This window comes from Lepidochelys kempii, chromosome 22, assembly GCF_965140265.1.
Source record: "Lepidochelys kempii isolate rLepKem1 chromosome 22, rLepKem1.hap2, whole genome shotgun sequence".
NCBI classification, from domain to species: domain Eukaryota; kingdom Metazoa; phylum Chordata; order Testudines; family Cheloniidae; genus Lepidochelys; species Lepidochelys kempii.
Window position 1 is genome coordinate 16,203,819 of NC_133277.1, and position 57,155 is coordinate 16,260,973.

Below are 57,155 nucleotides of genomic sequence, written 5' to 3' on the forward strand. Positions count from 1 at the left end.
CTGTCAGGGAGTGTCTCGTTCCCCTTCTGAAATGTGCCAAATAAACCCCTGCCCAAGCACTCCCATTAATCACAGTGTAATACATCTTTTAATTAAAGAGAGTCAGGAAAGACAAAAAGCAGACAGGATTCCCCCACCGCCTGCACTGTTAGCGATTGTTCTTCATTAAACAATAGCAGGTTTCCATTATCCAGGGTAATTCAAGAGAGTGCAGTAACTATTGTCAAATGCTGAAGACGCTGCTGCACAAGTCTGATTTAAAGCAGCTATTTGGGCCTCAATTATTAATGGAATTAGCATGCTGTAAGTCAGCGACAGGCACAGCCTCAGGTAAGAGCACTAAAGGAAATCATATTAGCATGGTATTTCCTCTCCCGGGGACCAGCCTCAGATTCCATTATTCACTTAGCGCTAGAACGTCAATGAAATTAAAATGCTGCCTACAATCCGATTCCAGATCAGAAGGGGCTGGGTATTTCAGAGCTAGCAGAGAGCCCAGAAAGGGTCAGGCAATAGCTGTGTTCACCGCAGCCCCTGTTGGATGTTTTAGAGAGAAAGACGTTCTAGTGGGGAATGGAGCCCGGTAGAGAGACACTGTTAACCTTCACTTAAGAAAGCCTCTAATGGTGGGAGCGCTCGACAAAGCCAGATGATGAGATGGCAGCTGTTTTCATGTCCCTCTTCCTCCTTAATCTCTTAGCCTCAGGTAAGTTTATTTGATAAGACCGATGCTGTAACCCATGCCTGCAAACACTGTGTATGATTATATATATATACACACACACACACACGGTATATACTCCCTAACTATACAATTAGATGAGAATATATATTATAGGGGACCATCTTGTGAGAACTCTGACAGCATGTAATGAATAGGTGACCCGATGGTGCTGCTTCCTCTCTGGCTGGTCTAATTTTGTGATATAATTAAGATGAGCAAGATCCTTGCAAGCGTTCATCTGACTAGGAGTCTAGAAAATGCCAGTGATTTCAAGGGGTAAGCTACCAAAGTCTCAGAGATCTATAGCGTGCTAGGACGTGCATGGTACAGATACAGAGAAGTCTCTTGTGATGCATGTAGCAACGACTGTGTACAGTATGTAATGGAGAAAAGAAAGGGTCCAAAAATGTAGAGGGTCAGTACCTTATTTTCTATGTAAAGTTCACCACCAGTTTTTCAGGCTGGGAGGTTTGTATGGGTCTTGTTAAAATTCAGGAGAAACAGACATCTCACTTTTAATGATATTCATTTCACTGAAAAGTCCCCATGGTTTTTTAACTATTTATCATCAGTTTCCCACAGGGTTGAACCAAGCCATTGCTCAAAGCAGCCGCTTCTTTTAGATCTCTTTGTAAATAAGACTGAAGTTTCATTTTGGTTTTAATATTTCTTCTGACAGTTGAATGGGAGACTTTGCTAAGGTTAGCAGTCCTGATTGTGCTGGAATCCCACCTCCGTGCAGGGCTGCAAATGGGACACACTTCAGTTTCACTCCATAATGTTTCTGTAATTGGGGTTGGAATGCAGGCCAGTGGTGTCATGTTCATTCATTGCCACAATGGTGACAGGTGGGCGCAGGTCTTAGAACCTTGACTCAAAGCAGGCATCCTACAATTGATCATTTTTAGTGCGGTCATTAACTCCATCGAGTAGAACTGTCCCTATGGAACCTGCAGAGAGATTTTTGCCTTCTGATGTTGTGCAGGTCCCCTTTGAGTTTACAATTTATACACAGTGCATGTCATGTTAGAGAGAGAGAGAGAGAGGACAACTAATAACTGTCCCTCTGAGGATCTCAAGTCACTTTACAAACGCCCCACGAACTCAGATAACATAGCTGTAAGCATGATATTGACAGGCAGATGGAGAGATACAAGGCAAGTATCATTAGCTCCATTTTACAATGGGGAAACCGAGGCCCAACAGAGATGAAGTGACTTGCCCAAGGTCACACAGCGAAAGCGCGGCAGAGATGAGGCTCAAACCCAGGTGACTCAATGCTCTATGAAGCCAGAAGATAGCTCCTTGCAGTGAGAGGGACTGGCCTGTAGGGTCGAGAGGAGGCAGCGTAGGTTTCAGAATCCATTTACAGTCTGGAAGAATTCTGCGGGACCTGACTTTGCTCTCTCTGTGGCAGGAGAGGGGTTGACTCAGTTTCCTCCCTTCACAGCAGTGGCAGAGATCTACAGAAATTCCTCGTGTCTGAGTCTGAGAGTATCAGACTGCGCTTCTCACCAGTGGCACTAGAGTTTTCTTCCTTCCTGATTTTGTCATCAGGGGTCACCTGAAAACCAGTGCAATCTGTATGGGCAGGGAGGGTGCTTTAGCAACTGTTGTCAGAGTAGGTCTTGTATTTCACGAATTCTTCTGCTCCTTGGCTGTGCAGTATTTTTGTGTTAGTTTGAAGATTTGGCAGTGTCCAAGTGTTTCCAGGGGCTGATCATCAAGACTGTGAAATTATGCAACAAGACCTGTGGCATGCACTGTATTCACTAAATCTTATGAACTCGTGCTGGGTTAATGAAGATGGGGACCGTAATTTCATGGAAATCACATCCCATTCAGACAGACATTAACATCCACCTACTGTTGTGTGGTCCAGAGAGAGCTAACCTAAGACAGGGCAATGAAACAGGTGTGTGTGTGTCATTCCCCAAATTCATATGGTGTGTAAGCACTGCACGCTCACTCATTCCTGATGCGTTCCGTTCTGCAAGGTGCTGAGGACTTTGGGCCAGATTTTAAAAAAGATATTTAGGCCCCCTACACCAATTGAAATTAATGGATTTTGGGCACGTAAGTACCTTTAAAAATCTGCCCCTTTGGCCTGGAAATCAATGAGACTTAAGCATGTGATTTCCTTGATCAGGGCTGTGCACCTTGCAGGAATGTCCTGAGCTCTATGAGAGAGCTCAGCAGCCTCCCGACCCCATCAGCATCTATGCTACATCCATGCTGTATGCAGCATCACATTGAGATTAGCCTCCCCCAGAATATTGTGTGTAACTCCAAGATGTGCTAAAGTGATTTAAATGGAAGTTAGGAGCCTAAATATCTTGTGGATCTGGGCTAAAGAGCATGAGATACACACAGACAACACTGATTAACTAAAGTATCCACAGGTGAAGGGACAAAATAGAAAACAGCTTATTTCCAGCCTGTTTCCATTCACATCCATCCCCCACTCACCACCCACAATGATACAAAGATGTTCCATTTCCAGGTGACCCTTCCTAATGATCATAAGCAGTGTGAATTATTACATTATATTAATATGCCCTGAGAAGTCACAGGGAAAACCTTTGCTGAGCCATTCTTGATGGATTCTTTCTGTGTCTGTTGAGACAGTGCTGATTTGGGATTGGTCTAATGCTCACGTGAATGTCATCTTAGCTCTCAGAGGAATAATTTAGTGTTAATTAATGGTCACTTACAATGTGAATCTGTCTCTGCCGTAATTACTCTTCCTCTGGCCAATTCACTTTCATAACAAAAGTGAAATTATTTTGCAATTTATGTATCTAAATAAGCACCCAACCTTCTCATTGGGTCTGTTTTCTAAAGATTAAACAGGGGGTGTGAGTCCTGAAGTTGCCTTCTCTGCTTCAAAATGGATAAAAGATCATATTTTTCCACTTGCTGTGTAATTAGACTGTGGAACTCATCGCCACATGATGTCATGGAAGCAAAGTATGTAGTAAGATTCAAAGAGAGATTGGACTATTTGGTGGATAACAAGAATATCCAGAGTTAGAATAATTTATACTAACAATAAAGAGTATTGGATGGGAGATAAAATCTCATACTGCAGGGTTTAATCCAATCTCTAATTATTAGGGATAAGGATGGGACTTTTATGGAGGAAAGATGATCACACATCTACTTAACCCTTACCTTTCTCTGAAGCATCTGGTGCTGGCCACTGTTGGAGACTGGATGCTGGATTAGATGGATGAGTCTAGTCTGGTCTGTCAATTTCTATGCTCCCTCCCAAAGCTGGGCAGCTGATGACAGTATCGCCAGCTGGAAGAACTCAGCCCCTGGGGCTATCTTATTCTCTGGGCTTGTGTAAGAAGCAATATCAGCTCCTGGAGGGAAGGCTCTGTTTCATGTCACTGTCCAGTGCCCCCTCTAGCAAGCACTTGGAAGAGCATGTTAAGGACTGCAAGGAGCTATGTCCAGTCTTCATCAGCTGGACAGAAGTAAAGATAAGCAATGGGAGATTGCACAGGCAGGCCCCCACATTGAAATAGGCTGGACCAGATTCTTACCAGGTGTCAATTGGCATAACCCTGTTGACTGCAATGGAGCTACATCAATTTAAACCAGCTGAGAATCTGGCCCACTGTATCCCAGAACGTATCAGTGAATGCCCTGGTTACATCACAGGTTCTGCTGGCCTGGGGAGAAAGGATCCCAGTTCACAGTAGTTAACATTTAGTGTAACTTTATCTCCAGGGTCTAAATGCTGGTGCTAACTTAACCCAAAAGTGCGGTCCCTCATCAGGCAGCTATGCTCTTTGCATGGACACACTAAAGCCCAGACCCAAAAGGAGATCCTTGTGGTCAATATGCAGCATCTCCACTTGCTGAACCCAAAGGGAACATCCCTTGGACTGCACCACTAGGCACTGTACTGAAAGGGACTCAGGCAGGAGTTGTGCCCTCCTCACCTGAACCAGTAGGAGCTGCAAGGAGTTGGTCTCAGCTGGGAGACCTATCCCCTGGCTGAGCTGGCAGGAACCATGGTGAAGGGGTCTCAGCTGGGATCTTACACGCTGCTCTTATTGAAATTACAGTTTCTGAAAACTGCCCTGAAAATGGTGCTGGAGGGAGGGCCCTCCTGGGGTGCTGAACAGGCGAGGCTGCTGCTGAGAGCATAGCGAGAGAACGAAATGCTCATTTGGCTTACAGCTCTGATGAGATCGAAGGTGACTATTCCACGACTCACGCCAGGGCACCCACAGCATAGTCTCTAGCATTTTGTTCTCAATGACGTTGATAAATCATCGAAATTGCCGCCTCTGGCGGCTAGTGACACCACATGCTTCATAAAGGAATGGGTATGAGCAGGCCTGGTGTGCCAGGAAAGGAGATCTCATTTACAGTTTCCTGCTGGATCTCTCATACCTTCAGCCGCTCATCAAAACAGCCATCAAAAGCACTGAGTGCTCAGGGGACTGCATGCGCAGGACACTGCAGATTAGATTTCATTCACGCGCATTGGCAATTTGCTTCAGCCCAATGAGTTGGTGAGGCTGTGCTCCCCGAGGTCTGGCGAAGCTCGTGAGCAAAATATCATTTTGCATTTCAGAGGGAACACTCAGAAATGTGTCACTTCCAATTGCTGGGTTTCATTTCTCCTTTACCTCCACCTGTATTGCTCAGAGGGCCATGGAGTCCTGTTGCAGGACACAAGCTGGATTTCCCCCCACCGTTTTTACTATGCAAACAGGGATTTGGGTTTTCTGTTTAGCATATCTGTAAGGGGGTGGTTAAAGAGGTAAGGAAGAAAGATCAGACAATCTCATTAACTTCCAAATCAGAGTGATTTCTGGGTTCACTAAATTCTAGTTCACATGCAGCTTCTTAGTCTAATTCTTGAATGAGATCCACAGAACCTGGAAGGAAATGTCCATTAACAGGAAGCCAGTCTATTACCAAAAAGTAAAAATAAATAAAGCGAACTTAGTGCTGGTGAACAGTATCAGATTGTCATCCTGAGTCTGCCTCTTCAAGCATCCACAGAGCAGGGGCAGCCCAGACAGCCCACACTCTGCCCCATATGCTCCAGAGTGGAGAGGAAGGGAGCTCGATGGGAGAGAACAGCTTCTGTCATGAGCCTCTCCCTTCTGGGGCTGCCAACCAGGAGCCGTTCATTGCCTATTGTGAGGACACTATTTTAATGAGGTACGTTTTAGCTGTTCACTGTCTGTTGTGAGGACACTATTTTAATGGGGTACTTTTTGTACACTGGCAACTAAGAGCCACCAATTCATTTCAGAGAGGCCACAAAACAGTTATCAGGTGCTAACAACTTTTGGCAACTACTAAGCCAAGGCTAGATGCAAACCAACGGCCTAATCGTAAAGTGCTTTGTTACTCCGGTGTTAGTTTCAGGGTAACTGCACCTGTATTTCCTCCCTCTGTGGTCCCTTGAGGGCACTCACTTAAAGGTTTCCAGCTCCCATCTCTCTTGGGCAAAGGCCCACATTTCACTCCCTCCAGACCAGGGTTTTAAGGCTGCACAGCTTCCTACTTCATGCTGTTATATTCCCCATCAAGTCAGAATGCCTGAAAAGGCCAGCACTGAGCTTTGCTTTTTCTCTAAGGGTTATGATCAGTGTATTGCTAGTAGTTAAAGTTACCACACAGCTCCTTCTAAGCAAGCACATTATTCTTAAGGTAAAAGCATTTCTGAGAAAACCGATTGAAACAACGGAAGCTAAACAGGCAAAAGCAGCTTACCAGAGGTCACCCCCAACTCCAACACAGGGCTCTGGTACGAGTCAGGCCTTCAAAGCCTACAACTGGGTTTTCCCTGTGGTTACAAATTCATCCATCTTAGATCCAGAACCAGAACAAAGACTAGGCAGATAGCCATTTCTTTATATAGCTTGGGCCTTTGATCTTGGCCTTCTGTATCATGTAATCAGCAGACAATGACCCTCTCCTCAGGAGTATCTTGGAAAGGCTGGGTTTTTGCATAACCAGAGCTGGAGAACTTGCATTAACCTCTCCTTAGGGATTTCCTGGGGAATCCATTTAACAGGTATTGTCCCAAAAGGTATTGTTCCATATTTGTCTGGTATATTTTCAATATAGTCTTTTGAATTCCCAGGCCTCATGTCTATCACATCTCCCCCTAGAAAGTTTACATGCCATCCTGGCCCAAAATATCACATCAACTTAATACAAGAAGGTCTTCCAAGCATATTGCAGGAAATTGCTATCTCTGCCACAACTCCATTCCCAACTAATCAGCCCATACAAAAACACCCCCAGCTTCAGCAACAACAACAAGAAGAGCTAATAACTTTTCCTCTTCTACCTGCCAGGTCTAATTACACAAATTCATTTGTTTTGCAGGAAGCTCAACCGCAGATGCTCAAAGGCCCAGAAATTCTACTTTGAATCGTCTGACCAGACACCTTTTACTGAATTACAGCAAGGGAGTGAGACCCGTCAGAAACTGGTCAAAGGCCACTACCATTTACCTTGACCTCTCTGTCCATGCAGTGCTGGATGTGGTAAACAGAATCTCAAGCTCATTTACAACCAGTATCCCACTGTTCATAATACAGTAGAATCTGCTAGCTGGAGACTGGAGTCGAATGGATGACAGTAGCTGTGCGTGATGCTTTTCAGCAGAAGGAGCTGTCTCTGTTTATTGACAAACCATTTTGCTCCTGGTCCTTTTAAATAAGACTCTCTGGAATTTCAAAATGCTAGAAAGAGTTTTTTAAAGTGACCCAGTCAATTTAATTCAGGCTGAGAATAAGTATAAATAATCCTTGACAACTCAGCTCAATGAAGAAATATTTTTTAACAATAGGTTGTTTTGCAAAAGGTTGGACAGATAGACAGACAGACTTTTGTAAATCCTCTATTTTGATCAGTTTCAATCAGTACAGCTTTGAGGGACTGAGGCCTGGGATTTACCAAACAGCCTAAAAGAGTCAGGCAACCACGTTGAATGGGATTTGAGTGCTAACTCCCTTAAGCTACATTGAAAATCACTGTTTTAAAGCTTCCCTTGCAGTTTTGGAAACTTACATTCAAACAGCTTTGTGTTAAGTTAAGAGAACCAGGAAAGAACATTTTAACAAAGAGCTCAGGGCAGACGGACTACTATGTAACAAACACTGGCCTAAGGGCTTTGATGCTTTTGGAGAAAATCTGGTGTGTTGGGGTATCAGAAAATGATGAACAGATACAGATGGGGGAGAGTTCAGAAACTTAAGACCCAAGTTAAGGGAATTTGGAAAGAGCTGAAAAGAATGGATAAAATGAGCCCCAGTGTCCAGTGTGTGTTACATATACGAGCACAGTGCCAGTGAGAGAGCAACAGATGCTCTGTGCCTTTTCCCTTAAGGAACCTCAGCTGCCAGACCAGATCAGAGAAGCCCAATGCTTGTCTGTTACCAGAATAGGATGCAAAAGTCACTGAATCACTTGCTTCCATTGGTATTTCAGGATCTACTGATCTTATCTCATGGGTAGATATTCCATGGGTACCATTAATATCATGGCGGGGATCAAACTCAATATTCACAGCATATCACCCCCTGGTGTTTCAGAAGTAGAGCACAGGGGAAATAACTGTTATGGAATGAGAATGGGCTGGTTCATTGGGAATGGAGTTGTTACACATATGGCAATTTCCTGCAATATCCCTGGAAGAAACTTGACTATAAGCAAAGTGAAATTGAGCAATCCAATGACACCGTCCAACTGGAATGAAACACAAGTAGTAAAAGAAACAACAAAAATAGCCAGTGTGATTTAAATTAGACTGATAGAATTCTCTCTTCTTTAACAAGCTAAAAATGTTCTTAATAGCACCGATCAGGGGAAATATTAAAATATGAATTTTAATTTTGGCAGTGTCTGTTTAAGCACAGTCAGAAGCTCTGTGCAATCAAACTGCCTCCTTAGACTACCTGAGCCACTTTGATATTCTGGAAGCTGCTGAAAGGTATTTGAGGAGCAGGCAAGTGTATTAACATAGGCAGAGTGTGGGCACAGTATTAATTATATGAAATATGCTACATGAATTAAATAACTACAAGCACTGCAATTTCCTCTTATATTGCAACTATTTAATTCCTTGCTGGTGCATCAAGATTGTATTTCAGAGCATGTAAAGATCCGAAGTTTGGGTGTAGATCAAGGGAGTGAGGCACTCTCATTTTCTAGAGGTGTCTAGCACATCAGAATCTACTTCCTCCTGCCTTGGACCTTCCATCATTCTTGTACAAGGAGAAAATGGGAGAGAGCAGAGTTGGAAAATGTCTTTTTTGTTACAGTAACTAAAAGAAAGAGTCTCTAACACAGCTCTAGCAGGGTTTTGTTTTTATCCATCTTAACTGTAATGAGTCCCTCGTTATCTTTCGTACACAGTAGGAAGTGGTGAATTATATTTCACTTTCTGAATTCATCATCTTCACTCCATTAGATGCGAGCTAGTGGGGTTTGGGTGCAGTGATTACACCAGACCAGGAGAAGAGCAGTAGTATTTAAGTCAGGGTCTTCTCTGCTTTCTTGGCTATAATGAATGCATGTTCAAAATATCCGTATTCATGCTGTCAGATAAATCTAATCAGAGACTTGGCTCCAGAGCCAATGTCATGAGGAAGCTGTAGGCTTTAAAGGGCTTGATGCAGTAGAGACTTCAGCAGGTGCATGTAGTAATAGACGAACTGTTCAGCAACCATTGTTTTGTGTGAAGAGCTCTCGCCCCATCTTCATCACTGCCTCTGACTTCTACTGTGATCTTTTGCCTCCTGTTTCATGTACATAAAAGACTAGGCTTGTCTGAGAATATCAAGTTATTATGAGTACCTTGGGGAAATCCGAGTAGGGAGATAATCTAGTCAATGGAGAAGAGTTCCAATTTGTTTATATTGAGTTTCGTCCATTCCGAATCCCAGATACCTTTGTATTCCACTCCGCTGACTAGAGCCTCCCAAACAGACGTTCAGGCATCTGTTTCTATAGTCTGCCGAACTGGAGACGATAAATGAGGATGCGTGGGAATGATCTGTATATTTGCTAACCACCAATTTACGTCTAAGTAGTCTCCCTCTGTTAGGAAGACTAATGAATTCCAATTCTCGAAAATATCCTTTGCTTTTAACAAGCAAGATGGAAGGTAGCTGAAAAAGAAAGAGGGAAGAGCCGTGAATAATGCCACGAGAGAACCAATTATGCCAGCCAGCTGGCGTTGAGAAACTTCTTGTCTCCCTTGACAAAAAGATTCAAGTTTTAGCCTCGGCTGTCTTTTCTCCTCCTTGCTCACCCTGGGCCCCTCCAACATTGGGATCTCTGTCGGGGCCAAATGGAGAAGCAAGCAGTCAGTGTAGGATAGCCATCAAACAATGGTGGTGGCACCATCACGGCAGACAGCGAAGGCATGCTCAAGAACTATAAGCATTAGCAGGGGTGATGGAAGGAGTGGACCCACAAAAGGATGGGGTTGTCCAGTTGCTCCCCCATTTTGTGGGCCTATGATCCTACAGTTGATCATTTTGGTTTAAGATGTAATCAAAAAGGATTAATGAGGGTTGAAGGTGCTTTAAATGTTGCTCTCTGCAACAAAATCAATATCTTCAAGTCAAGTCAACTGTGGGAGTGAATCTCTCGTGCTGACTAACCATTAGCGGAGTCCCTCTCTCGTCCAAATCTGAAACTGGCCTGGCATGTATCCTGCATAAGACTATTACTGTGGGTCATAATAGGCAACTCTAACAGGTGAGCCAAACGGCAGCCTGCTCTCCCTAGGCTAAGGTCATCTAACCTGGAATTCACTTTTACAGATCACACATGTTCATAGCATCATAGATGTTCACTGTGTGGGGAAAAAACCTGTTAGATCATTGAATTCATCCTTCTGACAGGCAGAACATAGCCCCCCAGGAGAGGGCATATTGGATATTCAGCCATTACAAAGGAGCTTAGCCAAATGGCCAAACAAAAGTGAGTGTGTCTTATAAATGATTTTTTTCTTTTGCATGCATGCATCAAGTCCTGTCTGGGATGCTGATGCAGCCCCCCCCCCCCCAGAGGACATCATAGAAACAGGTCATCTGTATTTTGTACATCAAAGGTGTCTGAATAGGGGTCACTCATTTCTTTTCAATGTAACCTTTTGAGCGATGATCCAAAGATTCTGGAAAGCATGTTGCAGTTCCTTTTTCATCTCCAATGATTTCCTAAGTCACTTTTTCCAGGGAAATTAGCTTAATCCGCTTTCAAAATGGCATGGATATACAAATTCCAAGCTCCGGGTCTGCAGCAAACCCAAAGCATTCCTGCTATTCTCTCTCATTCCATCAAGATGGGAGTCACACTTCATTAACAACTACTGTCTTTCTTCCATCTCTTTTGGGAGAAATTTGATCTCCTATATTCCAAAGGAGCCTTCTTTTATCAACTTGAGCTTTTGCTCCATCCCAAGATACTAGTAATCTGAGAAAACCTTTTGCTTCAAAAACTAATAAGGCCTTGATCCTACAAACAATTATGTGTGTGCCCAACTTGACGCATACGAGTAATGAAGCAGCACTGCTCACATTCCTAAACTTAAGCACGTATTGAGGTGTGTCTGGATTCTACCACAGCACAAATAATAGAGCCAGAGAGGAAAAAGAAAATATGCTGAATCATTACAAAGGCAGGGAATTTCTACATGTCATAAAAAATACACCTAGCTTGAGGTCACATTTCTGTTTTATGAGCAGGAAAATCCATCCACAAAAAGATTTAACCCAATTGGCTGCCTGTAGCAGCTGAGACAACACTCTTTGAAAAATTATGAATATCCTGATTACAAATACAAGCTCAGACTCATATTTTTAGCCCTGGATTTGCTGAGAATATGGTACTATGCTTAGCAGCCTGATTAATGTCACAGTAACTAATTAGGGCACAAGAGAGAGACAGATGATTCATTTAAAGCGTCAAGTGCAGCCAAAGCACTATTTTATCAAAGATAATTTACTGTCGTGAGGATTGCACAGACACAGACGAACAACAAACGGGAGCCGGAGACAGGTATGAAGTGAGGTGATGGCCAAACCAACCTCAGGATCCTTCTCTATGGCCTGGTTTTATCAGAGAGAAATGTAAAGGGATGCAATCAAATTGAAATCTAGTCAGTTTCCAAAAAAATGAGTTGAAAGTCTTCCATGAGCTCCCCCTGGCAGGCTTGGTGATTTTACAATCACAATTTCTCTTATTTCTTTAGCTCTTCACGCAACAAAAATAATATGAAGAAGTCACAGGAGCACAACTGAGTCCAAAAGAAAGTGGTTTACTAAATATACACAAACTTGTATACACAGGGCTGGTTTTGATGGCTTCTAAAACCACAGAACACACTGAGCACCACTGGAGGGCTCACAAGCTATTTAAAGCGATATTATCCTATTCTTACACACCATATTTTCCCATTTCATAAATGTTCTTCTATCCCATGATACTGCATGGAAGCCCCATGCAAAGCACAGGAGAAGCTCACTAACTCAGGTCCCATTCTTGCAAACAGCTGTTACCAGGCACATCACTTACAACAGTGAGTAATCCTGTAAAAGCCAATGGGACTATCCCTTGTTGTAGATATTACAGCCGGGAGCAGGTGATTGCACAATCTACCTGATTATAGAGGGAAAATTTGAAATTGATGATATACAAAGAGTGGGAGAGATTTTCAAAAACACCTAATGGATTACGGTGCAAAACCCCAATGACTCTCAATGGGCAAAATGTACAAAACACCACACTAAAGAAATAATGAATAATACTTATCTAATTTCTTTTATCTAGAGCAACCTTAGATGTTATGTATAACACCAATGGGTACAGCAGAGCCTACCCGTTCTGAGAGCAGTGTAATTTTTAAGTTGTCAGGTCTCTTTATGATTCATTGCGTCAGTTGTATAACTTGTTAAACATTTGATTTTATTTTTCCCCTTACAGGATACACAGAATCAAAAGCTAACAACAAGCATTTGGTTTCGGCAGGTAAATTAATATTTTCTTCCCTAACTACATGTGATGGTGAAGCAGAGAGAGAACTTAATTGCTCTGTAGCATTTATTATACATTACTTTAGGTTGTTTGCTTTCTGACTCAGTTAATATTGTAATGATCAGTTTAGAGTGCACCTCAACCAATACATAGTGCTGTGTCTTAGTGCTAAATGTCATCTTGTTGTTGTACCTGTCTGGGTGGGTTTAAGGGAAAGAAGTTTTGAATCTTGCATATGTGTGTTGGAGTTGATACTTTTAGTGTCCTAGTAACACCTTTGATTTCTATAAGCAAGTATTCCAATATCCTAAACACACACACACACACACACTCCCTAAGCCAGCCATCAGAGATTCCCCAGTGTCCTGAACATAACTGAAAAAAATCATTCATAATGAATAATGCGTTAAGTTTAGCTTCTTCCCTTTGTGGAATATCTGATTGTGATCTTCTCAAAATGTATGCCTTTGATATTATTCGACAACATCTTGGGGGATATCTTCCAGGGGCCAGGGCACATTCACCTGCAGTGGGGTCTATCTCCCACACCAATTCCCTTCTTTCCTTCCCATGTGGAACTGAAAAAAAAAAAACAGTCAGGTGTTTTAAAAGGGTTCTCCACCATCCTCAAAAGCATCAGATAGGGTAGATGAACAAAGCATACACATGTGGTGCTGCTCGAAACATTTCAAAAGGTCAATTAGCATTTTTTTAATTTTAAATTTTGACCCAAAACCAAAATGAAAAAAAAAATGGAAAAAAATGTCCTTTTCACATTTCAACCCACTCTGGACGCAGGCAAGTCTCAGAGACTGCACACTCAGAAACGTATATTCTGAGCCAGCCTGGCTAAGGTGAATGGGGATGGTGGAGCTGAAGAGGACTGCCTGTGTCAGCACCGATTGTATAGACTCCTGGTGACAGGTAAAGCCACTGTGTTCTGATGAGAATTCGACTTTACACACCTGTAAAAATCTATCCTGTAGGAAGCAGACTGGGAGTCACTGCTAGCCTGAGCTGCACTTTCTTGGCCATTAGCACAGGGGACCAAGCGATTATCACATTCCCAATGCAGGGATATTTTCTGTACCTACCATCCCTAAATTCTGAAGTCAATGGTTCAAACGCACCGTGACACCTCAGTTAACCTGCCCTGCCAAGTCGCAATATGAGAAGCCAGCCGGGCAGTCACGCTCTCCGTCTCCCTCCCACAGATCTGGAAGGATGAGTTTCTCACCTGGAATTCCAGCCTCTATGATGGGATCAGCGAAATTTCTCTGCCACTCAGCACCATCTGGTCTCCAGATATTGTCATCAACGAGTTGTGAGTTTGGAGTCGGCCGGAGTTTTACTGCACACCAGTAGGTTGGGGTGGGTTTGGGGTTTCTTTTTGGCTGATCAGTGCAAGCTCTGCCTCTGCCCACAGCAAGAACAAAAGGCTCCATTGGGGTGGGGGGGGGGGAAAATCTTGTTTCTAACAGCTCTGGACTCGCTGTTTGAAGGGGATGGATTAACAGTCTGAGTCTCAGGTGTGAGACACTTAGCTTCTGTGGAGCAAGAGATTCCAAACACAGCAGGGTCAGCCTCGCACTTCATCCTTCTGAGCCTCGTAAATTGAGTGCCACAGGCATTGTCTGTCTGATACTGAACCTGGTCCCCACAACTGCAGTGCCCGAGCACCTCACCATCTTAACGGCTTCATCCTCACAGTACCTGTGGGAGCTAGGCAGGATGCTGCTTTTATGTCCATTCTACAGATGGAGAACTGAGGGGCAGAGAGAGGTCACACAGTGACCTTCCGGAGGTCACACAGTGGAAGCAGGGAATTGAACCTAGGGTCTACTAAGTCCCAGGATAATGCCCTGGCCACTGGACCATCCTTATACCTGTAGTGTCACATGAGAGCTCATTAAAAAAACCTCACTGCCTGTATACTGCGTAACGAAGTCGTCGGGTCTCTCTCCCCCACCCTCCCTGTGCAACAAACCCTCCTGTTCTGTACAGCGTGGACGTCAGTAAGTCTCCCGATCTCCCCTACGTTTACGTGAATGCTGCTGGGAAGATCAAGAACCACAAGCCCATGCAGGTGGTGTCCGCGTGCAGTTTGGAGGCATACGCCTTTCCCTTTGACACCCAGAACTGCAGCCTGACCTTCAGCAGCATCCTGCACACAGGTGGGCAGGACAGGACTCAGCCTAGGAAATGCACATATGCAACGTCCAGCTCCCACAGACAAGACTTGCCAGCCCGCCAAAGACAGTGAGGTTTATTTTCTTGGGATGCACAGCTGGGGAGTGTGAAGAGGAACGTGACTGGCACGTGTTGTAGGACCTAGCTCAGCACTTCCCAGGATAGGCGCCCCGCTGAGTGCTCCCTTTGGAACACAGTGCTGATCTGGTGGCAGCATCAATGCCAGGCATTTCGTAAGTCAGCAGGCAAGCTCTATCGCTGCAAGGTAGCCAGCTCTGTCTCATGCTGGACGTTGTAAGTCTGACTCTGCCTTTACCCTGGCTGCCCTAGAGATCACCCAGGCGGAAAAGTGACCAACTGCATCTGCAATGGCCGCAAGCAAGATCCCACGGCATGGTGGGAACGGGTGTCCTAGGGCTCCAGTCAGTTCAGGCAGTGTCCATTCTGCAGAGAGGAGCAGTTCAGTCCCTGAGCTGATGGGGCTCATATAGTTTCCAGGGACCATACAGAAGGCCAGTGAAGCTCCTTTCCCAGCCCTGTGGCCACTGGCAGCTTGTGGAGGAAATGGGGGGAGACCATCCCGCGTTCACAGGTCCCTCCCTTCCCCTAAGTCCCAGCCCTTTGTTTGTGTCATTCTCAGTGGAGGACGTGGACCTCACCTTCTGGAGAAGCCGTGAGGACATTAAGAATGACAAGATGTTGTTCCTGAATGATGGTGAGTGGGAGCTGCTCTCCGTGCCCTCACATCCCCGGGTCCTGCACATGGAGACCGGACGCTTTGCCCAGATTCAGTTTAACGTAGGTATCAAATATTTCTCCTTTACCTCTAATCTGCGGACATCTTTCCGTTTGGCACCTTCCCTCCTTTTCTTCTCTTCCTCTCAGTGATTTGTGCTGGGCTTCAGAGTCTTTGAATCCATCATGAGAACAGGGGCTCTGCTGTGCTTCACGTTCTCACTCACACATGTGACACAGTGCAATTCCTAGCTACCGATGGGTTGTGGTCCACTGGGAAGTGGGCAGCTACAACATGGAGGACGAGCCAAGATGAGGGTGTAGCGAGAGAGAAAGCAGGTTATTCTGTAAAATGCCCCAGTACCAGCACTGAGGATGAGGTAGACAAGAGAGGCACAACCAGCTGGATGCTGGGAACATCCCTGGTTAGATACCACATGGTCCAACCCAAGAGGCAGGGCTCACTCTCTCTCTCTCCGTGGGCTCTTGGAGATCAACTTCCAAAGCGAGTCAGCATTAGCATTTGCCCAGGCTCCCCATCTATCGGGCAGCGTGGGGAGAACTCCAAGACAGAAAAGTTACAGGTGCAGTCTGAAAATAGGTGCTCACACCTGGTCCTCAAACACCCCAGAGAAGAGAAAGTGAAATTTAGACCAATGCTGAGGTACGGCAGCTCTGAGCTAGCACCTGATCCCAGTACAGTGATGGATACCATACAGTGACCTCGTGCCAGGATCCCCAGACAAGGTGGCATAGGTCTGAGTGGAATTGAGCACATAGTCCAAGTTCACATGCTTTTGAATGGGCTGAAAAATCTTTTTATTGACTTATCATCATCTTTATTGTTATTGTGGTGTGAAAAATGTTTCTCTGGGTTCCGGACCTTGACTATACCGTGACTAAGAAATTTGGACCTTGACAAAGAATAATTGACTACTCCAGTCTAGAGGGTCAAGGCCAGAAGCAGCACTCTGTACCATGTCACGCCACAGAGTCTGGTCAGAGTCAAGGCCAATGAACCATACTGGGTCAGGGCCAACAGGCCAGCCAAAGTAGGGTTGGCAGGGTGCAAAGTTAGGAGCAGAACACAGGAGGCCAGGAACCAGGACCAGGAGCAGGGCTGGAATCAGGAACTAGGTACAAGCCATGGTATCAGGACTGCACAGCAAGGTCTGTTTGCTGCAGTGAGCCAGAGATCAGCCTAAACTCCACAGACAGACTCCAGGTGATTCCCCAGTCCCTTAAACACACTATTCAGTAGACTCCTCCAGCCAGGACCTCTGTGGGTGGGAATGCCTGGGGTGCTTGAACCTGTAGAGTGCATAGGCTGCTGTTCCCTGCTTTGCCAGAGCTGTTGAGTGGCCATGTGAACACGGCAGCCACGCAGGAGGCAGGAGACCCTGCTTCCAAGCCTGCAGATCATCACGCCTACACACATGGACTTCGGGCTCCAGATGCTAAGGCAGTAACTGTGTAGTACAGGATAGAGCATCCAGTGCAGACACTGAACAGGGCTGCTGCAGGTGCTCTGCCCCAGACATCCCTCTGTCACACCAGCATGGACACTTGCATCACTCATGAAATCGTCTGACAGCAGGACCTACGTTCCAAGCAGCAGCCCTGAGGAGACAGCCTGTGGCTCCCGTCTCCTCGCTGGAGGAGGCTGGAATGCAGAGGGGAAGCAGCTAATTTGTCCACACCACTTGCTGGAGGACGAAAATGTGTTTTTGTTTTGATGAGCTTCTTGACTAAGAGTTAAACACCTCATTAATTTTAAAGATAGCAGCCTGCGAACATTATTAATGCCAGAGCGAATAATGAAGAGCATTTAAAGGGAAAAACACTAAGAGAAGCAACTGCAGGGTGGGCTGCAGATCTGGCACTCAGCTGAAACACACACCCATTGGGTGGAAGCAGCAAACACCACTCAGGGCTTCGAGAACCCCGAAGCCTCTCAGAAACTTTTCAGACCTCCTGGGCCCCAGGCTGGACAGCTCACCAACTGCTGCCCAGCCCTTCCCAGTTTCCCAGCAGGTCCCTCTTGCTAAGCAGCACAAGCTCAGCCTCTCTCCCTGCCTTTCATACACCAGGGGGAACGCAGAGGCAAAGCATGAACCTGGCAGTTAATCAGTCCTTGTACAAAGGATCCTGCTAATGGTGACTGAGTTTAGGGCCAAGGTTTGGGCTGGAGGATATTTTAGCTGACTTCAGTGGAGTCGCTTGCAATTTACCCAAGTGTCTCCGAGAGGAGAATCAGGGCCAGTATGGCTGACCTTAATGCACTCACAGAACCCCCTTACCCGACTGGTCAGTGTCTTGGAAGTGTCAGGGAACACCCCAGACTGTCCTAGGAACTACGAAAGGGACAGTTTTTCTTGTAAAAAATTATTTTTGACAGAAAGTGGCTTTTTCAAACTTTTAGTTGAAATGTTCCATGTTTTCTATTTACATTTTCCAGGTTTTCATAAAAACCAAACCATTTTCAGGAACAAGAGTTCAGTTTTTAAATTCAAATTCCAAAGCATTTCAGTATCGGGTTCCAAGTTTTTGTTGAAAAACTGAAAATGTTCCCTGGGGAATTTAACTTTTTTTTTTATATTTATATTCCTGCAAAACATCATGAGCATCTTCCCTCCAATGCCCCTCGTCCTGTACCTGGCACCGTGGGGGAGCAGGCAGCGTTGCCTTGAGCAGCAGCAGCCTATCCGGTGGCTCCGACTCTCGCACTGGTGCTGAGACCCTGGGGTGTGGTTTGCCCTGGGAAAATCCAGCGTCTGTCCTGACGGGGTGAATGTTACTTTGTGTTAGTGCAGAGCCATCTGTTCTTAAGTTATCTAATTACTTGTATAGCCCCTGTAGGTAAGTAGTCCCCACCACAGCAGCCCACTTTCTGCCTCTGTACCTACAGTACAGACTCACTGCTGCCCTGTTCCGTCCCAGCAAACCCGTCGCCTTGGCACTTGCCCCAGGAACATGCCAGGTATGTCTCAAGGCTCAGGCAATGTTTGGAAGCCAGGGCTGCTTTCAGCAGGTGGACCTCACATGAAGACAATTGTCATGACAAGGATGTCAGTTCTGAGCCCGGGACCCCTTCCAGTAGCCACAGCAGGACACATTCCTCTGAGCCTGGGCTACAGCAGAAACAAACACTGGGGACAACAGGAAACCTAGAGAGTGACTGAGATTCAGGGGTATGCCCTAGGAATCTGGGGATTGAGGGGAAAGACTGCACTGGCAGGTGGGGTCACCCTGGGTATTGCCCTCTCATTCCCCAAGATGGGAGATGTGCCCAGTGCACTCACACAGGAGTCCACTGGGCATTGACCCTGGGCACTGAGTAGGTCTCCTCTGAAAACAGCACAAGTCAGCCCTGCGCCACCTGACCAGCTTTCCAGCCAGAGTCACCTTTGACTCCTTACTGCCCAGGTAGCCCAGGTGAGAGGAGAACATTGCAACTTTCCCATCTGCAAGAGAAATCACAGCACTTATGTCTGAGGTGGGGGGAGAGAATGTAGCAAACTTAGCGGCAAGCTGTGTCTGGGTGTCAAACTCCGTCTGTGCCATAAAGACAGTCATGCAAAATTAAGTGCTGGTGGGGTCTGCTATCAAGGAGACAATTCATGCCTAACCTTGGGTAATATTCCATCTCCGATGTGCGGCTGATGTACATGCTCGGAATGAGATTGATCTCCTTCATTAACATCAATGGGCTGCAAATACCTTTGTGTACTTATTATTACCTGGCTTTAATGGATAATGAAATTGTGGCATAATATTGCTAACACCTGAAGGGTGTCTAATGGAGAACATGACTGAAACTAAAGTGCTTCCCTCCCTTTGCTGGAGAATTTAAAGACATCAACTTCTTAGCCTATTAGGGAGGATGGGATTTGGCTGGTGTAAAATCTGCAAAGAGTGACTCCTAGCAGAGGCCAGCTCAGCACAGTTCCTACTCGCCTAGCCAGGAGGAGGTAACCCCCAGCTGACTCCTGGTGGCTCAGTGAGAAGAACTGGGGTCTATGCACCTCCCGGCTCCTGCTCTGAGCCTTGGCTCAGGTAACACACAGAATGCAGCCACAGCACATGCCACGTCTGACTGGGGGCTCCACTGACTAGCTAAGTCTGCCCTGGTATCTGGCTACCAGATCCAGGGCAGTGAACTCAGTAGAAGTTTGTTGTATTGTGCTGTGGGTGAACCGGGTGCAGGACCCCAGCCAATTACAGATGCTTCTCTCATGGAACTCATGCAACACTCCCCCTTTCTCTTTGACCCTGCCAGGAAGGGTGAGATCCAGACTGGGACCTCCACGTGGCAACATAACACACTGGGCCAATGCTTTGCTCTTCAAGAGCACCATGCTGAGGAGCATGGTACTGATGGCCAAATAGAGACATCCGAGATGCAATTAGATCAGTACTGCTCAACGCACTCAGACTCTCAGAAGCAGAGAGGAGGAGGCTACCTAGGCTTAATTTCCTCCCTCGTGATTTTCATTCTGACACCCTGAGTGGAAACGATTCCCACTAAAACTGTTCTCTGCCTTGCAACAGTTTTTTAGTGGGAGTAGTTTTCTCATCACATGCTTTGACACCCGGGGGTTTTGATTTAAAAGTTTCAGGTTCCTTCAGATCCATTATGGCAATGGCAAGACTTAAACCAAACCCAACAAGTTGGGTTAAACTGTGCATTGCAGATAGATTTGGAAAAGTTCACTGGACCCAGAACTTACCACTCCACCACCTAGAAATTTCATGAAGGACCCAGTTACAAACCTGTGAACCGGAGTCTCAAAAATATCATGCCCAGTGAGAGAGAGAGTAAAATGTTTGGCTTCAAGTTTTCATTAAAGGTTTGCATGGCCCTAAAAACTGTTGCATGAAATACAGATGATTGTGTTTCCCCATTTGAAGCCCAAACTAGATGAATTCTCTTGGCTACAGGTTTTGCAGCAGGAAGGTTTGCATAGATGTCACCAAGATGAATGGCAGGGAGGCAGTGGGCGGGTTTGTCTCATTACTTGGATCACAAATACAGCAAAAGCAACCACTCTTGGTGTTTGGGGATTTCAGCTTCTGTCTGAATCTGCAAAGCCCAGAGGCAAAGGGATCATGTGGAGAGATATATGAATAAGAGGTTGCCAACTTCAAAAATGTTCCAGGTTTGCGGGGAGAAAATTCAAGCTGGTTGTGAATTCACAAACGTTTTGGCCACATCTGTCTCTGACCAAGGTAACAATCCCTTGCCCTGGCCCACCCTGCACCAGTTAGGTGAGTGGCATGGAGGAGCCCCCACATCTCTCAGTGCTCTTACTTGACAGGTCTCTGCATCTTAAAAGATGCTAAAAATTCCAAGCTCCATTGTTTTCAGGTCACACTTAGAATTGGCTCTGACTTCTCTTCTCCACCCCAGGTTGTTATCCGAAGACGCCCCCTGCTATATGTGGTCAGTTTGCTGATCCCCAGCCTATTCCTGATGGTCATTGATCTGGCCAGCTTCTACCTGCCACCCAACTGTGGCACCAGGATAACCTTCAAGACCAGCGTGCTGGTTGGCTATACTGTCTTCAAAGTCAACATGTCAGACAAGCTGCTGGGCACTGCGGTCAGCACTCCCCTCATTGGTGAGCTGGGTTTGGCCAGTGCATCTTGGACAGGCTGGGCTGTTATGGCAGGGACTCTATTCTAAGGGAGCATGTAAATCTGCAAACACTAGAGGCCAGAGATGGTGAAGACCCATGAGTTTATCCTAGCTATCCCAGATCCATTCTCCAGACTAGCTTTAAAATGGGCAGACTTGGGCAGTAATGGTACATCTGCCTTGGAGAGAAAGTTCCATGGTCTAATCATTCTCATTTCAGGGAAATGTTTACTGACGTCCGTCCAGCTCTCCCTGATGACTAGGTGTCTTACTCTGACCAGGTGGGGCCTCTCTTGGGCAGCCAGTCATTGGTGCCAGTACTATTCTTCTTTAAAGCACCTGTTGCTAACCCTGATTTGATGTTTGCATCCTCGGGCAAACGAACCTCTGGGAAAAGAACTACAGTGCCGCTGACACCCTGCGTGCACTGCAAACCCTCCTGGCATCACCCAAACAATCATCTTGCATCGCTCGGCTAGATGCTCAGCAGCATGGTTGTGTCAGATTTTCAGCCCAGAGTGGACTGGATTTGTATTTTTCAACCACTGTGCTAGCTGAAACCAGGTTTATGTAGGGTAGTAATTTAACACAATGGATGCAAACTTTGCATGGCTGCGGTAAGAGGGTTTGAAAATGGTTTGAAAACACTGCAAAGCCCCAGTGTGAGCAGAGCCTTAGGATATGTCTGCACTGTAACCAGGAGCTGTGATTGTAACATGTGTAGATGTACCTAAGCCAGCTTTCATCTAGCAGTGAAGAAGTTGTGACAGCATAGGCTAGCCCCACACACCCAGGACCCTAGGTACATGCTTGAGTGGCTAGCCCATGTTGCCACCGTGGTTTCCTTACTGTTGCTACTCAAGTTACCTTTGCCCTAGCTAAATCAAACCTAACTTGGGTATGTCTACATGCTCTGCAGTCACTCCCCATGACTGCAGTGTAGACACATCCTGGGAGACTATTTCAGCCATTGCAGTTTGGCGTCCTGGTTGCCTGTCCCACTCAGTAATGTTCTTTTCTCTTCCCTTATTGCCTCAGGGGTGTTCTTCACGGTTTGCATGGCCCTCTTGGTTCTCAGCCTGTCCAAGTCTATCCTGCTAGTAAAGTTCCTTCATCTGGGGGAAGACCCTGTGCGGAAAAGACTCTTCTCCTGCTGCTGGGTAGGCAGTGCCTTAGACAGAGGAAGCCCCGGTGAGAGATCCCAGGCTCCCAGGCTGCAAGCAGCTCGTGACATTGCAGGTACATGCAAAGCTGGGTTTTCAGCACACCTTGTGTACATACAGCCCCCTGAACTGCTACCTCGCTGAACATGCTTTGCTGTCATTGCAGGTCTCTTGTTGCATGGGGAAGAGGAGGAAGGGAAAGGAGAGGGGCCTTGGAAGGTGACGAGCGCCCGGAAGGCCCCAATGGAGAAGATCCTGGCAGAGCTCCTCCTGATTAGCTCCCATCTTCGCGCACTAGACTGGGCCGGCAGACTAGAAGTCAACTGGCTCACGCTGTCCTACAGGCTGGATAGACTGCTGTTCTGGGTGTATGTCCTGATCCTGGGGGTGTATGCAGTCACACTCTGCTCCCTGTGGGTAGTCTGGAGCTCCCAGTAATGGTAGTAGGGGAATGGCAAAGTTAACATCAGCAATGCAGATACAGTCAATGCTGGTGGGGACTGGCTGGGCTCACAGGGGTAGGGAATGGGCTACTGAGTGTCCGTCTCTTGGGCTTCATATCCAGGTCACAGGGACTAGCTGGGGATGGGAGGACAAGACTTTTCACCTGTAGGGCATCATTTCCAATCTAGAGCAGGTTGTTAAGGGCCTAAAATCTTTACCTTCTGCCAAAGATCATGTGGCCCATTGCGACCGAACCCCCTCACCTTCCAGCTCATACTCCAGGGGGCCTTCCCCGCTCTGTGGATCTCCAGAGCGCTTGGTCTCCAGGATCTTCTATCTGGCACCCTCCCTCCAGAACTAAATTCTTGCTGAAACAAAAACAGAAACCCTGTAAAGAGCCTTTACCTGCAGCTGTCTCTCGTCGCTCGTTACCGCTGCGCTAGTGCTTAGCTCCAATTGCCCATGAAATGCTTCCACTGCTATTAAGGAAATGAAGAACATCAGACAGGTTTTGAACCACTCCCACCCAACCCCTTCCACCAGTGGGAACAACCTCTCTGTCTTGAACTCCCCTAATTTCAGCTGGGAGGCGCTTCCCCAGAGTGTGTGCTCAGACGCCTGTGGAGTTCTCTGCTCCCAGCAGCTGGCCGAGGCATTCCAGCTTCGCAATCCAGCGAGAGGGCAGGTGGGGTGCACCCAGAGTGAATTCCCACCCATGCCTAGAACTGCAGGTACTTCCCAGTCCTTTCTGCGCCACGGGACCTCTGCTTGCCCGCAGCTCCTAGGCACAGATTTGGCAAAACACATCAAGACATGCTTAGTACTAAGTACATGCTCAAGTCCATCCATAGTCAGCTAAGATCTTAAGCACATTCACTGTTGCCATCAGTGGTCAGAGCAAGGGGAACTGGGAGTCCGGACTCCTGGGTTCTATTTCCAGTTCTACCATTGAGCGGCCTCAGGCAAGTCACTTAAACCTCTCTATTGCATGCTTTATTGCTCTGTTAGATGGAGCCAAAATCTACCTGCTTCCAAGGAGTTAGCTGCGAGACTGGGGAGTGTTTGCAATGCAGCTGGGGCTCCCCAGATGAAATGCATTACAGGAGGACCAAGCACCCTTGCAAAGGCGGATTCAGCCCACAGTGCTCGACCTTTCCCAGAACCCTACACATAACCAGTCTGCCCTGTTGCTGGCCTCTGATGCTGAGTTACCGTCTCAACGTACAGTGCAGATATTATAGCATTTTATCCAGTACAAACAATACTCTGGCTGGGTCGTAATAAGCCATTCCTCCACGGCATTAGTTCAATGTCTGCTTTCCCTCCTCTGACCCAGGCAGGTCCATTTCAATTAGTGGAAACATTTCACCTCTCCACATCCCCATTCAGTGCTGGTGGTTAAAGAGCTTCAAATGCTAACAAAATGACATTGCAAAAGTTGTTCCATTTAAAGTGGAGTTTTCCCCACTTCTGCAAATATCACTGTGCCAGGAGCTGGCGGGGCAATCATTTATCAGACAGCTATTCAAAGGAGATTAAACAGAAGTCAATGTGGAGGAGACACCCTCTTATGCCAAAGCCAGGTTTGTGTGCATTACACTGAGCGCCACTTCAGAGCGCTGCTATTTATTTATTTTTAAACAGTAACACACTTATAACTGTCCCCTCCAGGCAGTTAGGCTTGAATAAAGACTGGGAGTGGATGTGTCATTACACAAAGTAAAACTATTTCCCCATGTTTATTCCCCCCCCGCACTGTTCCTCACATATTCTTGTCAACTGCTGGAAATGGCCCCCCTTGATCATCACTATTTTCCCCATGTTCCCTCCCCCCCCCCCCCCCCCCCCCGCTCTCCTGCTGGTAATAGCTCACCTTACGTGATCACTCTCGTTACAGTGTGTATGGTAACACCCGTTGTTTCATGTTCTCCGTGTATATAAATCTCCCCACTGTATTTTCCACTGCATGCATCCGATGAAGTGAGCTGTAGCTCACGAAGGCTTATGCTCAAATAAATGTGTTAGTCTCTAAGGTGCCACAAGTTCTCCTCGTTCTTTTTGCGGATACAGACTAACACGGCTGCTACTCTGACACCTGTCCCCTCCAGGCAGCCCAGAACTTTGTGCTGCTGCCAGAGTGGTGAAACCCCCGCATCTTCCCTCCCATGGCGATGCTGGTTATTTATTGCCCCTGTTTATTTTTATTATAAGGGTAGGAACACAACGTGGGGCAGTTTTTCTTATCGCTCTTGTAAAATCTTATTTTCAAAATGCTGCTGCTGTAAATTTGGACCCATTACACCTGTCACAATCACACTCTCGCGTAAAGATGAATAAAGCCAATGAGAATCACAGATGGAAGAGAATAATCAGGTCACCTCCTCATCCCAAACAGGATATTTTGCTAGCATTTGGCCATCATTGTTACAGTCAAGCACAAGAAGGCAGAAGACACTCACTTGAGATGTGTATCCACAAAGGAAAAAAAGTTTATTTGGGTTCCACTGCAAACCTCACACTATCAGCCCCTGCTAAACCCCCACTGCTTTGCTGGGCCAAATCAGAGGTTACCGATATGAACTTCCCTGGTAAGTGTACTTTGTCCAGCAGAAATACATCTGATTAATTGAGTTTCAGCTGAAATCATGCTTCTGAATTATGAGGGGAGCCATCTGCTTAGAAATCACATGCTGATAACAGATACATTGCTTTGCCTCATTTTAGAATATTAAAAGCAAATGAACTATCAAAAAGTCCAGACTACTTGGCAGCCTTCAGACAGTGATTGTCCAAACTGAGAGAAATGCAAACCGTGGGAACTTGCACCATTACTGACAGTCACTTTCCCTGACTGCTTCGCAATGCTGCATTGTCAGGGTTCAGCTAAACAGTCATTTGTTTAAAAACAACTGTTCTAGTTGGTTTAGTTCATGGAAACATTTTCATTTCTCAGTGCATTAATGTCTTTTTATTAAATTTTGGGGCCCAATTGAAACCGATGATGTTGTCCCTTTAGCCCCAGAAGAGCCAATCAGAACAGACATTATGAGCAGGAGAAATCCCTGGGATTTGGAAAGATCCCACCCTTAACGAAACACAACATTCTTTTGCCCCCCGTGTTTTACTTGGACAGTGACATCCCCAAGCCCACCCATTCCCATCCCTTGGTCCTCGGACCTGTACAGATGCTTCAGCCGTTTCTCACTGGTACCTCCAGCATCTAAAGGGTTTCAGATACTTGTGGTGCGCCCATCTCACTCCCTTAAACTCAGTGAGGCTGCTCACAGCATAAGGCCCTCTTGAACCTGATTTAGGGTATCAAAATCGGCCCTTACCGACGAGCCTCTGTGTCTACACTGCAGCTGGGAGCACGTGTACACGGACACACAGCGAGGGCAGGAGCTTGGGCTAGCTGGCAAAGTACAGTCACTCCTGACCCCCTGGGTACATGCTCAGACAGCTAGACTGAGCTGCTGTCCATGCTGCCATGGCCACACTGCTATTTTTAGCGCACTAGCTTGAGCAGACCTAGCGCGTGACTCTCTGCAGACGCTGGGAAGCACGCTCCTAGCTGCAGCGTAGCCATACTGTGTTGCTCCCCACCAGACACATGTACGGGGTGCAGCGGTCTACCTCCCATTCATTTGTACAATCTCTTATCAATCATGCTTCCAGTTGTGAGACTGGGATTTGGGGCAGCCCATTCTGCACTGGGGGGGTTAGTGGCACAGTGACTGGGGGTGAGGGTTCCTGACGGGTCCAGCCGAGCTATTAGCCTGGTAAGTTGGTACAGCTGCTTGAAAAGATTGGGAACTGCTAGCCATTCTCTTGGTTGTACTGTTCTCCTTTACAATGGGCTGATGCAAACCTTCTGAAGCCATTGGCAGGTCCTTTCCCCACCAGGTTCACAGCTGCTTTGGAGTCTCTCCTTTGCAGCAGGCTGTCTGCCAGGGTGCAGCAGGCAGGTTCTTGTCCTGGTTCTCTCACACTTGCGGTCCAGCAGAAGGAGGTCCCTTTGATTAGACTCTGTGATGGAGGAGGAGCCCAACAAGCCAGACCTGGGGGGCTGGATGGCTCAGGCACTCGGTGATTGGAGACGGTGCCCAGCCGTCCCTGGTACTGACCAAAGCTCATTCTTTGCGATTGGTGGCTGATGTAAAAGGAGTCTGATGGTCTGTAAGCAGTGGGGAAGGTTCCCAAGTCACCAGTTAGCACCCACTGAGGCCCACCCCTCACTTGCAGAGTTGCAGTCACAGTAGAGGAATCAAGGACTGAACCGCCCTCTTGCAGGCAGCATTGCAAGAGATAGCATGGTTTGCTCTGGATCCCACAGGAGAGAAGCCACGTGTAATCTGACAGAACGGAGTCTGATTCTTTATGCACTGATTTGGTTTGTGCACATGAATACAGCCCCGTGGCTTTCCCATCACGGAATACATGACTGAAGCCACGTAAGCCACCCATCTGCAAGTCCACTTCTATTTACGGTGAGTTATTTACCTAAGGAGACATTTATGTGCTCATAATTAGTAAGACAATGCAGCACCGAGGCGTTCATGATAGCCTGGTTCTTAGCACAGAGCAAAACCATCAGTATCTGAAATGACCCATGACAGTGATTTGATTAGTGAAATGTGTAACTGAGCTCCCAGCTCAGCCTCACATTGAAAATCAGCTTCCAGCCTCCGCCGATCAGATCAGGGAGGTGATGTACTTAAGTTTGTGCTTCATTTGGCAGGGCCATAAAGCTGAGTCACAGCAATGTCTTACCCAGGGGCTGCGGGGACCACGCTGAGCCTGTGGGTGCTGCATCCCAAAACACAGGCACACGAAGTAATTCAACCACACCGAGGAACAGCAGCCAGGGAAGGGAGAGGTTAAGACGCAGTGAAGCAAGGGGACAGGAGGTGCTTCTGGCTGAGATTTCAAAGGAGACCGAGAAGTATAGGGAGAGCGTTCCAGATGCCAGGAGGTACTGAGAAGGCGCTCACGCTTAGCCGAGTGTGTCTGTTCCCCACTAGGGCTGGGTCTCATAAGAGGCATGGTGTGTGGACACTGAAAACATTGACCCTGCACACTAAGCCCGGGCTCTGACACAGGTTTGAGCTCAAGCCCCTTGCCTTGTCTTGTCTTTCCATCCACACACATATCAATCTGCCTTGAGTCAGCAGGCACTCAGGACCAGGGGCCTAGGACCCCAGAGTCCAAGTCCTGCAGAGACTTGGGTCCATTTTGCAGTGTGGACACACCTCAAGCTGCAGACCTGAGTCAGAGGGTTGGCACAGTGCAGTATGGACATATTATCACAGCTGTGGGACCCGGGTCCAGCCTTTGGAAACCCAGCTTTGCGATGCAGTGTGGACACTCAAGCATGGGCTTGGAAACACTGAGTCCACAGAGCTGGGCATAGGTGTGCCATGTAGACACATCCAGAGCTGTGTGTTCAGCATCACTGTCCGGATACAGCTCAACACAAGCCAAGGCAGTGCCCTTGCTTCCTGTGCTTTCGGACACACTCCCACCCCAGGCTTCACGCTCAACTGGCTGAGTTCAGGCTGGAGAATGAAGCGTGGTTTAATGAATGAATAATTTGAGCAGATACAGGGCATCAGGTGCGGAGTCAAAGCTTGGTTGGCATCTGTCAATCACTATTAATGCAAGTAATGAGCCATCAATACCACCACTCCTTCCCCGCAACAGCTTAGCCAGGAAAGCTGCAAGTGCAGCTGGAAGGCTGAGAAACTGCCACGCTGGCAGCCCAGAGAGAAAGCAAAAACCTGAGAGTCAAGGTTCCTTCATGTCCTATTCCCCCTGCACATCTGCCCTGGAAAGCTGCCGGCATCTGCCAGGCAGGGACGTTTCCCTCCATGCCATGTTGGAGATGTATCATAAGCCCATTTGGTGTGAGCAGCCTCAGCCAATGCTCCTGAGGGGGCAGCATTGACCAGCATGTGGAATTCTGGATCCCCGAGGCTTGGAGTGTGGGGTGTGTTTGGCTGGGAGGGGTCAAACTGCCCCACCCCATCCCCTTTTCTCAGAAGCAGAGCAAATGGCAGGGTGTGTCAGAAACTCCAGAGTCAGAGCCACCGGCCACTGCAGAGCAAATCATTACCAGAAGAAATTCGAACAGATGTTCAGTCCCACGCTAGGCCACCTGCCCCACGCAGAAGGAGTCACTGCAGGATCTGCAAAGCCCCTCCTGTGCGCTTCTCCTCAGCCCCGGGCAGAACCCAATGGCTTCTGCTGCATTTCGCTGAATTCCCGGGTTTGTCCAACCTCATGGTTAAAGCGGAGCTCATAGGGTGCAAATCCACCCGGGGATTCCCTGACACCTACTTGGTCCCGAACAGCTCTGCCTGAAGCTTCATTCTTCTGGTAGAGGATCAGGGTGAAGCCACCAGCTGTGGGCAAACACTGCTTGTCACCGGTGCTCCTCTCCACAGGCGGCGTCACCTGAGACAGGTGCCTGCATGCGGCCATCCTAAAGGGGCTCCAAGCAGGCAGGGGCAGGGTAGCAAGTTGCCAACACAGCAGCTTCAGCTCACAATCTGAGCTCAGCTCCTGTTGTCTGGTATTGATTGGCTAAAACAGCCCCAAGCGCCTCTATCAGCCCAAGGCCATTTGTGTGTCTGCAGGCCGCAAGAGCTTTGGAACGCCAGCCTGCTCCCTAAGCTAAATTAAAGGCTTAACAGCGCAGCAGATCCTCCCATGCCCGATATCCTTCAAAAATCTATTAGCTTTTATGGGGAGCTGTCTCCATATAAACAAGAAATGGCCCTGTGCCCCGCAATTTACAAACTACAGCTACACCATGGGCTCATTTTTAAACCTCCCTATTCCCCTGTCCTTCCTCAAGCCCTTGCCTCCGACTCTCCATCTCCTACAGAGTCCCACCTTCTGGGAAACAGAGGCTGCTTCATTCCCTTTTCAGGGCTGCTGCCATTTTAAACTGTGACGCAAGCAACTTTACCACCTTGGTGGCCAAAATCCCTCTAGGCTGGGGCTAGACCGTATTCAAGATGGAGCTAGCAATGGGCTAGGTAGAATGTAATGCAAAGGGTTACTGTGCAGGTACCTGAGGGGTGTGGAGCTTAACTAGGTCTTCATTAGGCACCCTTTAAATAGGGAGCACTGAGGGGAACAGAGGGTAAAACCATATGTATGCTGGCTCTGCTCTCAAGAAATACTGAGTTTACTTCTCTGGCCTGTAGTCTTTGTTACACAGAGTCTCTTTGTTACACAGGGCCTTACCATGGAGCTATGGTCAGAAAAGTGACTATGTACAAAGGCCTCTTATTCTGCAGAGAACTCTCTGCATAGCCGGAGCCTGCTGCCAAAGCAAAGGCCTGTGTTTCATTTCACTGCCAGCCCTAGGGCTGGGGCTGCTAGGGAAGAGCAGGCTAAATTCTGTCCTGTCACCACTTGCAGGGCGCGAGGCACCAGTGGTTCCACCCACTGCAATTCCACAGGTTACAGAAGCAAACTTGGCCCCTGGGATCTTTATCCCCGGCAGTGACACTCAAGCCTGTTTTGCTTTAATCCCAGCCAGACTGTGCATGTTTGTAGGTGGGAGAAGCCATAGTTTCCCTTGGAAATTTCATCAAGAAGTTGTTGTGAGATAAATGCAGGACTGCGGGGTGCTCCTTTCATGGTCAATTTTCAGAGTAGATCCTCACTTTAAAGTGTAAACTGATTTTGCTTTACAAATATTAGGTCCAGTTTTGCATTTCTGTAGTTCCTTCAAATGCTTTATGGGCCTTGCAAGCCATTGACTCATCCTCAGCTTTTTAATGTGAGCTGCAGTACCAGAGGCAAGTAATTAATCCTATTGTACACATGGGGAAACTGAGGCACAGACATAGACTGTGACTTGCCTACGGTCACAGAGAAAGTCCATGGAGCGGGCTGGGAATGGAACCAAGACATTACTATCCATCCACTGCTCTAACTATTCCATCATACTCCTCCCCAGTATGAGACAAAACAATGAAACTATGAGGCAGTTGGGAGGTGTATAACATTGAGGTGCATTGGAAGAGCTTTGTCAGACTGGCATAGCAGGGGTGGGACATAGGTCAGGACAGAGGTACATCAGCAGAGCAGGGAATGACTGCTGTACAGCCATTGCCTGCTCTGTGCCGGACTTTACCACAGTCGCTCTTTAGAGCGACACTTTTACAAGAATCAAATTCACCCAAAAATTTGGAAAGAAAAAGAGTTATAAGAAAACAGTGGAGGAACTGTGAGGATGCTAGCAAATTTAACAAGTGCTCAAGCTGTTCTTCAGGTACTCTCCGAAGGGGACTAATAATTTGAGCCATTCCACACGAAAGCTCAAGGAGGGTCATTTCTGTGATTATATGCAAAAGTAAACGACATGCTATGTTCCATCACCAAGAGCTGTGGGGTCCTGAGTTTAATTCCAAGTGAATTACATATTTTATGGAGGCTGGGGGCTCTAAAACAAATATGAGGGGAGGAAAACAAAGACCATCAAGATCATAAGCCATCCTGCCTCAATCAGAAATCTTTAGCCTGATGCTCAGCCTGAAAAGCTGACGAGAAAAACTCTCTGCAGCATTGGGAGAAAGAAAACCTGATAGCCTCAAAACAGGGGATGGGAGAAGAGAGGATGCTTCCATGAATTCCACTAGAAGCTAACCATGCAGATTTAACCTACCCAGAGGAAGCACTCAGCACACCTGCGGATGGGCTCTCCACAAAGTCCTTTGACAGAGACTCGATCAGATTTTGTACAGCTCCAAAGCAAGCATACAAAAGCCCAGATTGGATCATCCATGCACTAATGACAAGCTGTCTGAGGTCAGGGAGGGAGTCTTCAGTTCAGTGACTGATGCTTCCCTTGTAAACAAACATTTATTTACTTGCAAACTGGATGGAAAATTCACCTTTGGGAAAGGGCCACATTTGAGGCAATTTCTTGTTTTGCTTAAGTCTAAAAACAAAAGTTTATTCAGCATGGATATACTGTTGCAACCAATACTCCAGTTTGCATCTGAGTTTGTTTAATTTCTCTGGATACAGGATAATCCAGGAGACTAGGAACCACTATAGACAGCTGCTTCTGAATGCTGAATATAGCTTGGAGTGCAATTTCTCTCACTTGCTAGTGTGTCTCATAAAAGTTAGCGATAGTTAAAAGGAAATCCAAGTAGTTCTTCACTAGAGCTGAGTTCGGATTTTTCTGACAAAATGTTTTTCCACTGGAAAAATCTTCGAAACAGACGCTTCCCAGTTTTGAAGAATCTCTCATTTTGGGGGGAAAAAATTGAGTTTGAAATTGAAAGTTTGGGAATATCCTAAAGTCCTACTTCAACACTTCCAAAACAGAAAAGGAGTACTTGTGGCACCTTAGAGACTAACCAATTTATTTGAGCATGAGCTTTCGTGCTCAATTTCGTGCTCAATATTTCATGCTCAAATAAATTGGTTAGTCTCTAAGGTGCCACAAGTACTCCTTTTCTTTTTGCGAATACAGACTAACATGGCTGTTACTCTGAAACTTCCAAAACAGTTTGAAATGACTTTTCATTTAGAAATCTTATTTAATTTATACGTAAAAAGAGGTTAATTTTTTTAAAGGTCAAAATTGAAACAAAACATTTTGATTGACCTGATCTGCATATTTGGGGTTCATGAAAATTTTCAAGATGTCAACTTTTTGTCCTGATTCAGGACAGGTGTTCTCCCCCCATCTCCCGCCTTCTCAAAAACTTAAATTCTGTGAAAACTGTTTCCTGCCCTGCTCTTTACTACTCAATGCCATCTATTTTGCATCACCGTGCATTTCCAACATTGTGGCTCAGGCTAACCTATCCCTGGTCTGGATAACCTACCAAGGTTAACATTTTCAGAAGTCCCATTTTCCAAAATAACTTTCACACTTAGAGCTTTATTTGGTCTGTGATGCATCCAGAGCAGGTCTAGCTAGGTACCACTCAGGCTTAGTTACAGGGCAAACTGTGATGGAAAACAGCTCTTCTTCTCGAGGCTCTGAAAGTCTCTCAATGCCAAGTGCTTCGATTCCCAGAAAAGCAATTACCATGCAGCAGATTACAGAGCTAATAAAATCCCATTACACCATTTCGGAAAGTAAATCTGATCTGGATGCTGCCAATTTATATCAGACGTCCCATGAAAACACATCCATTACAGTGGGCATCCGGTAACAGCCCCAAACGTACAGTCTCTATGTGTGTGTAACACGAGGCTATAATATATCACACTAATTAGACATCCGATAACAGAAGGGCTGATAGAAACAACATTAAAATCTCTTTAAAGATGAAGACAAACCCCAAGGGAGAAAATTCAGAGTTAATTATTCTGCTACAGTAGCTCTAGTTCAGTTTCCCCTCATGCCAGGCCTAGCACTACGATCACCCTTTGTGCCCAGGCCTTAAGCCACCTTCTCCCTGATTCTCAGGCCCTTAGTGGGCCTCCACGCCTAGGCTGCCCTGGCTCTTGGCCACTACAGCCTTGCCTGACATTGTGACCAATGTGCAAGCAAGGAAAATGACTCAGGTGCAGGAACACACTTTCCTCTCCTCTCCAATGGGAGGCTCCAGTTTACATGCCACGAATGGTCACAAGATGAGCCCCATGGCCTTGGGATCTGCTCATGCTTCTGAGCAAGAATCTGGGCTTTATTCACCTTTGGGATAGTTATTGCCATGACATCCCCCTTGAGATCGGGAATGAGGCAGATAGGAGGATGACAGGAGCAGGAATTCAGTGCGCAAGGTGCCAGGGTTGATGACCCTCTCCTCATCTCCAGAGTGGGCCAATGTAAGGATCACTGGTGCATTCTCTATGCACCAACCACCTCCTGCCAGCCAACATGCCCTCAAGAGGCAAGGAGGCAGACCATCCACAAGACCAATGTAGTCTTCAGCCTCTGAAGAAGCTGGCAACAATGGGGGCAATTAATGCCAACTGAGATGGTTGCTGGATGCATCACCCCTCCCTTCCCCAGACCAGTCACTGTGCGTCATTCCAAAATGAGGCCAGGTGTTAGCAATGCCCATCCTCATATCCAGCTGTGCATCCCACAGGGGTTCACCTACAGCTGGGCAGTATCCGCAGCACAGGGCATGGTCCCTGGCTCTGCTACAGTAGTGCTGCTCATGCTTTTTATTATCCAGATTCAATAACAGCAAACAGCTCTGAGCTGTCTGCACTCCCCGGGAGAGGACTGGTAGTCCTCTAACAGCCGAGAAATCAAATTAGCCCTGGCTTTGCACTCTCTTTCCCTGACACAACTCCTGGCAGTCGAGGGGGAGTTCATCAGGGCCTCACACTAATCCTTATCTTGTTTAAGTGACTCCACGCTGCCATCTGATGCAATTTGCACCGTGCTGCAGCCAAGGGCTCCAATTCCTGCCTATCTGTTTTGCCATCAGTTCCATTAATAGGAAATTTCTTCAGGGAAAGCTTGACTGCTGTGCCGTCCGGGAGCAAAAAAACCCAAACCAAACCAAAAACCCAACCCTGGTGATAACTATCATTGCAGGGCCCCAGGGTCCTGGACTGCTCCCTTCGGTTAGATCATCACAGAGGAGCCCAGTTCTTCAATGCTCACCTAGGAGTCCACCTACCAAACTTTATCAATGCCAAAAAACGCACAAGAGCGTTAAAAGGGAGATAGTCTTTCACTAAACAATTAGCGGCCTTTCCCCTGCTATTTATCTGCAGCTCAATTTTAATAATGATTATTTCAGCTGAGCTATGTCTAGAGGCCCCACCCTCACAATTTTCCTGCAAGTCTCAGGGCATTTGGGGCTTCTCAAAGTTCCAGCCCCCAGAGTCATCTTTTGGGGGAGAAGGTCAGCTTTCTTTTCAAATAGTTTCTACCCCTCATGGTTAAGAAAAAATTGTTTACCACATAGTGGAAAAAAAATAACCCCCCAAAAATAAAAATAATAAAAAAACAAACAAAAAAAACCAAAAAGAAGAAACCGAAAATTTATTTTTGGCATAACAAAACATGAGATTTTTCAATCTTATGATTTTTGAGGCCTGACTCATGATTTTGGATGCTTGGGGTTGGCGAGTCCATGACTGTGGCTCCTGACTGTGACTGCCATAAAAATAATAATTAATAATAAAGACCCAGGGAGAACATTAACTGTACTTAACAAGTGGAATACTCAATTAGTTGCAATAGCACCCCTAAGCTAGCCTATAACACAATCAGACTATCCCAGAAACATTCAAGTGATAGTTTTGCTCTTCAAATTTTGCTTGCCTACAGGGAATTAACTGCATGGCACTGATTGTTCGGCGCATATTGATTATTTGCCATTTGGCTTTGTAAAGGGAGTTTTTTAACAAACGTATCCAGTTTCATTGATCATTACATGCCACACTTCAGGTTGTGACATCACACATCGACACTCGGGCTTTGCCGTTCGGAAGCAGTGGTTCAGCTTTGTCCTGTTGTGCAAACGGCTCAGAAACCCACAAGTCATGTGGGAGAATCAGCCAAACGGAAAGCTCTCAGTGCGAAGTGGCGGCCAAAAAAGGGCTGACGTGATACCACTCATTAGCCCTTTTGGCCACTGCATCGCACTGAGTGCTTATGTTCCGCTTCAGTGCATAAACAGGAGAATCTCAAGGAGGAGCAGAGAGGTTATATTACCTCTGTATTTGGCACTGGTGCAACCACTGCTGGAATCCTGTGTCCAGTTCTGGGATCCACAATTTAAGAAGGATGCTGATAAATTGGAGAGGGATCAGAGAAGAGCCCCATTAGAAAAGATGCCTTATTGTGACAGACTCAAGGAGCTCCGTCTATTTAGCTTAACAAAGAGAAGGTTAAACAGTAACTTTGTGACAGTCTAGAAGTATCTACTTGGAACAAATATTTAATAAGGGCTCTTCAATCTAGCAGAGAAAGGTAGAACATGCTCTATTGGCTGGAAGTTGAAGCTAGACAAATTCAGACTGGAAATAAGGTGTACATTTTTAACTGCCATAATTTAGCCATGGTTATGGTGGATTCTCCATCGATCACTGGCAATGGTTAAATCAAGACGGGATGTTTTTCTACAAGATCACCTTAAGGAATTATTTTGGGCAAGTCCTAAGGCCCATGTTATACAGGAAATCAGACTAGATGATCACAGTGGTCCCTTCTGGCCTTGGAATCTAGGAATAAACCTCTGTGTTACATAAGAGCATGGAAAAAGAGACAGCCCAATGGACAGGAGAGGGAAGATGTTTTCAGCTTTAGTTTGAAATGCAACAAAGGGTCGGATTGTGTCCTCACTTACAGCAGTGTAAATCAGAAGTCACACCACTGAAGTCACTGGAGTTATACAGGTGTCAAGCCTAGGGATTTTAATGAGTCCTTAAACCTGTATGAATTTGTTTTACTTGAAAACTTCCTCTTTTCTCTAAAAAGGAAAAATTTAAAAAGTAATCAGAAAGTTGTAATATTCTAGACACCTGCACACACTTGTACAACCATACACGTGCACACATATCTATACTTTCTTCCCTACGTGCCTGAATAGAGACATCCAAATTCATTGTGGGATAAGCAGGCCACACTCCACAGCAATCAATTCAGCTGCATCAATTTAGCCAGTTAAACTGAACAGACCGTGTGAAATCAACCCTTACTGACCACACATCAGCTGCCTAGAGGTGGCTCCTTATTTGAAGGCTGATCAAAACTGGGTGGGTAAACTTTAAAGTAGCTGTACACCCTCATTGGCCATATGATCCTTAATACAGGTCTCATTGTGTGGATGTAATATATACGTTACAGCAGTTTAATACATCTTGCTGCAGGAAACCTCACTCTCTTTTCATCCAACCCACTAGCAGAGCGATAGTTAACATTATTCATCCCCATTAAATTCCAATCTCAAATCAGAGGGTTTTGTCTACAGCAAAAATGAGACATTTAAAACAAATTATAGAAAAACCACCACCATCAATTCTATCTGAAACAGCTTTTAGCCAGGTCTCAGGTAACAAATTGCCTCCCTGGTTAACCTCATGCAGACATGCCAGTGCCCTCCCTGCCTGGGGAGAGACTGAGAGGCACTGTGCATTTGTCCCATGTGACATCAGTCCGGGTGGGTGGGTTCCTTTTTTATCCTCCCAGCCTGAAATGTGATGCAGCAGAGGAGTCTGATTGCAAGATTAATTACGCATTTTCAAAAACCTGACCTTTGGGGGGGGGGGAGGGAGTGAGCAAAAGGTGTACCTGCTGCCCTGATTAGGTTCCCTTTATCTGCAGAGGGATGGATAGAAGCGGGAGTCAGAGCGGAGGAGAACCAGAAGACTCAGTCCTACATGTGGAATCATTGTGAAGAGGAACTAAGAAAGACTGCGACCCTCTGGATCAGAGCCATGCCACCCTCGACTCTTTGGGCATTTCTTGCTCTGCTGCTGTTCGCTTTTATGTTTCAAAGTGAAGGTAAGGAAACTTATGGGAAAGTTAGGGGGAGTCTTGTAGGTGCTGAGAGATGGGTAGAAGTATTTTAATACAAGCCTGATGGCTTAAATTCTGTGCATGAAATACACCAAATCTTTTTTTAAAGAGACACTCATGTTATCACAATTGATCTATACAGCCTGATGAAGGGGGGACACCCATAACAGGTTATGGAAAGGGTTCTGTGATTTTGCATGTTCAGAGGAGTGTCAGAAATGCAGGTCAGGCTCTGGAGCAGAGAAATTAGCAATAGCCTTTGTGACAGGCTAACGGGATGTTTTTAGACTCGATAATTTTAGACTCAATAATAAAAGGCTGCAGAGTTGAAAAGTTTAAGCTTGTTTAGTCAGAGAGGATTAAAAAAAAGAGAGAGAACACAGTGATATATATATCAATTTGGAACCTGTTGCCCAAACACTTGAGCTTGGTAAACAGATATCCCTACTAATGCTTCGTTTTTCATAATGGAGGACTAAATATTTTTGGACGACAGTTAACAGAACAGATGTTGAGTTGTTTTCCATGCTCCTACTCCCAAGCAGTGCAGACTCTCTCATAACTGTCAGTTATTAGTTAGGAATCATTCTTTATTGTTGTCGAACTTTCCCGAGCAAGGGAAGCAATATTGTGGAACCAATGCAGCTGTAAGGTTTCAAAGCAAGGGCATGTCTGAGATTTCCTTTGAAGGCAGGTTGGAAACTGTCTTTCATTGAGTATCATTTCTGGCCCCCAAAACTGTTGCATTAGAGTGAGGATGCAGAAGAGGAAAGGAAGGAATAGCTGTCCTGAGTAAACAATGATAAAAGCAGGGAGGAAAGGGTCAGATCCTCAGCCAGTGGAAATCAGTGTAGCTGCACTGAAGTTAGTGGCCCAGGCTGGTTTATAACAGCTGAGCTTCTGTCCCAAATATATTTTATGGGGGTGGGGGAGAGACATAAACACAATGAAAAAGCAAAAGTGGCAAGATCAGCTAGGAAGCCACTGCCCTGGAATCAAAGTCACCAGGACTCTTCAAGTCACAGCTGGCTGGGCACCTATTGGAAGAAGTCTAGCAAGGTCGGAGTCCCACACAGATAGCAGAAGATGCACTAGACAGCTTAATGTTGGCCTCTTCCAGCCCTAATCACTTTATGCTTCACTAATGGGTCGCTCCACTAGAAGCTACTGTCACATCATCTAACCCCCTCCCCCCACCTCCCAGCCCCGCCAGCAACCAACGTTGTTCATGGCGTTCCTCACTTTGAACGTTTGGGAAGCTACAGCCAGCGCCCTACAGCACCCGCTCCTCTCTGGCATATGCAGGAACCACAGGGTGTTTGAGGAAACTAACTTTAACCAACCAGCAAGAATTTCACATGGACTTTAATGCCTTTTTTCTTTCTGGTGAGTGCAAACACGCATAAAACGCGGTTCCTGTGCTGTGGACCTGCCTCCCCTATGCTCAGAGTCCCCCTTCCATGCCAATGAACGCTATTTTAAATGACATGCCATAGATAATCCAGATCCCATCCTATTAGCCCAGCCTCATCTTAGTTCCAAATCTAGTTTTAACATCTGGCTTGAAAATGATTAATAAGCGTTGAGCACGTACCCTCCATCTTCAGCGTGCAGCCAAGCCCATTAGAGATGAGGAGTTGGGCTGTTTTCCCTCCATTCCTTTCTTTTGAGCTCCACTCTCCTTGTGTCTGTTACTCAAGCACTCCTGGTTACCCAAGGAAACCCAGAGTTTTAGAAACAACTTCAGCAGGAAGTGTGAAGGAAAAAAATATCACATCCATGGAGCCTGCTTTATACATACCCCAGAGCATTTGCAGTGCCTCATTGTTCATTATAGGAGTTTGCACCTTCCCCTAAAGCATTTGGAGACAAGATGTAGGACGAGATGACACCTGACAATTTCTGTTTTCTCATCCTACAATGAGACAAGCCCCAGGGCTACTGAAAACTCAATTTTCCCTCAGGATCACAGTGGTAGGAGTACTAACGTGTGCCGATGAACAACGCAGATCTTCTAGGAAAACTCACCATTTAATAAGCCTGAATGGGTCTCATTTCTACACACAAGAGACCTATGAGTGAAGCCACGATAGAAAACACCTGGAAGGAAAAAAGCTGCTTCTTTGTTTAGAGATTGATGCAGAAAAGTGAGATTTCTCCCAAGATACCTAGGCAAAGAGGGGGAAAAAAAAAGTGTCCCAGCAAATTAGACCTTGGTGTTTCTTTAGAAATCTAATGAATCTGCAAAGTTGCAAGTTTAAAGCTCTTATTCCTGCAGAAAGATTGTGGTTGATTAGTTTTGATTTGATGGGAGTAATTCTGCAATGAAGATCTGTGGTCCAAAACTCCAGTCGAATGAAAAAGGGGGCTGACAAAGGGTTCACCTGTTTAAAGATGCTACCTGAAGTCAATACACCACTAACTGAGGGCTCATGCAGGATGTAAGTAGTGCACAGGGTGTGGGCTGACTTTTCAGCACTGGAGTCACTTCCACCCTAAAGGCGAAGTTGTCCCCCCAGCCACCTGTACTGGTTCTGTCTCCAAGGCCTTGTGTGTGATATCTGCATCCTGGCTTCCCTCCTGCTCTGGGCAGCTGCCACTGGGAGCTGTCCAGCAGCAAGCCTGCTGAAGAGAGAGGCTGGCATCCTGTGTTTTCATACCAATACTGCCTGCAAGAGGTAAAGGCCCAAAGGCGAAACTCCGGTGACTGGTACTTCTCCGCTTGGCAGGGCTGATCACTCTGGGTATGTCTACACTGCAGCTGGGAACGTGCCTGCCAGGCCAGGTAGTCAGACAAGTGCTACTCTGCCCAAGCTAGCATGCTGAGCCTAGCTATGGAGATGTTGCAGCACTGCAGCGGCTGGGGCTAGCCATCCAAATCCAAGCAGGCCCAGCCCGTTGGGTCTGAGTTTCAAGATGATTGCTGTTAAACTCTTTGACTCACCTGAAAATTTAAGAGAAGGGGGGTTGATTTGGGAACATCTGAGATTTTGATTTTTCACCCCAATTCAGGATGAAAGAAAAAAAAATCAAATTCTGAACAATCATCAGGATGGGAAATCTGTTTCCCACCCAGCTTTATTTCTCGCTCTCTCACGTGCACACACAAACACACGGCAAGACTAGGTTACCTACTGAGGTGTCTGAATTCTACCAAATTTTCTCCTCTTCTGAGCTTACACAGCGCTGACATGAAGAGCAGCTCTGTGGAGCTCAAAAGCTTGTCTCTTTCACCACAGAAGTTGGCCCAATAAAAGATATTGCCTCACCCACCTTGTCTAATATCCCAGGACCCACACGGCTACACCACCACTTCATCTGCAGAGTTTGGCAGGGCAAGCCCCAAAAACAAACCTTTGTGAGCCCACTATGACACGTTGCACCATTAAGGGCCACTTGGAAGAGAGCGTGACAGAGTCGACAGCACAACGACCAAACAGCCTGTTTTCCTACCAAACAACAGCCTGTTTTCCTCACCCCCCTCACATCCTCTTTTGCCTTACACAAACCTGGTGGGGGCTCATGAGCCCAGCTAACTTGGAGGCATTATAGGTCCTAGGTAAAGCTTTTTTGTTTTTGTTTTTTTAAAGAAAGATGAAAGGCCCCTTTGTAGACAGCTTTTCCCAAGTCCCTGCAGATCTATTCCTGTCAGCTCCTTTTATTACATGTAAATTGTGCTCTGGTTAGATGGTCATGTTTGCGGGCTGAGCTGCAGACAGGGTTCTGTGACTTTGACTTGACTTTCACTTCACAAGTTGCCTTGTGAACAGGAGCATTGCATTGGGGGCAATCTGTTATGCACTCAGTGCTCACAGCATTAATGCAGAGAGCTTGCAGGACTGTTTGGAGGCCTGACTTTCAAGATACCAACAAGTCTAAGTATTAACAAGTGCTGCTATTTAACTACAAAGTGAATAAAACTCTGTTCAAAGGTTCCAAACGGACAGCACTGGCAAGTGGGGACTTGATCCCCTATCTCCAGGACAGGTACAGCCCAGGCAGTGGCAGAGTAACCTTTTCTCACACACCCTCTCCCCCACCAGTCACCCTTGCTGCATTTGTGGTGGGAGGAAGGAAGGAAGGATTATTGTCCCCATTTTACAGATAGAAAACAGACAAATTAAGTGATTTGCCTGGGTCACACAGGGATTCTGTGGTGGGGAGAGAACCTGAAGCCAGATTTCTGGAAGTCCCAGACCAGTGCTTCAACCACAACGCTGTCCTTGCTCTTCAACTTTCTGCTGCAATATTTGAAAAAGCGTTCCCTCAGCAGGAACAAACCAACCAAGCCATGCTTCCTTAAACACAGCCTTTTATTGCGGGCCAGTGTCTGGAAATTCACTCGCTCTCTCAATCCCTCCCCCTGCCCCATTGCCAGACTCTTTCTGGGGGTTTGATGGTAATGTTGTGACTGATTGGTGTGAAGGTGCCAACCAGGGAGCAGTGTTTCATTACTACTAAGGCATGGGATCACAGCTATCACAGCTTGTGATGGGCCCCTCATTCATTTGAAATCCCACCAGCTCTGCTAACACTTATTAGGCAGAAAGGAGAGCTACAATCCATAACTCCTTTCCTTTTGTCAGTCCAACACAGAAGGAGAGGAGGAGCCCCGCTAGCTGGTTTGCTGGGCAGTAATGAAAGCCATGATGGTGTATGGAGATGGCTTGCAGAAAAAAGGTTCCCATTGACTTCAGCGGTGCCAGAGCAAGACCTTAAACCATCCCCACATCGCAGCTGATTATGGGGGCAGCCAAGGAGGGAGGAACAGGCCAAGCAATGGGTATTTGACCGACATCCAGGCAAACCAGCTGCTCTGCTGTTGCTTTCCAAGAAAAAGTCTGGCTGTAAAAACATTGGCCAAGACTACTTGGAAGCTTTCACAATGTATGAAACTCTCAGAACCTGATCCATGCTAAGACGACCATTGACTTCAATGGGCTTTGGATCAGGTCTTCAGTCACATAAATACTCTTTAAAAAAATCAATTAAAGAGGTAAATGAATTAAACATCTTGGTTTCTCTTTAGCTTCAGCCTCTTCCTCCTACTCCTGTGCCCTCCACTTCCCTGGGATAATTTGATTTAAAAAAATACTGAGGGAAATTTTAAATATTCCCCGGGTGGGAATAGTCTCACCTCTGCCATTGATCCTTGTCCATGTCTGGAGATGACAGATCTGGAAGCTAAAACTCCTTCACATGTCACCTCGTACCCAGCTCCCACAGAGAGCCCAGGGAGAAGGGCCGGGAGCTACCCATGCACTGAGCTAGCAGGGTGGCTTTTTGGAAAGAAAATATACATTAACCATGAGGTCAGTCTTGCTGTAAATCCTGTTCCCATTAATAACACAGGCAGCCACCTCCTGAGTGCCCCCTTATGGCCAGAGGTCCCTCTAAGACACCTGGCCTCTGTTTTCCCCTCTTCAGAGCCCTGGAGAAATCCACAGTCCACAGGCAGTTCAAACAATCCCCACAAGGGGCCCTATTTATTTAGTCTTCTGATACACGATGGACCTCCAGGACCCGACCCCACTTCAGCGTCTCTCTCCTGATCCAAAACCCCATGGAGCCTTTCAGAAAAACAGTACATAAACTCAGTCTTCATCCCAGTTTCAGCTGGGCACATCCCCACCACCCTAAGTGCCTGTCTTTCTGCTCCCCAGCAACCTCCTGCCTGGAGTTTGTTCTTCTCCACAGCCCCTTCCAGTTGCAGTCTCTTCCCTGCTTGGACAGAGACTCTCCCAAGTCTACCTGCCTGGAGCTCACTCGGCCCTGCTTCTGAGCTTTTCTCCTGCCGACACAGAGCCCTGCAGGAGCGTTCTTACAGCCTGCAGCATCTGCAGATATAGCTTCCCCTTCACTGCCACTTCCTGCTCCTTTCGTACTGGAACCACCTGATTCCTCTCAGGTGGGGCTGATCCTATAATCAGGGTTGCCTTAGCCCCAGGCTCTGCAGCCCACGAGGCAGGCCAGCCTGTTACACCACCAATATGCACTCTGTGCTCTTTTTGAATGGAAGAAAGATCAAACCCCTTTGAGTATGTGCGGACCTTGGGCAGGACAATTTCAGGGTGCCCAAAAGTTATCTGAGAGGCAGAGAGATGTACCTGCAGTACTTTGAGCAGCTGGGAGCCAGGCTATAGGCTGCAATAGTTCAGATTAGTGGAGCTCCCCATCCCACAGCCAGACTGCATTGCAGGGTCTCAAGCCCAGCCCATATGCCCAGGAGCAGACAGTTCCACGTGGTGAGCCAATAAAGTGCTTCCTTGTTCTCTAGTCGACAGGAGCCACACCGAGCCAGTCCTGGGTGGTAGTCACTCCCCACCTGAGATGACCCGGCAGGCGCTGCACTGAGCTGGTCTTGGCTGGAAGCTACTTCAGCTAGACTGAGCCATGCTTTGCTGGGAGTCGGCTTTCCCTGAGCCAGGTTGCTTTGCGTCAATTGTGCAGCAGCATGGAGAGAGAGGGAACGGGGAAGGTGAGGCACTGAGCGGGTTCATGCCCAGAAATGAGTCCAAGGAAATGTGATTTTTTTTCCCCTTAGCTGCTCGGAAAAGGAACAACAGGACTTTGAACTCTGCCAAGCCAGCCCTGCTCCAGCTCTCCGACTACCTGCTGACTCATTACAGAAAGGGTGTCCGGCCAGTTCAGGACTGGAGAAGGACAACCAACGTAGCCATTGATGTCATGGTATATGCCATTCTCAGCGTGGTAAGTCCTCTGCTTTGCCACTGAACCCAGAAGCCCTAACACTTCTGGGGCTGAGGAGTGGAGGTAGGTACCTCTGAGCCTAGGGAGGTTCGTATGCCACTAAGTTTTTCCACATCCAGGGTGAAGTGTGGAGACACATCCTCTTTAGGAGCTGGACTTAGGTAAACTAGGGCAAATCACTTGGAGCCATGTCTTCAAGTGCTCAGAAACCATTTAGGCACCTAATTAAGGGTGAGATTTCCAAAGTGCTCAGAACCCAACATGCTGAGATGATATGGAACCTGGCCCTAGTTATAATTTAACAATATTCAATGCACCGTGCCAGAGAGGCTTGACCACAGACAAGGCAGAGTTGCTACAAGAAGCCATCCACACCCACCCCTTACTCCAAACTGAAAGAAGTTTGCTCTAAAATGTGCTGGATCAGTGACTGTGTCTGAAGGCCCCTCTGCCAACAGGGCAGTTAGAGGACAGACAGGCCTTCTGGCGGGGAAAGCTGAAGAGCTTAAGAAGGCCCATCCGTGTCCCAAGGGATCTGCAATCAGAGGTTCTGTTGCTTGTTATTTTGCCATCACCCCACCTTCTCCTCTTGTGTTCTTGCCAGTTGATCCCCACTGACATCTGGAGCTGGGTGATCATTTGTACCCAAGCCCTTCCTGATCACTTTGGGCCCTTGGCATTAATGACACAAGACCAGTAACCCCTGAGCTGTGAAATGCCCTTCGCCGGTTTCACCTTTTTGCTTTTTATTTCCAACAGGATGAAAAAAACCAGGTGCTGACAACCTACCTTTGGTACAGGCAGGTGAGTGGCTGGAACCCTCCCGGCTCTCTCGCCCACTCTCCTTCGGTGGGACTTGCCCTGGGCCCTCTCCAGGGTTAGTCGCATTTATCGCTGCAGCGCCGGCACCCATAGTAACGTGGCGATTTCTCAGACAGCCCTGGAGATGTTGAGAACGCTTTGTGCTCAGGAGCCATGTTCTTCTTGAGGGGGGTGCTGGCCTGTGGGGACTTTTTGCTGGAGACCGTCAGTACCTCTGTGAAGGCAGGCCTGCTGCCTGCTTCACCAAAGGAAACTCGGACATGTCTGCTGCTCACGTCACTCTGGCCAGCTCCTGGCTTGTATTCTAACTTCCATTTTCCTCATGGGGCAGAGGGAGTTTACTCCCACAGCTCCAGGATAGGAGGAGACCAGTGGGGCATCCCCCTTGGCATCCACATGAGAGTTCTCACTTTCTTTTCACTCAGAGCTCCCCGAGCACACCATCCTTTTCTCTTTGGCTATGCAAAGAGAGTGCCCTATGGGCTCCTAATGGTTCTCAACTAACCTAGTTCATCCCAAAATGAGAATGCAGCCAAATGAATAGCTGGGACATGGATATATCCACAGAGTCTCCAGAAGATTAGAACAGTGCACAGACTTGCTCCAACACCAAGAAGACATCCCCTTATGCAGTAGGTAGCCAACACGTAAAACCCAGCACCCTCTGGAAAGCAGAGAGACCGGTGGTTCAGAGCGTGTGCACATGGATGATAATGTCCTAGCTTAGTGCAGCGAGGTCAAAACCATCAGAGGATAACCAGTAGCATGTGGGGCACAGAGCTATAGGATTAGAGGGGAATGGGTGAATGCTTTAAGCTTTGTATAGTTGGGCAAGTACAGTAATTGGGAAGATAGGCTTTGCTTTGTATCTAATACTCCTGCCAGAGGTTGGGAACTGGCCTGGAATTGATCCTGCTGCCTAAGTCCCCTCTTATCTCACTTCTGCAGCACTGGATTGACGAGTTTCTCAGGTGGAATCCAGAGGACTTTGATAACATCACGCAGATGTCTATCCCCACCGAGAGCATCTGGGTACCAGACATCCTCATCAATGAGTTGTAAGTGCAGCAAAGTTCTCGGACAACAGCCCATGGGGCCTGGAGATTTAACTCTCTCCCGCCTCCCCCGCAAGTTCACATTCCACTTTGTATTCCCAGCACTGCTGCTGGTTTGCACAGAGCTGGCAATATCCCCACATACCGTACACTGCAGATGGGAATAGCTCAGGAGTTGGGACATTTCCAATGCTGGCTGACTATAAACGTTCATAATTACCCTTGCTGCATTTGGGGTGGAATTCAGATATTCAGAGGAAGGTTTTGTACAGGAAACACAATGCAGGGGCAGCTGCAGAACTGCCAACCCTTCCTTGGGAAAGAAATCTATTGTTCTTAACCATCTCTATTCTGCTAGGATTTAAGGAGCTGCCATGATCTCAGGCACTTGCCACCCTTTAAAAACTTTACAGCTTTGCTTTGTGCAGTGTGATAACTTCAGTGAGGCGTTCCTGGTACTAATCAGAGGGAGTGTGTCCACAGAGAGAGTCCTACGGCAATGCTAACGAGATGCAAAGGTATAGGGCTGTGTGCAAACTCACCAGCCAGGGAAGTTAAAAAAAATATCATCAAAGCCCCAGCTAAAGTCATTTCCCCCCTTTCCTTCAAGGCTCACTTTGTTTCTAAACACATGACTCAAAACCAGACCAAATCAATCCCCAGCTATCAGCTCACCAGCCCCTCTGAGGCCTTTCCAACCCCAGCCAGCTGGGAGGACCCAGGACCCAGCTTTCCTCTAGGGTATTCTCCTTTGCACCACTTCCTCCCTTCCTTTTAGAACCATGTGACGAACACAAACCCAGTAACCCCATATACATCAGAGGGGCCTTGTCACCAAAGGTAACTGTTGTATGTGTCTGTCCTTTGAACGTTAAGGAGTCTGCCATAGTCTATTGTGCTTCCTACAAGTATTATTTGTATTACAGCAGTGCCTAGAGCCCCAGCTGAGATTGAGGCCCTGCAGTGCTGGGCGCTGTACACACAGGCAGTAACAGAAAGCCCTGCGCTGCAGAGATAACAGTCAAACTAGACAAGTCACCCACTGAGAGAAGCATTGGAGCTATAGTTTGGCTGAGTGGGGGTGATGCTGGTAACTAAAGATGGGGGGATGACTGGTTGCGGGAGGGTTTGCGGTGGGAAAGAAGAGATGGGTACACAGAGCTGGAGAGTCAATAAACGTGTAGGTTTCTTTGGGGAACAGGTAGGATGGGCTGCTTGTCTCCTTGGAGAGGTTCCTGGGCACGAGTCAGCTGGCAGCAACAGGCTCTAAACAGAGACCTCTGCATGGTCTCAGGCTGCTGGACAGCCCAGCTTTGCCGGCTTCAGGCTGCCCAATGCCCTGCCAGGAACGCGAGGGTCACATCTAGCGGGTGTCACAGCTGCTACCATTCCTAACAGAGATGCTCTCCCAACTGTCCCGGCTAGCCGGGCTTGGGGCACTTCCATCCACTGCAGCTGGCATTTCACCACGGTAGAAAAGAGCCAAAGGACTCTGCTTTATTTATTTATTTTTGACGGGGGTGTTCTCATTCTTTGTGCCCTTCAGCGTGGACGTGGGCAAGTCCCCGGACATCCCATACGTCTACATCCGCTACCATGGGGAGGTCCAGAACCTCAAGCCGATCCAGGTGGTGACTGCCTGCAGCCTGGACATCTACAACTTCCCCTTCGACGTGCAGAACTGCTCGCTCACCTTCACCAGCTGGCTGCACAACAGTACGTGACAAGTGGCCCTGCCTTCCCCGCTGCACCCTGCCCTTCAGGAGCCTTGGGAAGGGAGGGACCAGGCCAGCTAAGAAAGCCTCCAGCTGCATGGGAAGTCAATATGACCTGGTCTGGGACTCTATAACTCGCAGTCACTTGGTGGGTCTCAGTTTCATTCCCAGTGGATATTGCAAAAGGCACAAAATGGTCCTCTTACCAGCAGGGAAAGCAAGGACTGAGCTGGCTGGGCTCCCTGGGTCAGTGCTGGGCTCATTGGTACAGGCAGCCTGGGGTTAGCTTGTATTGTTAGCCCATGGCCGCCCAAGGAGGGACAGAGCGGGGTAAGAGCTAGCGGGGCGGAGGGTGTCATGGAGCAATCACAGTCTCTGGGAGCACGCTGGCTCAGTGCAGGCCATGCCTCACCCCCCTAGACAGCCCTAGAAATAGGGAACGCATGCAGGCCAATCCGTCCTTGTGAACAAGGAGAGAAGAGGAATGTGGCCTGGAAGGGAGGAGCGTGACGCTCCCAGATCTTGTAGGATGGCTGTGGGCATGGAGTGCATCAGCAGTGTTGGGGGAAGATGTCCCTTCCCCTCAGGTCCCCAGCCCTGATGCCCACCTCTCTTCCACCCCACAGTCCGCGACATCAACATCTCTCTGTGGCGGCAGCCCGAGCTGGTGAAATTTGACAAGAGCATCTTCATGAACCAGGGAGAGTGGGAGCTCCTCTACGTACTCAGCCAGTTCCGGGAGTTCAGCGTGGAGGGCAGCGACAGCTACGCCGAGATGAAGTTCTATGTAAGGGCCCTCCCCTGGTTGGGTGTGGGCCGTGTGTGTTGGGGGAAGGGAGGAGAACTGAGCTGGGGAAGCACCAAGGTGCAGAAGGCAAATGGTGCCATTCTCTCTCGACTTGGGCAACCGTTCTCCTGGCTCTAAAGCGTGCAGAGAGGTGGCTGAGCAAACCCCGCAGCACGTGCTACCTGCATATCGCGGTGGGGATAGCAAGGACTGCTGCAACACAAGCTGCAGCACATCACTCCTACAAGGGGGCAGGACTCCCAGCCTAGGTCCACTCCAGTGCAGCTCGCACCTGGTTCGCTCACGGGAGGCAAACGAGGTCGCTCAGCATGGCTTCTACCTGATGGCCAGCTTCCCCCTTTGGGTTCAGCTGCTGCCTGCAGACTGCAGAGCTTCCCCCAGCACCCTGGTTTGAGCCAGAGTTAGTCGAACATCCAAGAAACACACACACAGAGTAAGCCCAGATGCCGTTTGTTTGAGCCATCTGAGCAGCCATTTCCCCCAGCATGAAGTGGTTCTATAGCTGGGGCCCCCCTTCCAGGGCAGGGCCGTTCCTTCCACTTCCAGGCCATAATATGGCCATAGAGCATTAAAAGTCTCCAGTGCTGATGGTCCGAGGATCCAAGCCACTGCAGGCGTGTGGCTTAATGGACTGTTTATTGGGCAGCTGGTGACTATAAATAAGGAGCCCAGAGGGTGCGCTGCGGTGGGGTGTGTGCATGGAGGAGCAGCTTTGCAACCGGAAATGCAGGCCAGCTGAGCCGGATGCCCTTGCTCTCAGTCTGTGCTATGCCCATGGGCCTAGGCCCTTCATTTAGAATGGGGGCGGCCAGGCAATAGCCAGTCTCAGCTCCACAGTGCCCTGCCAAGCTGCTGCTGCCAGTTCAAAGCCAGACCAGGGGTCACACGTTAGGGCGCTCAGGGTGGGAAGCAGGCAAAGCTCCCCACAGCAAACGAGCAGGGCTGCCGCAGAGAGGAACACATCACAGCCAATGCCATCTGTGCCTGCAGAACATAGCAGCCACTCAGCCAGGCCCCTGGGGCCAGCAAAGCTCTTGGCCTTTCACTTCTGACAGGGTTGCCTGGCAATACCAGGCCCCAATAGCAGTGAAGGGGAGCCAGGCAGCCACGGGCCTTTATTCCCGGATGGCCTCCTCCTGACAGGGAACTCTCCACCTTCTCCGCCCCCTCTTGTGCTGGCAGGTGGTCATCCGGAGACGCCCCCTCTTCTACGCTGTCAGCCTGCTGCTCCCCAGCATCTTCCTGATGGTCATGGACATCGTGGGGTTCTACCTTCCTCCCGACAGCGGGGAGAGGGTGTCCTTCAAGATCACCCTCCTGCTGGGCTACTCCGTCTTCCTGATCATTGTGTCGGACACGCTGCCGGCCACTGCCATCGGGACCCCACTGATAGGTATGATAGCACCCATCACCGTGATTACCTAGGTGTGCACACATCCCCGGTTGAAATCTAGCACCTGTCTCCCTCGCGGAGTCCAGAGCCAAGAAGGGGCTGGATGGTGATAGTCTGGGGCAGATGAACTGTATGGCCAGAGGATCTGGTAGGACAGTGCACTGGACAGAATTGTGTGGGGGTGCTGTGGGTTGGGCATAAGGACCATTAGCAGACCTGTGGCAGGGAGAAGACCAGAACTAGGATATCAAGAGATGGGGGCTGTGGGTCAGGGTTGAGGTGTACTGGCAGAACTGTGTGGTGCTAGGGAGGCCAAGTCTGAAGTAGGAGGGTCTGCTGAGGGCCAGAATTACAGGGCGCCCACACAGCTCCAGATGCACTTGAGGACAGGAACAACCAGGGTGGTGTATCAAGACTGAGGGGAATTGTCAGAGCTGGGTGTGGGGTGACTAGGACAGGAATATCCAGGATGCTGGTTGAGTCAGGGTTACGCTGAGTGATACGCTGAGCTGCCAGGGGTCCCGGTAGGGCTGGAGCAGGAGGGGGTAACATCGAGAGAGGTGAGTACAGAGAGCTCACCCAGGCCCTGCCTGGGCCGTGCCTAGTTCTAGCCGAGAGACTGACCCTGCTGACCATGGACCATTGCTGCCTTCCTCTGGCAGGCGTCTATTTTGTTGTGTGCATGGCCTTGCTGGTCATCAGCCTGACTGAGACCATCCTGATCGTGCGCCTGGTCCACAAGCAGGATCTGCAGCCTCACGTCCCTGACTGGGTCAAGCACCTGGTGCTGGAACGAGCCACCATCCTGCTCTGCATCCGTGACAGGAAGAAATTCTACCCCAGCAGGACACCGAGTTCGGACATCAGCCGGCACCCAGAGAACAATGACAGCACAGGTACGAGCTGTGGCTCTGGGAAAGGGGGTAAGGGCCGCAGGGAGCTGGCCTCCTGGCTGCACGTTACTATCACAACCAAGGGGGGTAAGCTGCATGGAATTAGAAAGAACTCAGGGCTCACCTGGTGGAGCTAGACCATGATGCAGGGAAGCAAAACACCTGAACCTGCATGATAGGGTCAGTGTTGAACTCAAATCCTCCTGGGGCATTAGCCCCAAACCGTGAGAGGGGCACCCCACTGCTCTCAGCGGGACCCCGGGGACCAGCTTTGCCCAGGAAGTCCATGTGGCCCAGGAAGGAGCAATGGAACAGGATCCCCTTTGGGCCACACAGCTCGGGGACATCGGCCCTATTGCACAGCTTACAAAGGCACCCCAGGCATCTTCACTCCCTGCTGGCCCTGGGGCAATGGGGTCAGAGCACCACCCCTCTTTGGAGCACATGCCCCTTGGCCTAGCACGTAGAGAAAAGGGACATACTAGATTTAACCCCCCTGCCTGCCCCCAGAGGCTGTTTGCTGTAAGAGAGGGTGGCTCTGGGCCAGACACTGGGGAGGGGGGCTCAGAACCCCACCTCTGGGGTGGTATAATGCCCAGCACAGCCAAGCTCAGCAGTGCAGTGCTGAGACCTCTGAAAGGCTGCCCCCTCTCTCTCTTGTTCCTACAGCCAAGCTGAACCACTACGGCTGCGAGAACCTCCGCAAGTATGAGAGGACAGCAGGCGCAAGGCCATTGCCGGCACCTCCGGCACAAGGAGAGAGCTCCCCAGTGGTGGAAAGCATCCTGCAGGAGATCGCTGCCATCCGCCAGTTCCTGGAGAAGCGCGACGAGTTCCGCGACATCGCCCGCGAGTGGCTCCAGGTGGGCTACGTGCTGGACGTGCTGCTCTTCCGGGTGTACCTGGTGGCTGTGCTGGCCTATAGCATCACGCTGGGCACCCTCTGGTCCATCTGGCAGTATGCATGAGCCGTGCCGGTCTCTGCAGGCAAGAGTGACAGGGCGCTCCACTGCCATGTTTTAAAGGGGTCATTCCCAGCTCCACAGACTTCCCTGTATATTCTAACCACAGAGATCCAGCGACTAGCAATTCTTCATAGGTGGGCTCCAAACACCATGGCTGGGAGATGGTTAGAGAGGGATGAACAAGCTTTAATTAAATCTGAGCCAACGCTAACTTTAGCCTAACCCCCTTTCCGGTCTCCAACTAACTCCCTTCCCACTCACATGCCGCACACCTACTCCCCTAGTCCCGTTCCAGCTCCTCTCTCATTTCCATCAGGACACAGAGAGCAACATCCCACCACACAGGCTGGCCTCCCTGTGCATCCGGCCACAGCAGAAGCAGGAGATGGTGGGAATATACCAAGGGAGCCTGAATGTGCACAGTTCCCAGGCTCACATGCCTCGACTGCTGGGTGCTGAGCTGACCAGAGCCCTAGGAGGCTGACTTAGTCCCAGTCCAGACCCAAACACCTATCAATTTGTTTATGGGGCGCGGGGGCTCCCAACCACCTAACCCCAGCCTCTCCATGCCACCTCAGTGCCTTGCTGGCTCTGCGCGTGCTTTCCTTACATCTGTAGCAATCCATGTGCTTTTTCAGCCCCTTACATCTCTTATCCTAGCTCTTACCATACACTTTAGCAAGTAGGATTTTCTTGTTTGAGTATTTCTTTCAGGTTACTGTGTAGCAAGTAGGTCTCTGTGAAGGTTGAATAGCTGCATGCTGCCGGGAACAGCCGGTAATTTGATGGCATGGCTCTTTTGTAAATAGCATCCCACGTAGACTATGTGCTGTGTATGGTGTTTTGTTACCTGTTTCAATTGTCTTACCCAAGAGATCTTGGAAAACTAAATAATAAACTGGATGCTTCATTCACTAAACCGAAGAGGACAGAGAGTGACTTCATGTAGTGGCACGTGGGTGTTGGATAAATCCACTCGGCAAGGTGACCACAGGAAAGCATGGTAGATATTTGGAAAATGTCTCCAGCAAGGGCACTCCATACTGGCCTAACCCTGCTCCCATGGGAGCAGAAAAAGTCCAACGCTGAACACATTCGCACCTCCCGCCCTACATGACTGGCACTGGAGTGCCAGGAGTGTTCAGCACCAAGGACAGAGACTACAGGAGAAGAGCACCGATTGACGGCTGTGTGTGGCGGGCAGGAAGGAGGGGCTGTTTAAATGCTTCTCAACTTCGCTGAGGACTCTTTTGCTCCTTCCCTTTAAGCCTAATTAAGGCAGTGGCCCATTCACATGGCACATACTGTGTCAGGCTCACACATGGCTGGACACAGGGGCAAAGAGCAGGGACCAATTGCACCTAGCACAGTGGTCTCCTGGTCCACGATTGGGGTGACCACAATCTGACTAAGCCCTTGGGGTGGCTGTGGAGGTGCTGGCCATGGGGAGCCCACTTTAATGTCACAACTTCCATCTCCTCTGTGCTCTTTGGTCAGCTTATCCCATCAGCTCTCTTTGCCCACTGATTCTATTGTAGGGCAACAAATCCTCATATCTACGTGCACATGTGGACACTGAAGGCCAGGAGTTCAAAGCCACATAGACTGGTGTCAATACTGTGGTGTCATATCCACCATTCCTGCCCCTCTGCCACCTGGCACATTGCCCAGTGCTGCCTAATAGCATTGGCACAGCAGAGCCCCCAGTGCACACTTCGCACGCGTAACCCATGCCTCCACAGTCTACCCTCCTCTCCCACCCTGACCTGCTGGATCCTTGGGCTTTATACTAAAGGCTTCATGCCATGTGGCCCTGGAGCTCCTACCCTGCAAGCACAGACAGTGAAATGACCTGCTTTGGCCATCCAGGAGAGAAGAGCGGAGGTTGGGTGAGATCAGGACCAAGCTGGAGGACACAATACTTAATTCTCATGGGTCCAGAAACACTGAGCCTCCTGCAGTCCCTGGAGGCTGGGCTCTCTATCTATGTGTTGTCTCACATGGCTGATTCAGAGAGAGCTGCCTTTTGTAGCCGTAAGGAGTGAGGCTGTGTGGTGGGATAGGGAGTGAGGTGGAAGGGACTAGAAATTCCAGAGGTGACCAAATGGAGGCAAAGCTGGGGTCAATGCAGGAAGACATGGAGCAAGATGGGAATGGGGACATGGGACCTGCCTCCCATTGTCACATTCTAGTGCTCTTCATTGTTCACCGACTCCACCTAGCATCTATTATTGCCTGCACAGCTAGCCCAGTTCCTTCTCGAGTGTCCCTTCCTTCCTCTCACTCAATTTGCTTCAGCTGCTTCCCTTATGGTGTGTCCATCACATGCAGCGGTTGCTCTCATTAACTCCATCAGCACAGAATAAAGCACCTGGGCCTGTTTTTAACTCTCTCTTGCCTGCCATTTCATCAGAACCAGCTGCTCACCAGGCTTTGCAAGTTTCTTTCCCTCGCCTGCCTGTATTGCATGCTTGGCCAACAAAACCCCCTTCAGATTCCAGCTCTGCTGTATGGTAGCTGGAAAGCACTAATAGAGTGATGACAGGCTCAGCTTAACACATCGGTGGGCTGACAGGATCACTCTCCACCTCCACCAGGGCCAAGGTGCAATGCTTCCCTGGGTTGAGGAGGTAATTCCACTGTGCACAGCAGCAAGGGAGGGAGCCCCCCAGAATCATGGCTATGCCCAGAAAGGCTGGAGATGAAAGGAAATGCCTCCTCTTGTTTCCAGAAGCACACTCTAGTATGTCCTAGTGTTCTTGGGTGAGAAGAATGTGATAAGAATGGTAAGTTCCTGCCATATCCTTGGGAAACCTTATTGAAATCCATGCAAGTATCTTTGCGGTCCATTGTATTAAATAAATGGTTTACGTATTATTGTGGGCTGGGATCCTATGTAACCTCTCGAGGGGGCAGATGTGACAGATACAAGACCTGGCGGCTCAAAAGGACTATACCGAACAACGGGCCAGACAAGAACAGAACAAACAGCGTGAAGCGGTTTTCCTGGGGCATCTCTAGGGCGAGGTGAATGCAAATTCCCCACCTTGGGTTATGCCAAAACCCCAGCCTTTCAAAGCTACATCCTGAGGAGTGGGCCATTGTCTGCTGATCACCCGGTACATGAGTAGCCCCGTATGCCTCCGACATTCCTCACCTGGGGCGCAAAGCAGAAATCAGAAAGGCAAAGAGAGTCCTTAAGCAGCTGAGCTCCCAGTGCTGCCCACCAGGGGCCTGATGCTGCCAGTGCTTCGGGGTCACCGCCGCCGAACGCTGCTTGTGGAGAAAGTGCAGTGCTCCCGGAGACACACAGCTCACAACTCTGACCCATCGCCCGCCCCCAGGGTGACCCCTTGTTTGACTAAGACAAGGCCGTGTGCAATATCCTCCCGCCCCCAGTCCGTTCCCTTTCTTCCTCACCTCAGCCTGACACCTTATCCCTGATCCAGTCTCCAGGTCCTCATGGGTCTCTCCCACAGGTTCTTGTAGCTCACTCCCAAGCATCGTGGTCCTTGGGTGGCAGCTGTTCCAGGGGAGCCATGAAAAGCTGCCCTGAGCTGGTCTCAGCTGGGCGTCATCTCCATTTGTGGGATGGCTGCTGGCCTGGCTCCATAGCTGAGGTCACTGAGCACATGGCCTCCTAAAGTCTTCACCTGCAAGAAAACTCAGCCATGAGTGACAGCTGGGGACCGGGGCAGAGTGGGTTCTTGGCAGCACGACCTGTGTTAATGTGCTGATGGTCGGTAAGTGGCTGGCTATTGATGAGGTGTCCAGCTAAAGAGTTAGTAAGACACTAAATCAGCCCATTGATCCTGGTGAGATCGATGGTGCTACAGACCTGATCACTGCAACGGGCAATTAACATCCTCTGGAATGAGCTGCCTTCATGTAACATCAAACGCTTCAACGGACAAATCCAATCGGCCCACTGAACCGGGCCCTCCCACTGCAGGGACTACACGTCTGCGTGGTCCACGTGGATACCCGGAGTGGGCACACAGACCCTGCTCTAGCACCTTGATGTACAAGAAGTCCCCAGTCTCCCCCCACAGCTGGGTCTCCCATCTCACTGGGTTGAGTTGGGGCTCCGGGGGCAGCATGTGCCACCCTGGGAGAAGAATTCTTATAGATGAACTAGAACAATAGAAATTTTAATCCCCTTCCCCAGCCCCCATTAATTCTTGTTTACTTGGGCACTCACCTCTCCCACTAGCCTTCCCCAAAACATGTAAAATGGGAAGAGGGATCAGGGGTTCCACACTTCTGGCTCCAACCTCCTCCCCCTGTGCCAACGAATTGCCAACGGAGTAAGTCCTTTGAGGACTGGGCAGGAGTTACCTGGGACTCACCTCACTGGAACAACCCCAGGGACTGCCTGTCTGCAAAGCCCACGGCGGTGGGGGACCCCAGAAAGAACCATGCCTTTAGCCAGTCCCAAAATGCTCAGGCCAGATCCTGGGGGGCAGGAATGTTTGGGAGGAGGAGGGAGAAGCATGTTTCACCCTGCTGCCTTGAAATGCTAAGGCCAGCTCTGTGCCAAGCCCATTGATTGCTCTAGGAGAGTAACCCCAAATAATCTTTAATGTTATTATGCAGGCAGCACATATCCCACTTTGGGGCATCTGGGGCAAGGGATGGAGGGAGTCCGAACTACCACACCCCTTATAGGTGCATGTCCATGCAACCAGACAACACAGCAGCAGCAAGGAAAAGCTGACGACCCCACTGAAGTCAAATGGTGGATGAGCAGACGTCTCCTGGGCAGGCTTTAGCCCTGATCCCCACTGCCTCCCGAGGCATCTTACAGGTCTCTGAGGAGCTGCCCCTATCATGTGGGCTTGGGCTGGGAGGACGCCACTCACCCACCTTTTAGTAGACACTGGGGTAAAAAAAAAATAGACAATTGTGGGAATCACGTCAGTTCTGCTTGGCCTCAGGGCCCCTGGAAGGTGCTAATCCCACTGCAGAGGGCTGACAAATCTGATCTAAGCCATGCATCTCTCACCTGCCCCAAGGCCTCTGATACAAGCCCTGCACACACCTATGCAGGAGGAAGCTGCTGTCCATGCTCAGCTCAAGCTCTCAACAAACGAAGGCTCAGCCAGAATCCATCCCCACCCCTCATGCATCACACGGTGGGGGCTGGGGGGTAGCAGTGAGTCCGTAGCCACATGCTGCCATCACTCCTGCATGGGACAAGAGGGCCAAACAAACAGAGGGGCAGGAATCCCCCCTTCTTTAGGCTGGAGCCAAGGAGCAATGATATCACAAGCAGGATTACAGCTGTAAAATGTAATCCAGCCTGGTAATCACTTACTTAGGGAAGGATCCACTTAGCTGTACGGTGTGGCCAGGTTCACAACCCAAGAGTCTCCGTGCTGGCCTGTGCTCAGAGTGCCTCA

At 48.3% G+C, this 57,155-nt stretch overlaps 2 protein-coding genes across 2 annotated transcripts; both read left to right on the forward strand.

Moving 5' to 3' along the window:
* Positions 1 to 652: 652 nt before the first annotated feature.
* HTR3B (5-hydroxytryptamine receptor 3B) lies at positions 653 to 24,748 on the forward strand. The gene is made up of 9 exons (XM_073320606.1): positions 653 to 706; positions 7,094 to 7,254; positions 12,704 to 12,748; positions 13,969 to 14,078; positions 14,759 to 14,928; positions 15,585 to 15,742; positions 21,090 to 21,300; positions 22,356 to 22,556; positions 22,647 to 24,748. The coding sequence occupies exons 1-9, from the start codon at positions 658 to 660 to the stop codon at positions 22,916 to 22,918; spliced, it is 1,377 nt and encodes a 458-aa protein (XP_073176707.1). The 5' UTR covers positions 653 to 657; the 3' UTR covers positions 22,919 to 24,748.
* Positions 24,749 to 32,988: 8,240 nt separating this feature from the next.
* On the forward strand, positions 32,989 to 51,756 carry HTR3A (5-hydroxytryptamine receptor 3A). The gene is made up of 10 exons (XM_073320607.1): positions 32,989 to 33,110; positions 40,023 to 40,075; positions 43,936 to 44,102; positions 44,862 to 44,906; positions 45,873 to 45,982; positions 47,526 to 47,695; positions 48,321 to 48,481; positions 49,685 to 49,895; positions 50,558 to 50,818; positions 51,458 to 51,756. The coding sequence occupies exons 1-10, from the start codon at positions 32,989 to 32,991 to the stop codon at positions 51,754 to 51,756; spliced, it is 1,599 nt and encodes a 532-aa protein (XP_073176708.1).
* The last annotated feature ends 5,399 nt before the right edge of the window (positions 51,757 to 57,155 follow it).

Bases quoted from the DNA above. Each gene is read 5' to 3' on its own strand.
- HTR3A (XM_073320607.1), top strand. From the start codon at position 32,989: ATGCAGCAGATTACAGAGCTAATAAAATCCCATTACACCATTTCGGAA. The intron at 33,111-40,022 runs GTAACAGCCCCA...AGCCTGCTGAAG, and splicing joins TCCATTACAGTGGGCATCCG to AGAGAGGCTGGCATCCTGTG. The intron at 50,819-51,457 runs GTAAGGGCCGCA...TTGTTCCTACAG, and splicing joins CTGTGGCTCTGGGAAAGGGG to CCAAGCTGAACCACTACGGC.
- HTR3B (XM_073320606.1), top strand. From the start codon at position 658: ATGGCAGCTGTTTTCATGTCCCTCTTCCTCCTTAATCTCTTAGCCTCA. The intron at 12,749-13,968 runs GTAAATTAATAT...TCCCTCCCACAG, and splicing joins CAAGCATTTGGTTTCGGCAG to ATCTGGAAGGATGAGTTTCT. The intron at 22,557-22,646 runs GTACATGCAAAG...CTGTCATTGCAG, and splicing joins AGCAGCTCGTGACATTGCAG to GTCTCTTGTTGCATGGGGAA.